Below are 72,089 nucleotides of genomic sequence, written 5' to 3' on the forward strand. Positions count from 1 at the left end.
GTATAGTTGACATTGTGGCCCACCTTGTACTCCATATATACGTGCGCTTTGCACCGATCAATACATCGTGAAGCATTGTCAAACTCTCGTTTCCAACATGGTATCATACCTAAGATCCTAAAGCTAACCCTGTGCCGCCGCCGCCGCCCAACACCACCGCCGCCGCCGTCGCCGCCGCGTACCCCACGCCATCGCGACCGCCGCCCCGCTTCCGCCCCCCAACCCGCCGCGCCGTCCTTCGGCCACGCCGCCTCCCATCCGCCGCGCCGCTTCTCGCGTGACGCCGCCGCCCTCGTCTCCCCATGGCCTCCCCTGGCTCCTCCGGCACCACCCGCAGCCGCCGCACCAATCCGTTCGAAGGCCCCGATCCCGTCGTCAACCGCGACCTCAACATCCTCGCTCAGGTTCCGGTCGTCCTCGACCACCTCACCTCCACCTACTATGCATGGAAGACTTACTTCTCCCTTGTGTTCCGGGAGTACAACATCCGGGATCACATCGATGGCTCCGTGGATTCCCGCTTCATCGAGGACGATGAGGAGTGAATGTCCATCGACGCCATACTCATTCGTTGGTTGTACACCACCATCTCGAAGGACCTCTTCCACACGGTGGTCTCCGCCGACGATGATGCTCACGCCGTTTGGACCAAGCTCAATGGCCTCTTCACTGACAACGCGGTCCAACGCAAGGTTTTCTTGCACAGCAAGTTTTTTGGGTGCCAGCAGCTTGACTCGTCTGTCGATGATTACTGCATGCGCCTCAAGAAGCTTGTTGACGAGCTCCGTGACCTTGGTGAGAAGATCTCTGACGAGCTCCTCCTCAGCACCCTCATCGCCGGCCTGAGCGATGATTTCGGGAACGCCGCCTCTAACATCCCTCTCATCACCAACTCGACGTTCCCCAAGATCGTCGCCTACCTGAAGTTGGAGGAGAGGCAGATGCGGATGTCACACACCCGGGCCACCCACACCGCCCTCACCGCCGGTACTCGCGGCGGTGCGCCGCCCACCGCCACGCCGAGGCCCGCCCCGGGCCCCTTCCAGGCGCCGCCGCCGCCCGGGTTCCCCTACCCGCAACCGCAGCCGGCTCCTCCGCCGCCTCCTTCTGAGCAGCAGTAGCAGCGTCGCTGGGGTCGCCGTGGCCGCGGCGGCCGAAAACTGCAGCAGCAGTAGCCGGCTGCACCCGGTGGGGCGCCGCGCCAGCAGCAGCCGCAGCTCCCCCCGGTGCCCTGGCAGGCCGGCCAGAACCCCTGGACCGTGGTTGTGCACGCGTATTCCATGCCTATACCGTGTGCCCCCGCTCCGGGCCTTTTCGGGGCCCGCTCGGCCGCTCAACAGGCGCTTCACGCGGCCCCTCAGGCGTACCAGACCGTGCCGCTCTACGACCCCTCTGCGGTCTATGGGCTACCTCCGGCCAGTGGGTTTGTGGCGCCCCCGCCTCAGCCAGCGGCGCCCGCCTCGGCTCTCCCACCGGCGCCTTCGGACCCCGCGCTCCTAGCGGCCGTCCACACCGCCCCCACGCCGCAGCATTACACTGGCGGTGGCGACTGGTATATGGACACCGGAGCCACGGCTCACATGGCTGCCAACCCCGGTAACCTTCTTGCCGCTCACCCCGTTCACACACTGCTCGCATTACCATGGGTGACGGTTCTTCCATGCCTATTACTCATGTCGGACATGCTGCTTTTCCTTCTAATTCCATGCCATTATATCTTTCTAATGTGCTTGTCTCTCCTGACATCATTAAAAATCTTGTTTCCGTTCGTTCTCTTACACGTGAAAATCCTGTTACCGTTGAATTTGACATGTTTGGCTTTTTTGTTAAGGATGCCCGTATCCAGATGGTGCTCCACCGATGTGACAACCCCGATGAGCTCTACCCGGTCCACTCATCTACCTCCTCCGTCGCTGCACCCATGGCGCTTTCCGCCGGAGTGGACTTTGGCACGCTCGTCTCGGTCATCCCAACATCGCCACCCTTTGTCATATTCTTCGGAGTTTTTCATTCACGTGTAATAAGATCGACGATCACACTTGTCATGCTTGTCGTCTCGGCAAACATGTTCGTCTTCCTTTTAGCACTTCCTCGCATGTCGCATCATACCCGTTTTATTTAATTCATAGTGATGTTTGGACCTCTCCTGTTGCAAGTAACGTGGGCTATCTTTATTACCTTGTCATACTTGCTGATTTTTCGCACTATGTGTGGACCTTCCCGTTGCGGCGAAAGTCGGACTCTGTTGCCACTCTCATCGCTTTTTACTCTTATGTCTCCATGCAGTTTAGGCGTCCCATTCATGCCTTGCAAACAGACAACGGGAAGTAGTTTGATAACCTTGCGATCCGCAACCTTCTCGCCACACACGGCACGATCTTTCGTCTCACTTGCCCGTACTCTTCGCAACAAAACGGCCGCGCTGAGCGTGTGCTTCGCACTCTTAATGATTGCGTTCGCACCCTCCTCTTTCATGCCAACGTGCCAGCACATTTTTGGCACGACGAGCTCGCCACCGCATCACTACTCATTAACATTCGCCCTTGTCGCACTTGCGGGAATTTTGCACCTCATCACCTATTGTTTGGCACGCCACCTTCCTATGCCGACCTCCGCATTTTCGGTTGCCTGTGCTACCCCAGCATCGCTTCCACTGCTCCTCATAAGCTCGCACCTCGGTCTGTGGCCTGCACCTTTCTCGGCTATCCCCCCAACACCAAAGGCTACCGCTGCTATGATCCTATCTCACATCGGGTGATCACTTCACAACACGTTTACTTTGATGAGATGGTTTTTCCGTTTCAGCAGGTACCTTCGTATGTTGCGGCTTTGCCCGCTCCCGTGCCTCTCTTGGGCCGCCTCCCGGCTTTGAGGGTGCCCCCCCTCGCCACGGGTCGAGTTTCTCCCCGGTTGGCTGCCCTAGGGGCCGCACCTCCCTCGGCGCCCGCGACGCCCCTGGCGTCCCCGGCCTCGACCACACCGGCGGCCTGGCCCGCCGCCTCGCCCGCGGTGGCCTCACCCGCGGCCGCTTCGCCCGCGGCAGTCTCGCCCGCCGCCTTGCCCGCGGCGGTCCCGGAGGAGGCGGGCACTTCTTCGTCCTTGCCCGTCTCCACTCCGGACCCGCTGCCCCGCCCAATGACTCGCTCTCGGGCTGGCACCCTCTGACCGAGCACGCGGTACCCCAGCGATGAGTACCTTCTCGCTGCTTCCGTCTCAGAGCCGTCTCCTCTCCCATCGTCAGCTCGTGCCGCCCTTCGGGATCCTCATTGGCTCGCTGCGATGCAGGAAGAGTTCGACGCGCTCCAGCGGAACCGTATCTGGAAGCTCGTCCCTCGGCCGCCCCGTGCCAACATCATCATGGGGAAGTGGGTCTTTCGGCACAAGACTCGTCCGGATGGCACTCTCGAGCGCTATAAAGCTCACGGGGTGGTTCGGGGTTTTCGGCAACGCGCGGGCGTGGACTTCACCGACACATTTGCCCCAGTTGTTAAACCAGGCACGATCTGCACCGTGCTCCAGCTAGCCGTGTCCCGAGCTTGGCCTGTGCATCAGTTGGACGTGTCCAACGCCTTCTTGCATGGCCACCTGGCTGAGCAGGTGATCTGTGAGCAGCCCACCGGCTTCGTCGACGCCATGCATCCAGATCATGTGTGCTTGCTCTCCCGTTCACTTTACGGGTTGAAGCAGGCACCTTGGGCCTGGTACCAGCGCATCGCCGCCTTCCTACAGACGCTCGGATTTACATCGACTCGCTCCGATGCGTCCTCTTCGTGTATCATCACGGAGTTGACATGGCCTACTTGCTGCTGTACGTCGATGACATCATTCTGACGGCATCCACTATCGCGCTTCTTCAGTGGCTCACTGCTCGTCTTCGCAATGAGTTTGCCCTGAAGTACTTGGGTCCTCTGCATTACTTCCTTGGCATTGAGGTGGTTCGGCGGCCAGATGGTTCTTCCTGCATCAGCAATGCTATGCCCATGAGCTTCTCGACCGAGCTGGCATGCTTAACTGCAAGCCCGCTCCCACGCCCATCGACACCAAGGCCAAGGTTTCCGCTTTGGAGGGTTCGCCTGCATCTGATGCAGCATTCTACCGCTCCATTGTGGGCGCCTTGCAGTACCTGACCCTGACGCGCCCCGACTTGCAGTATGCTGTTCAGCAGGTCTGTCTTCACATGCATGCTCCGCGCGACTCTCACTGGACTCTGGTGAAGCGTATCCTCCGATACATACGCGGCACACAGTCCTTGGGACTTACGTTGACGGCCTCCGCCTCCACCGACCTCGTCGCCTACTCTGATGCGGACTGGGCCGGCTGCCCGGACACACGGCGCTCCACCTCGTGGTACTGTGTCTACCTTGGGTCGTCCCTGATCTCTTGGTCCTCCAAGCGACAGCCCACCGTCTCCCGCTCGAGTGCCGAGGCTGAGTATCGAGCAGTGGCTAACGCCGTTGCTGAATGCTCTTGGCTCCGTCAGCTGCTCCAGGAGTTGCTTTGTGATGTTCACAAGGCCACGCTCGTCTACTGCGACAACACCTCCGCCGTCTACCTCTCCGCCAACCAGTCCACCATCGTCGAACGAAGCATATTGAGCTCGATATACACTTCGTTCGTGAGCAGGTGGCTCTTGGGCGCATCCGGGTCCTCCACGTCCCGACGGCGCAGCAGTTCGCCGACGTCATTACAAAAGGACTGCCTACTTGGCGGGGGGGGGGGGGGGGGGGGGGTGTTGAATATATGGTTTTGTGCATGTATATTGTATAGCCTGGCCCACCTCCTAGTCATTGTATAGTTGAAGTTGTGGCCCACCTTGTACTCCATATATACGTGCGCTTTGCACCGATCAATACATCGTGAAGCATTGCCAAACTCCCGTTTCCAACAGCGGACGCTGCTACAAGTGCGGCGAGCGAGGCCACTTCAAGAGGGACTGCCCCAAGCTGCGGAGGGAGCCGGCGGCGGAGTGCGCTGTGCTGGCGGATGTCGTCGAAGTCGAAGACGGCGGACTCCTCTAGGCCACGGCTTAGGGGATGAATGTTAGACGAATAAGCCGCGGCCGCGGCCAGGGCGCGTCGGCGCGCGGGTGCACCGGCCAGATTAGCTAGTGCATGCACGTAGTTAGCAGGTAGTTAGTGCGTATGTGTAGTTGGACTAGGTAGTGGCCGGTGTAGCAGCCGGGTCGTGTGTATGACCGAGGGAGCGTGCGTGGGTTGGACTGCTGGCGATGGAGCCGGAGGACTGACCGCGTCCAGGCCGTTGGTGGCCGCGTCGTCCGCGTACGGGCGGGACGGAAGCGCGAGCCAGGTACGGCATGGGGCGCGGGGGGACGTGGGCGAGTGCGTACGAGCGCGCGTATAAACCACGAACGTCTCTGTGTATCGCTGCAGCAGCTGAGTTCATGCTCAGAAGAAGAAACAAGAGGCCGTTCGTGCGGCCGGCGGCGTACGTGCGCCCGGGAAAATCCTGCCGTGTCCTTCTCGTTCTTCTTTCTTCTACCTCCGTCCAGCTGTGAGAGAGAGCTAGCTAGGGCTGCGCAAACAGCCTGTTGCTCTAGCTCCTCCTCGTCTTGGGCAAGCAACTCAGCCAGTGTGTACTCTATGCTAAATCAGGCCTGCTCCGGCACGGGTTCCTCCTACTCCTCATCTGACGGTGGCTCCTCCTCCTCCTCCACCTATTCCATCTTGTCCAGCATCTCCACCTTCTCCTGCTTCAGCGGATGCTCATCTGAACTTTCCAGCCCCGGAGGAAGGCAGGCCACAACGCACGCTATGAGGAACTCCTCCATGGCACACATCTGTTCTTGGATCTCTACCCGGCGCTCCAGGATCAGCATATTGTAATATGTCACACTCATGCAGACCATGATGGCAGCAGGAGGGCGACGGTGGAGCGATGTCATGAATGCGTCCTTACATCCTCATCTAAAGAAGAGGAGGCGCCCATCGGATAGATGGGTCTTGGCCCCGCCCGTCATTCCGATGTAGCGGACGCGTGCTGGAGCGTCCGGATGTCCCTGTATCCTCCTCGCATTTGGATTGTGTATAGGAGGTGGTGGTCAGCCCACATGTTTGGGTTGGATGTGCGCGGACAAGTTTGGTGGAAATTCGATGTCCATGCAGTTACCGCGCAGGCCACTCAGACGTTTGGGCAAGATACGTGGGCTGCGTTTGTAGATGATCTAATAGCATGGCTACATACATACTTGCAGAAATAAAACAACATGAATCAATTCATTTCTATAAGCACATATAGCTTGTTACTGGTCAGACACTATTACTAATTTCATACAAGATAGTGGCATACGTGGTAGTTCTTATGCACATATAGCTCATTAGCACGTAGAATGAGCTAGCTAGCTGCAGTGGAGCATGTAACTACAAACAAGACACTAGTAGGAAAACCATTACTACTCCTATAGAGGATGCTGGAGTAGCACCTTCCTAGGCTCGTCAAGGGCAAAGAGAGGCTCTTGGCCATCCGTTGACCCTTGGCTTGCGGTGGGACACTAGTAGAAAACCGGCCTTTTGTCCCGGTTCATAAGGGCCTTTAGTCCCGGTTCCCGAACCGGGACTAAAGGGTCGTTACTAATACCCTCACCCTTTAGTCCCTGTTCAAACCAGAACCGGGACAGATGGGGCTCCACGTGGGCGCTGCCGGCAGCCCAGGCAGGGGGGCCTTTAGTCCCGGTTCAAGACATAAACCGGGACCAAAAGACTTCCACGCGGCAGCAGCTGGCTGGAGCTGAGGTTTTTCTTTTTTTTTTAAAAAATGGCTGTTTTAGGGGTTTAGGGGGTTATTTTTAGGTTGTTATTAGCTAATTAATAGAGAGAAGTGTCCTCTCTTATGTCCGTGCTTGGTCGACGCTACGTACTACACATACGTATAGAGAGGACTAGGCACGCTAACTAGCTAGTAAGCAAATGAAGGAAACAGAAGATCGTCATGAACATATATGCATACAGAGAGAAGTGATATCGACCACCTCTCCTTCTCCGAGAGATTGGTCGAACAACAAGTTCTCGTATATCTATCGTCCGACACTACTGGCTACATATATACAATAATTATTTTTTACACATATAATCTCTTAAATTATGGACGCGTGGTCCACATAGTATTCTCCGTCTTCAGCGATCACGTGGTCAAGAAAAAAGAATGCCGCTAATTCCTCTTGAATTGCTCGCATGCGATCTGGTTCTAGGAGTTCATCCCGCTGCCGAAACATCTAATTTGAAGAAGGTGGTCAATACATATATATATATATATATATATATATATATATATATATATATATATATATATATATATGAATGAATGAAACTCAACACAAATGATGGTAATAAACAAAAATTGTGAATATTATTTCTTACGCACTTCATATTGTTTCTCAGAGTACCCGCCCCGCTCACAGGTCGTGTGGCGGATGGACTCGCAGACGTAGTATCCACAGAAATCATTCCCTTGTTCCTGCCACAACCACTTTACAAGAAATAGAGGTCAATCAAACAGATAAGCAAGAATGCCAAATGGTATTGATGAAACTAGCGCTTGAATCAATAGATAGGAGACGCGTGGAACATGGTACTATAGTACTTACTTTCGGGTATCTAAATTCCAGCTCCTTCGGGAGTCCCGGGGATTTTGTGCTGAATTTTCTCCAAACACTGCAAGACAAAAGAAAACAATTACTTGATATCAGGAAATGAACAAATTTGCTGATATGCTGGATAATGATCGATTTAACTTACTTCTTGAGGATTTCAGTCATGTCCGCATACTCCTGGGGATCTTTTCGTCTCGAGTCCAAGACAGTTACTACTCCCTGCTCAAGCCTAATCTCCAGGAGAATATAGTGGAAACTGCGCACGCATGCATAACTCATCAATTACATTACTATAACCTGGACTAATATATAAGGGAAACCGAATATGCACAAGACAGCACTCACTTGAAGTTGTAAGGAAAGAGTATTATATCTTTGTGTTCATTTATTTTGAATGATCGTAGCAAGTTGGCCTCGGTTTCTGCGGCATGATCTTTAACCTCAACTGCATCTATGAGATTTGTGTTAATGAACCCAATATCACCGATTTGTCTTTTCTTCAATTCAACGATCTTCAATCTGCATAATATAGTGAGGATAATTATAAATACATGCAATGAAAGAGCTGAGCTATATAGAGAGACTTAATGACAGAAGTAGTAGTACTTACAGACAGTAGCAGGTGACCGTTGCTTTATCGAGGGCTAATTGATTGAAAAACTGATAGAACTCCTCAAATGGAACATGCAACAGTTCAATTCCAACGAGGTCATGCTCCGGTTTAACTCTCATGTACAAAGTATTCCTCCCCCAGACTCTCTGTAGGTTTTCATGTACCAATCATGCAATCTTCGCATCATCGTTGTTAGAGATCTTTCATCTTTGATGAGAGGCTTCCCGTACTCGTATCTGTGTATCTGCACGTCCAGGAAATCATAACGTACATCGTCGGGCAGGTAATCGTCAAGATTGTTATAACTGGGCGCCATCCTCGGATCGACGCTAGGCACCTTGAGCGGGGGGCACGATTGCTTTGCTTTTTCGCCGAGCTGGGCAATTTGTTTCCCAGCTCGTCGTTCTTTCATCCTTTGATCACTGACAGTACTTCCCGACCGCTGCGCTTCGGCAAATGCCTTTCCAATAATGCGCTCATAGTTGCCTTTCGGCGGAGACATGGATGGTTTTGCCAGGGCAGCCAGAGTGCGCTTCACTTTCACCGGATCTACCTTCTCCTTCGGAGGTGGATGTCTCTTTGCTTTCAACCCTTTAAACTAGTCATCCACGTCGGTTTGCGTGATCCTCGCGTTCTCCTCCAGGGTCCTCTCGTATGGTAACTTCTCTGGAGTCTTCAGAGAAGGACCGAATCTGTATTTCCTCCCCCCTCTGGCTGTACTGCTAGACGCCGGCAGAGCAGACGGAGCGGCAGTCTTCTTGACTTGCTTACGAGGCGGAGGAGAAGGACTACGACGCGCCGGAGCAGTTGCCGGAGCGGCGGCGGGTCTCTTTCGCCCTTGCTGACGAGGCGGAGAAGGAGTAGGCTGGCTGCTCGGGCGCGCCGGCGCAGGCGGAGAAGGACGCGGAGTGCCGCCATGCGCCGGAGAAGGAGCCGTCCGAGGGCCCTGATCGTCACTCGCCGGAGGAGGAGGCGGTGGAGGAGGTGGAGTGCCCTGACTCGCCGGAGGAGGAGGCGGAGGCGTCCAGTTTGGAAGGTTGATGAGCTCCTTCCGCCATAGGCATGGAGTCTTCAGAGCAGAACCCAGCCGAGTCTCCCCTTCTCCGGTAGGGTGGTCAAGCGGGAGGTCCTCAAATCCCTCTGTTATTTCATCCACCATCACCATAGCATATCCTTCTGGAATCGGGTGGCAGAGAAAAGTTGCGTCAGGTTCATTAGGAAAAACAGAGCCAACAGCCGCCTTGACCTTCATATTCATCCATTGCGTCATAAGGTGGCAAATTTGAGCCTCCGTGATAGCATCCACGGGATAGCTGGCAGGAGCCGTCAAGACAAGCTCCGGCTGAAGCAGCTCGGTGGAAGCCACGCTGCTTCTCCGCTGAGATGGCGGGGTAGCTTCAGGGGAAGCTTCGGCAGTTCGTTTGCTGCGATTTGCTTCTCGTTCCTCTATCCCGAGTACCCTTTCTTTAAGCGCCTGCAGTTCGGACTGCTGCACTTTCTTCCTCCTCTCCTGGCTTTTGTAACCGCCTGCGTCCGGAAACCCATCCTTCCACGGAATGGAGTCTGGCGTGCCTCGTGTCCGTCCAGGGTGCTCAGGATTTCCGAGGGCCTTTGTGAGCTCGTCGTTCTCTCTGTCTGGAAGGAACGTCCCTTTCTGCGCTGCAGCGATATAGTACCGAAGCTTCTTCAAGGGTATGTCAAGTTGCTCATCCGTCCAAATGCACTTCCCTGTTACAGGGTCCAAGGTTCCGCCAGCCCCGAAGAACCAAGTCCGGCAACGGTCTGGCCAGCTCATTGTCTCTGGTTCGATCCCTTTTGCAAGAAGATCATTCTCAGCCTTGGCCCACTTAGGCTGGGCTACGAGGTAGCCACCTGACCCCGTGCGATGGTGAAGCTTCTTCTTCGCAGCATTTTTCTTGTTTGTCGCCGACATCTTCTTACTCTTTTCCGATGTCTTGTAGGCCACAAATGCAGGCCAGTCATCTCTAATCTTCTCATATATGCCCTTGAATTCTGGTGTCTCTTTTTTCTCGACAAACCTATTAAGGTCATTCTTCCACCTCCTGAATAGGTCTGCCATCCTCTTAAGAGCAAAGGACTTGATTAATTGCTCTTTAACTGGCTTCTCCGGATCATCCTCTGGCGGTAGGGTGAAATTTGTCTTCAGCTCAGTCCAAAGATCATTTTTCTGCATATCATTGACGTAAGACACCTCAGGGTCTTCTGTAGCCGGCTTGAACCATTACTGGATGCTGATCGGGATCTTGTCCCTAACCAGAACCCCGCACTGAGCAACAAATGCCTTCTTTGTTCGGATGGGTTCAATAGGTTGGCCGTCGGGCGCGATTGCTATGATCTCAAACCTTTCATCCGAGCTCAACTTTTTCTTCGGGCCTCGTCTCTTTACCTCAGTTGTGCTCGATCCGGAGGGCTAGAAAAAAGAGCAAAGACTTAATTAATATGTGTACATACCAAAACAATGAATGCATCAATTAGCTAGTCAGCTCAGGCTTAACTAATATATATACCTGGCCGGACTCGGTTCGGTCACCGGAGCCGTCATCACGGTCTCCTTCTTGCACCAGCATTGGGTCACCGGAGCCGTCCTCACGTTCTTCTTCTTGCACCGGCATTAGGTCACCAGAGCCAGCTTCTTCACCCTCTCCTTCCTGAGTACCATCGGTGTCGTTGAGATACAACGAGACGGCATCACTTCCTTCTGCGATTATGTCCCTCAACATCGCTTCGTTTGCTTCGTCTCGGGTGGTGTCCATAGTTTCTACAAATATTTAGAACATGGCAATTATTATTCAAACAAGACAAATGGATATATTAGTAGCAAACGTAGAACTAGCTAGCTAATCATAGTAAGGAATCATATATATTAATTAGCGGCCTCAACGCTGCTTCTCTAGGGTTTGGGGTGGCCTCGACAACGCTTCAAGGGTTTGGGGTGGCCTTGAGAGAGTTTGTTGGGTGTCCTCGAGAGTTTTGGTCGAGCGCGAGGGTCGGGGGGGTGCTCCCGCGGTATAAGTTATTATCACAGTCGAGAGGGTGTATATATATCGACTGCCCCTCATGTCGAAGTTATCTGAGGGGTATATCGACCCCCCCTCGTGTTGAAGTTATCGGAAGAGGGAATAGAGAGGAGAAGAAGCAAGGAATAGAGGAGAAGATCGAAGAAAAAAAGAAGAAAAAAAAGAGGAGAAGAAGAAAGGAATAGAGGAGAAGAAGAAAAAAATAGAAATTTCTATTTTTTTCTTCTTCTCCTCTATTCCTTTCTTCTTCTCCTCTTCTTTTTCTTCTTTTTTCCTCTTCTTATTTATTTCTCCTCTTTTTCCTCTCCTCTTCTTCTTTCTTCCCCTTCTTATTTTCTTCTTTCCTATCCTTCTTTTTCTTCTAAATTTTAGCATATTCTAAATTTTCTGCTAACTTTCTATATATGAACAAAAAACTTTCTATGAACAAAAAACTTTATATATATATATATATGAACAAAATTTCTATGAACAAAAAAAATTAAACTAACCACATACACATATACATTATACATAGACATATACATACACATATACATACACATACACATATACATTATACATACACATATACAATATACATACACATATGAAAAAAATTAAACTAAAAAAATTAAGGGCAGGGGCGGCGGCAGCGAAGGGCAGGGGCGCGCGGCGGCGTCGGCGGCCAGTACAGGGGGAGGAGCAGGGGAACGGGGCGGCGCTCACCGCGAGGTGGCGTCGGCGACGAGGAAGGCTCGGGGACGGCGGAGGCGCGCGTGCTCGGGGGCGAGGGCAGGGGTGCGCGGGCTCGGGGACGACGTCGGTGACGGCGACGGCGACGACGACGGCGAGGCACGGGTGACGGCGACGGCGCGGTCGGGGGCGACGGCAGGGGCGGCGGACGGTGTCGGGGCAGCCTAGCGGCGTCGATGTGCTCGGCGTCGTCGGGCGGGCCGAGGGGCAACTGGCGATGAGTTCGTCAAATTTTCCTAAGTGCTACTTATATATCCAGGCCTTTGGTCCCGGTTCATGACACCAACCGGGACCAATGCCCCTCTTTAGTCTCGGTTGGTGCCACCAACCGAGACCAAAGGCCTCTTTTCAGCAGACCAAAGGCCGCCGCTTCCCGCCCTTTGGTCCCGGTTGGTGGCACCAACCGGGACTAAAGAGGGGCATTGGTCCCGGTTGGTGCCACGAACCGGTACCAATGCACCCCTTTGGTCCCGGTTCGTCCCACCAACCGGGACCAATGGCCTTCTGCTGCCCCGCGCCCAAAAGTTTAGTCCCACCTCGCTAGTTGAGAGGGCTCGGGAGTGGTTTATAAGCGCTGCTGCGCCCACCCTCTCGAGCTCCTCTCAACTACAGGCTTTCGGGCCTAATCTGTCACTGCAATGCCTGTGGGCCTAGTGGGCCTGCTGCGGGCCTGAATACTGGCCCATGGTTGGGTTTCTAGTCGTATTCAGGCCGTGGTGGCCCAGTTGGTGGAATTTTTTTTGCTATTTTTTTCATTTCTACTTAGAACTAAATACTTACAGTTTTGTAGTGATTTCTTTTTTATTTTAAGTCACTAGTTTATGAATAACTTTACAATAAAAATTGATTTTTGAGTCATTGTTTTTCCTGCTATTTAATATTACTGTGTTTTATCATTATACTCAATTTGGTAATTTTAGTTAGTCATAACCAATATTATAGGCATTTTTTTTCACTTTGAGAGGAGCTCAACAACGCAGAGAGGGACGGGCTTTTGTTTTTGTTTTGCTTTCTGTATTATTTATTTTCTTTTGTTTTTTGCTTTATTTTTTTATTCTTTTTTCTTTTAGGTGAGCAAAATTATAAACTTTCTGTTAGTGCCATTAGTTTTAGAAAAATTATAAACTCAAATTTGAATAGTTAAAATTTGAATTCTTTGAAATTTGTGTGAATCACAAGTTTGTGATTAACTTTACTAAAAAAATGAACATAGATGCACCTATAGAGAAAATTCGACCTAAATTCATAGTTTTCAAATGAACTCTGAAAAAGTTGGCATAGCATGCTCGTCTGTTACAAATTTGGCATGATATCATCATAATAGTTGTGGGAGAAAGTCTTCACTTTTGTCATTTTCTTATTGCGCCGTAACCATGGATAATCTTCATTGTTTATCACGATGCTTGGGTCAGCCTTGACATTGAAGGGAGGAATTTCATGAAACCTTTCATAATCTTCAGACATGTCTGTCTTGCCCTCCACTCTCAGGATATCCCTGTTTCCTGAAAGAACTATGTGGCGCTTTGGCTCATCGTATGATGTATTCATTTCGTTATCTTTTCTTTTTCTCGGTCTGGTAGACATGTCCTTCACATAGATAACTTGTGCCACATCATTGGCTAGGACGAACGGTTCATCAGTGTACCCAAGATTTTTCAGATCCACTGTTGTCATCCCGTACTGTGGGTCTACATGTACCCCGCCTCCTGACAGATTGACCCATTTGCACTTAAACAAAGGGACCTTAAAATCTTGTCCGTAGTCCTTTCCCTTCTCGGTTGTTGCATCAAAGCGGGCACCGCTGTTTTGGTTGGTGCTCTTTTGATCTTGGTCAATCGTGTAAAATGTATTCCCATTTATCTCGTATCCTTTGTAAATCAATACAGTCAAAGATGGTCCCCTGGACAACAAGTACAACTCATCACAAACAGTGTTGTCACCTCTGAGACGTGCTTCCAACCAACTGCTGAAAGTCCTAATGTGTTCACATGTAATCCAGTCATCGCACTGCTCCGGGTGTTTGGAGCGCAGACTGTTCTTGTGTTCATCGACATACGGGGTCACCAAGGTAGAGTTTTGTAGAACTGTGTAGTGTGCTTGAGACCAAGAATGCCCGTCCCTGCATATTATTGAGTCCGCTCCTAGCGTGCCTTTTCCAGTCAGTCTCCCCTCATACCGCGATTTAGGGAGACCTATCTTCTTAAGGCCAGGAATGAAGTCAACACAAAACCTGATGACATCCTCTGTTTGATGGCCCATGGAGATGCTTCCTTCTGGCCTAGCGCGGTTACGGACATATTTCTTTAGGACTCCCATGAACCTCTCAAAGGGGAACATATTGTGTAGAAATACGGGCCCCAGAACGACAATCTCGTCGACTAGATGAACTAGGACATGCGTCATGATATTGAAGAAGGATGGTGGGAACACCAGCTCGAAACTGACAAGACATTGCGCCACATCACTCCTTAGCCTTGGTACCATTTCTGGATCGATCACCTTCTGAGAGATTGCATTGAGAAATGCACATAGCTTCACAATGGCTAATCGGACGTTTTCCGGTAGAAGCCCCCTCAATGCAACCGGAAGCAGTTGCCTCATAATCACGTGGCAGTCATGAGACTTTAGGTTCTGGAACTTTTTCTCTGGGATATTTATTATTCCCTTTATATTCGATGAGAAGCCAGTCGGGACCTTCATACTGAGCAGGCATTCAAAGAAGATTTCTTTCTCATCTTTCGTAAGAGCGTAGCTGGCAGGACCTTCATACTGCTTCTGAGGCATGCCGTCTTTTTCGTGCAAATGTTGCAGGTCCTCCCGTGCCTCAGGTGTATCTTTTGTCTTTCCATACACGCCCAAGAAGCCTAGCAGGTTCACGCAAAGGTTCTTCGTCACGTGCATCACGTCGATTGAAGAGCGGACCTCTAGGTCTGTCCAGTAGGGTAGGTCCCAAAATATAGATTTCTTCTTCCACATGGGTGCGTGTCCCTCAGCGTCATTCGAAACAGCTACTGCGCTGGGACCCTTTCCAAAGATTACGTGTAAATCATTGACCATAGCAAGTACGTGATCACTGATACGCATGGCGGGCTTCTTCCGGTGATCTGCCTCGCCTTTGAAATGCTTGCCTTTCTTTCGACATTGATGGTTGGTCGGAAGAAATCGACGATGGCCCAGGTACACATTCTTCCTGCATTTGTCCAGGTATATACTTTCAGTGTCATCTAAACAGTGTGTGCATGCGTGGTATCCTTTGTTTGTCTGTCCTGAAAGGTTACTGAGAGCGGGCCAATCGTTGATGGTCACGAACAGCAACGCCTTTAGGTTAAATTCCTCCTGTTCGTGCTCATCCCACGTACGTACACCGTTTCCATTCCACAGCTGTAAAAGTTCTTCAACTAATGGCCTTAGGTACACATCAATGTCGTTGCCGGGTTGCTTAGGGCCTTGGATGAGAATTGGCATCATAATGAACTTCCGTTTCATGCACATCCAAGGAGGAAGGTTATATATACATAGAGTGACCGGCCAGGTGCTGTGATTGCTGCTCTGCTCCCGAAAGGATTAATGCCATCCGCGCTTAAAGCAAACCATACGTTCCTTGGGTCCTTTGCAAACCCATCCCAGTACTTTCTCACGATTTTTCTCCACTACGACCTGTCAGCGGGTGCTCTCAACATCCCGTCTTTCTTACGGTCCTCACTGTGCCATCGCATCGACATGGCATGCTTTCTGTTTCTGAACAGACGTTTCAACCGTGGTATTATAGGAGCATACCACATCACCTTCGCAGGAACCCTCTTCCTGTGGGGCTCGCCGTGAACATCACCAGGGTCATCTCGTCTGATCTTATACCGCAATGCACTGCATACGGGGCATGCGTTCAGATCCTTGTATGCACCGCGGTATAGGATGAAGTCATTAGGGCATGCATGTATCTTCTCCACCTCCAATCCTAGAGGGCATACGACCTTCTTTGCTGCGTATGTACTGTCGGGCAATTCGTTATCCTTTGGAAGCTTCTTCTTTAATATTTTCAGTAGCTTCTCAAATCTTTTGTCAGGCACAACATTCTCTGCCTTCCACTGCAGCAATTCCAGTACGGTACCGAGCTTTGTGTTGCCATCTTCGCAATTGGGGTACAACCCTTTTTTGTGATCCTCTAACATGCGATCGAACTTTAGCTTCTCCTTTTGACTTTCGCATTGCGTCCTTGCATCGACAATGACCCGACGGAGATCATCATCATCGGGCACATCGTCTGGTTCCTCTTGATCTTCAGCACCTTCACCCGTTGCAGTATCATTGGGCACATCGTCTGGTTCCTCTTGATCTTCACCAGCTCCCCCCGTTGCAGCATCACGGTATTCAGGGGCATGTAGTTGTCATCGTACTCTTCTTCTTCGTCGTCTTCCATCATAACCCCTATTTCTCCGTGGCTCGTCCAAACATTATAGTGTGGCATGAAACCCTTGTAAAGCAGGTGGGTGTGAAGGATTTTCCGGTCAGAGTAAGACTTCGTATTCCCACAATCAGGGCATGGACAACACATAAAACCATTCTACTTGTTTGCCTCAGCCGCATCGAGAAACTCATGCACGCCCTTAATGTACTCGGAGGTGTGTCTGTCACCATACATCCATTGCCGGTTCATCTGCGTGCATTATATATAATTAAGTGTCCAAATTAATAAAAGTTCATCATCACATTAAAAGCAAAGTACATACATAGTTCTCATCTAACAACATATAGCTCTCCAGAGCATCTAATTAATTAAACAATACATTGAAACTATGTAAAACATTTTAATGTGAAAACAAAGGCGATCATAATCGCAACCAAGGTAACAATTGATCCAACAGCATAATGATACCAAGCCTCGGTATGGATGGCATATTTTCTAATCTTTCTAATCTTCAAGCGCATTGCATCCATCTTGATCTTGTGATCATCGACGACATCCGCAACATGCAACTCCAATATCATCTTCTCCTCCTCAATTTTTTTTATTTTTTCCTTCAAGAAATTGTTTTCTTCTTCATCTAAATTTAACCTCTCGACAATAGGGTCGGTTGGAATTTCCGGTTCACATACATCCTAGATAAATAAAATCTATGTCACGTTGGTCCGCATAATTTTCATAAACAATAAATGAACCAATAGTTATAAAGATTAATATATATACCACATCCGAATCATAGACAGGACGAGGGCCGACGGGGGCGGATACCAAAACCATCGCACTATATAAGATGCAATAATAAAAGTAAGAAAATGATACAAGTATCTATCTAAACATACAAGTAACAACATTTTTTCCTTTCAGAAAGAAGATAAGAACAAGAGGCTCACCACGGTGGTGTCGGTGATGAGATCGGCGCAGGTGATCGACGGCGGTGAAGACGGGGGTGGGGCGTGACGGACCGCTAAATCTAGACAAATCTCGAGGAAAATGGAGCTTTGAGGTCGAGCTTTGAGAGGAGAAAGCTTAACTAGTGTGGCTCGGGCATTTCATCGAACACCTCGTGTGCATAGGAGGTGAGCTAGAGCACCACAAACCCCTCCCCTCGCCGGCCCAGAAAAACAGAGCACTGGAGTGCTCTGCTCGCGGGCGAGGGTATATATAGGCACCTCATTGGTCCCGGTTCGTGGCATGAACCGGGACTAAAGGGGAGCCTTTGGTCCCGGTTCAGGCCACCAACTGGGACCAATGGTGGTGTGCTAGGAGCCAGGCCCATTGGTCCCGGTTCGTCCCACCAACCGGGAACAAAAGTTCCAGACGAACCGGGACCAATGGCCCACGTGGCCCGGCCGGCCCCCTGGGCTCACGAACCGGGACCAATGCCCCCATTGGTCCCGGTTCTAGACTGAACCGGGACTAATGGTCTGCCCCGGCTTGAACCGTTGCCCCCTTTTCTACTAGTGGGAGCCTCTCGGGGCAGCTCTGGGCCCTCTGATCTTCTCGGACAACTTGGACCAGAGCGGCCCGGCTGGATAGTCCATGACAAGTGGACCACCTGGTGCGCCCAGGGCCACCATTACTGGCGGCACCCATCGAGCCCCCGCCGGCGCGTGAGAGCCTGGTCGGGACCGCCTGTCGGAGTCCTTGCCCAGTCGGGTTTCGGTCCCTGTGACGTCTTGCACGTGGGGCCCGATTCGAGCTTGAGCCTCTGAACCATCCATTCGATGGTGGCTTGTCGTGGGGGCCTCTCAGGGGATCTCTGCGCCGTCCGATCTGCTCGGGCGGCGCGGACCCATCATGTGTGGCTAAGTGTTCCATGATGGATGGACCACTGTACTCGCATGGGGCCACTGTCATTTCGCGGGCTTCATCGACCGTTGTGACGCGAAATGGCTTAGCTGGGACCGCCTGGCGGCATCCTCGCGTCTCGAGCAACCTATTAGGCTTGTCCGATCGCGACATGTGGTATGTACCTCGTGCTCGCTTGTGTCGTCTAATGCATGTGTTCCGTCCAGGCATGTCGTTCCAGTCGGTCGGGACTCGTAGGCCCAACGTGGATTTGCTCAGTCCCGCTTGCACGGCTGCCCGACTAACTGACGGTGGCACATGCCGGCATGTCCGAAACATCCATCCGGCTAGGGATGTATTGTTTGGACAGTCGGGCATGAATTCGATTCGGGTAGGGTCACAGCGGCAAGAGGGCGATAAGTCAGGCTCGACGTTGCCTTGTTGCTTCACTGGCACTCGCAGTGTTGTTCGCCTGGTCGACCTGTCAATTTCACTCTTCCGTTTGAGCGGTCTCGGGATGGAGGGTCAGTTTCCCGGCCTGATAAGCCATTTATTCGTGGGCAGTTTGGTATTTCCCTTAGGTCGATTGAGGTTTATGATAAGTTAAAGCTTCGAGGGAAGACCAGAAGAACTGTAGGTGGGCCAGAAGCTCAAGGCGCGCGACCCTAGGGGGCGCCACCTGAGCTTGTGGGGCCCAACAACCTCTGTCTGACCAAATTCCAGTGCTATAAATTCCCTAAGTTCTTGAAACCCAGAGTAAGACCTGAAACAATCTTATCATCACCGCAAGCCTCAGTTCTTCCGTGGTCACATTCGGAGGCCTTCGTCGGTGCTCTGCCGGATGGGGGATCTATCACGGAGGCCATCTTTCATCAACCTTGCTTCCTCCATGATTATGTGTGAGTAGTTCCCACAAGACCTACAGGTCCATAGCAGTAGCTATCTCTCTCTCTCTCTCTCTCTCTCTCTCTCTCTCTCTCTCTATCTATCTATCCCAGATGAATTGTGGGTTTATGATCATATTATTCATTGAAAGTAACGAATTCTTTTCTGAGATTTATTATGTTTAATTTTATAGCATTGTATTTCTCTCCGGTCTATCTATCTCTTTTAGCCAATTGGATTGACTAGTCATCAACCCGTGCATCATCACGGGCTAGCATTAGAAAATACATGGCAATGAATCATACTATACAACATTTGTGTTATAAATAAATTTATGAATTTGAATATATGAAAAAACTTATAAAAGCATTACATAATTTCTGAGGCATGAAAAATACCCGATGCATAGGGGAAAAATAAATAGACTTGGCTTGGTAAGATTCATTTTATCAAAGCTGCATACATTGAGGTAATAGCCATGAAGATGCATAAATCATTTGGATTACAGGAGACCAAGCTTGTCCGGGGGATCAAAATTCAAACTGCAGATTTAAGCTTATAATATTTTATCATAATTCTCCATAACAACACTGTAGAGAATCACTGGAACCAAACCAGCCACGTAATTGTCTATTTTCCTATGATAGTTGGAGAAGGAAGAAAGTACACTTAATAAATCACCTCCCACATGGTTCTAACTTGATATTAAGGGAACAAATAAAGTAGATGATGTCACATTTCTCGATAGAGAGAGGAAAGTATTTAATGTAGAAGATGATATGTCACTACTAGGGCAAAGCCTAGCAGTAGCACGGGTCAAAGGGCCATCACTAGCGCAGGGGGTGGCGCTACTGCTACGGCACTACAACTAACTTTTAGGAGTAGCGCGTTCTGGCCCGCACTACGCTATGTAGGGCTAGCAGTAGCGTCTATTGCAGAAACACGCTACTGCTAAGAGAAGGCTGCTGCTAAAGTCATGACCCTCGTTATTGCTACTAGTTTTAGAAAAAAAAATCTGCTGCATATCTTCTTTTGTATTTGTACATCGTTATACAATTTTGGTCACACGAGGCTATGGTTATATCATTATTATCATGTTGAGTTATTGTGGAAGAAACACGAATTAGATTCATGTGACCAAAAGTTGGATTAGTACGACGACTAATCCAACTTTTTGTCACATGAATCTAATCTGTATTTCTTCCACCCAATGACATAATAACTCAACATGATCATAATAACTCATCATCATATTCATATAAGAACTCATACATCATCATCATCATCATTATAATAACAACTCATCATCATAGTCATATAAGAACTAGCTCATCATTGTAGCACAAGGTAGCACATTACTCATCATCATGAACATGATAAAAACTCATCATCATAGTCATATAGAAACTAGCTCATCATTCTAGCACAATGTAGCACATAACTACCTAAGACCTCCTACTCTCTCGAAGGTAAAATAGCATAAAACTGGTAAACCCCTGATTCTCCATTATGGAGAATACAGATGAACCTACTTCCCATTTGTGGGCTGCGCTTGATGTTGCCCCCAAGTAGTTCTCTGCGACCTTTCAGAACTTTTCTCCAGTCTTTGATTGTGAGGATGACATCTCTTCTATGAATCGTGTATGCACTGCGGTGAAGCATAGGCAAACTTGGCCGTAGGCTAACAATGTTCATGTCACCTTTCATTTGCATAAGACTAGGTATACAATCCACCGGGAGTTTCTGTTGAAGAACATCATAATAACATACATAGCAAAATGTAGTTTAGCTTAAAAGAATCTACGCAAAAAAATGCACGGGTGACATAATAGGAATTTTTTTACCATGATATCTCGATGGATTTTACCGTAGTTCAACACGTGGACCAGTGGCACGTATTGAGAATAACATGGAGGGATATAATAATTCGTCTTAAAAGTCTCAACATCTTTAATCCATGAAACAAAATGATTTATCTCCTCGCAAGTTAGGTCAGACCCATAACTGTATTAGGTTTTGTTCTCTACTTTCCGTAGATTTCTTGAAGATTGGAAATAAGTTGTCAACTATTTTTATAAAAACAATATAAATTACTTATTGAATATGTTTGAGAAACTCACATAGAGGTAGAAGTGGAAGCGTATGAACATCGACCCAAAGGTCGGTATTAGCTTCGTCGATATTATCTTCGTCGACATTATCTTCATCCATGTCATCTTTAGGATCATCACCCAGATCGAAGGTGACATGCATACCCTCCTGGAAGCCATACGCCTTGCATAGTGCTGCCCAATTCGAGCATCCAAAATAGGAGTAGGTCACCGCATTTTATAGATTTACGTTAAAAGCATAACGATGACGGGTCCTGACGTGAACTCTCTTTATCTGCATATTCTGATGATCTTTGAAATCCAGCTTCTCCAAGACATAACGTCTTGCATGGCAGGGGATGCACTAGTCGAATTGTAGAAAGCGAAAATTACACGTTGAAGAAACATAAGTCATGCTTAATTACGGTAAAAGACTTGTCATCATTGTGTACTGTATAAACATCAAAGGACTCATCAAGCTTAATACTGCAGTGCCGACCGCCTTCCAGGTGAGGCCTGTCACACAGAGCCCGGTCGTCAACATAGTACTCGCACTCAGGGATCCTATCATTGTCATCAGACATTTCCTATGTTCATAATTCAAAGATTAAAGTCAACCCAAAATGTTATTTAATTTTCTTTCCGGAAAATCCAAGGCACTTGATATTTCCTATATTCTAGCGCAAGCCATGCTAAAATTCATGGAAAAATCCGGCATGACCTTTGCTAAAAAGGACATATCGAGCGCCTGAAATTTGCCGGAATGAAAATTAATCAACACTCCATCAAAACATAGGCCATCCGGAATGACCTACTTGTTAAATTACTGTGGTTTTCCAATACTTTAATTTGTCAATACTTTGCTATCAAACACAGTCTTAGTTTCAATTATATTATATGTAGAATGGAGCAGCCGCCACCATGTCCGGTGTGCATGTCAAGGTGCGCAACCGACCTTTCAAGTGGCATGCTGTTTGGCATCTACTTCCAGACGTGCTTTATTCCTGCAGTGGTAACGCATTACATGAACCTTCTATAATAGTTTTTTCTTTTGTTTTCTTGCTATTTCCCCTAATGCAACGTGTTTTTTGGGTTTTTTACACAGATTGTCCGTTGCAATGTGAGATGAGCTCATTACCAAAGACACTATGATCTTCGACGCTCCAGGGGGGCCTACACTATGGAGGTCCACAAGGGACGAAATACATCCCAGATTGGAGGAGATGACTGGAATCGTTTCTTCAACCACATGCATCTCACTGGGGGTGAACTTATCAACTTCTCCTTCAGAAGGGAAACTCCAAGGCTGGCTGTTATCTACATCAACAATGATGAAGATGATGACCCACTTGATGAAGCCCTCTATGCAAAGGAATCAGGCTAAGCGAGGACGAATCGGGCAACCTCTGGTACATACTTCCTCCATGCGATGACTATATCGGGATGCCATTCGTGATCCGCCTCACAAGGACAAATGTGTGTCGCCATGTCATGGTATGTTACTTGCTTAGTTGTGAATATGCTCTTAGCTAGTGTGTAGTAATGCGATAGCCTACTATATAATATGTTGTGATATATATACGCTTAGTGTAGATTTTGAGGATATGCTTAGTGTGTAGTAATGCGTGATATGCTTAATTAATTAGCTAGTGTGTAGTAATGTGACATGCTCATTTACCATATTTGTTTTTTTCTCCAGAACTTACCTAAGAGGCTAAGTGAGAGCTGTGGCATCGAGCCGGATGAAGCAGGCATTGCTGGACTACGCCTTACCGCAAGGGGACCCATCACGAACTGTGCTTACACACTGGACACAGACGGTCGCACTATGTTCAACGCCGCGGAATGGAGAAATTTCCTTGCTGGAAAGAATTTCCAGATTGGACAGGCCATCTTAGTAACCATCAGGAACACCCGGCGCCATGGCTTGAGGATGATGGTGGTCATCGACCTCATTTAGAACTATGTGTGTGGCGGGGCAGTACACTATGTATTGTTTAATTGTGTATTAGCGCTACGTACTAGTACTGTATTAGCTCGTAATGTTTCTATTGGCTAATTATGTTTGTGAGATCTAGCTAGCTATAGCAGGCACTTAATATATATATCAACTCCTAATGTTCTTTTATCTGGTACTGTTCTACTGTGTAATGTTATATAAAATGTACTTAGTGTTAATGTGAAATGCTAAATGTTACATGGTGTTGAAAAACCTTTTTTTAGTACGAAACGTTCGTGATGTGCAAATTGCATTGTGCGCCGCTAGGTAAGTCAATATAGTGGTGGCATTGCAAACATCGCACACCAGAAATACGTACAATACTACTGACGTAGGCTCTAGCGCCACCACTATTTTGTAACACTGGCGCCATATTGGTGGCGTGGGGCTCCCATGCCAGCAAGGCTATTTTTGGCACATCATGGCTTTTCTGCACTAGTGTTTATGCTTATTTTAATCTTAAGATGCCAGGGCCGAATGGTGTCATTACAGTCAATGGCAACTAGGAACGCTCCACTACCGGACTCGCGGACTATGCCTACGGCCACGGGCCGTCGGCATAGGCCCCTAGGCCATCGGCATAGATCTATGCCTACGGCTGCCGTCGGCATAGCCCCGTCGGCGTAGATGTCGTCAGCGTAGTCTTGTCAGACCGTCGGCATAGTATAGCCGTCGGCATAGGGGCCTATGCCGACGGCCTGACGTCAGCCGTCGCCATAGTATAGCCGTCGGCAGTGTTTTTCGTCTGACGGCAACGGACGGCGCCGTCAAATGCGCTGACGAGTCACGCAATGCCACGTCGCAGAGCTATGCTGACGGCTTTGCCGTCGGCATACCTCTGCCACGTGGCAACCCGTGGTACTCCTGGTGGCAGAGATATGCCTACAGCAAAGCCGTAGGCATAGATGAATCTATGCCGACGGCTTTGCCGTCGGCATATCCATGCCACATGGCATCTCCTGGTTTCTCCTGGCAACAGGGCTATGCCTACGGCAAAGCCGTCGGCATAGATGTGCCATGTGGCAAGCCCTGGTAACTCCTGGGCGTATATATGCCGACGGCTTTGCCGTAGGCATAGTTTTATTTTTTTATTTTCCCTGTTTTCTCTTTTCCAATTCATTTGACAGCATTTCAAAACAGAACAATATGAAATTAAGCAGAAATATGACAATTCATCATGTAAACATACTCAAGTTCATCTAAACATACTCAAGTTCACCATCATCATCTAAACATACTCAAGTTCATCACATCATCTAAAGATCATCACCGACGGAAGTTCATGAACATAAAAGTAGTGCAAGACATGAAACATGATAAAAGTAGGAATATGAAAGGCATGGCACGATGGCCACATGCACGGAATCATCAAGCAAGACCACCTCCGCCATAACCACCACCACCTCCGCCAAAACCACCTCCTCCGCCAAAACCACCACCACCTCCGCCAAAACCGCCATCACGACCACCACCACTCTGCCAGATCGGAGTGATTGGGGTCGACGGAGCAGGAGTCGAGCCACCGGTCCCCTACATGTTTCAGAAAAGATTCTAACTGTAAATATGATATGATAGTGTTTCATGAACGAGAACTAGTTTGCTACTCCCTCAGTTCCAAAATAGATGACTCAACTTTGTACTAACTTTAGTACAAAGTTGGGTCATCTATTTTGGAACGGAGGGAGTAGTAGTTAGGCAAATGTACTAACCGGACCATCACTGCCTAGTGCCACCCATTCATCGAACGTGGGCACGTGTGGGGGTTCTCCCGCAGGTGGTGGTGGGGGTCCCATTTGTGGTGGATCCGTGCGGTTAGTCCAAGACGCCAACATAGCCTGAATGTTAGTTAAACAAGCAAACTAGAAGATCAGAAGGAATGAAAGTGCAAAAATTTAGCTTGGTTTTAAGAGGGCAAAACTAACCGTCATCATCTGACGGTTGTAATCATCGTTTGCCTTCACTCGTTTCAAGTACTCCCGCACCTCGAGATTCCTATGCTCGACAAACTCCTTATATGCATACATAATTTAGGTTGTTTCTAAGTGAGCAATGCTGAAAATAAACTGAGAATGCTAGATAGAAAAAGATAAAGAGGAAGTACTTACAACATGCTGGCGGGTTAAGGGAGTCTGTGAACGCCCCGTACTCTCTAACAGGCTCGGGTTGGTAGCCCGAAGCTGTGTGTACGAGACCGTAGGAGTGATCAAGCCGTCGAAACACGGATACCGGCCATTCTTCTTCCCCTGGATGGCCACCACCGCCGTGTCATCGATCTGAGACTGGGCGACCTCAGCAACAGGAACATCCGGATGCAACTCCTGATAGTGATGAATGTAAGACCCCAAGTGCTCCTCGGTCTTGCCGTAGTACTGGCTCTCGCCCTCCTTGCGATGACTCCGCTCGCGGGCCAGCTTCCACGACTCCATGTCTGAGAGCGGCCTCTTCAACTTGTCCTCCTACAACGTCAAATAGAAGTCAGCCATACATAAGAACATGACGGTAAAGAAGAACAAAAATGCATCATGCACATAGATATACCTTCATGGCCTTGAAGCCCCAGTGGTTCCTGTTTCCTTGGCCGTGTGTCCCGTCGTCTCCACGGTTAGCCCAGGCCTTGATGCTCTTGGCAGCAAACTCTGCATCGGCGCCGAGCCACCTATCCACCAAACTCGCCCATCCGTCATGCCTTCCATAGCACCAACGAGGAACAACCTATGCAAATTTTGGAAGCATGACATGTGAGCACGAAACAAATAGTTGACTGCTTGAAACAATGAAAAGTTAGTAATAGTTACCATCATGAACTGCTCCCTGCTCAAGGTAAGTCGTAGCTTCTGCGCTTGAGTTTTGGTCATCTTTTGGTGCAGGTAGTAGTGGTAGTACTGCGAGACGGCAACCCAGCGCACCTCGTACTGCAACCGAGCTTTCTTCTTCGCAGCCGCAAGGAAGACCACGTTGGCTCTGGCCTTGTGCTCGTCAAGAACTCTATAGAGTTGCTGCAATCATGCATAAACCAGAAGCAAACAAGGCATGAGTTGAGTGATTCAATGATAAACTATGAACGAAACTGAAGACAAGTGATTCAGAAGAGAACTTACCCAAAATTTGGTGATCACGGCCTTAGCGGTCGTCCCGTACTCCGCGTTGCTGCAAGCATCGTAGTGGGCCCAGCTTGTGGCCAAAACCCGCTGCTGCAGGTCCCTGTCTGGCCGCAGGCAGAATAGGCCAGGCCAAAACTCCTTCAACAGGACAGTGATAAGGCTGTTCGGTTTACGGCCCTTTCCGCGAAGGATCCAGTTTCTGCAAAAGAATCAAATGATTGCCATGTGTACAATAAGAAAATGTTGTCATGTGTTGAAAATATGATTGAGAGGCACTTACTCTGTCCCAACAGGTTCAATGAGCCACTTGTGCTCCTCGATAGAAGGTGGTGTAGGTAGTCCAGCATTACCACGCAGCCACCCCTGTGGAGCACCCGGTGGCAAGTCACCCCACAATGCGGGATCAACCTCCCCTCCACCCTCCTCGCCCTCCTCCTCACCCTCCTCCTAGGCCTCCTCCTCCTCACCCTCCTCCTCCTCACCCTCCTCCTTGGCCTCCTCCTCCTCACCCTCCTCCTCGGCCTCCTCCTCCTCGCCATCAGGAACATACTCCTCCTCCTCAGACTCAGAAGGTGCCTCTGTATAGGAGGGCATCGAAGAAGACCCTCCTATTTCGGACACGGCCCGGAGTTTTTTGCCCCGGTTGCCTCTCCCCCCACCTCCTCCTCCTCTAGCGGCTCTCCCCCCACCGCCTCCTCCTCTAGGGTCTCCTCCCCGACGCCTCCACCTCCCTGTGAGGTGTCATCCTCGCGTAGTCGGGAGGGAACCTTGTGGGCTCGTCCACTCTGAGTAAGTCCTTTTAATTTACAAGTGGAGAAGGAGCAGGCAAGAAGTCGAGGGCGGGGCATCTAGAGTTTGCATCTAATATCCGTTCAACCATGCATCTAATATCCATTCAACCATGCATCTAATATCCATTCATGCATCTAACAGTGGCATTCATCTAACATCCATTCAACCATGCATCCAATATCCATTCATGCATCTAACAGTGGCATTCATCTAACAAATGAAATAAATTGAAAAAAAAAGCTAGCTCACCTCACCGGAGAAGGAGCAGGCAGGGAGTCGAGGGTGGGGCAGGGTGTCCGGGGCCGGGGCAGTGCGGCGGCGGCGGCAGGGGAGGAGGTGGAGTAGGCGGCGGCGGCGCGCGCGGGTGGGGTGCGAGTGGGGCGGCGACGACGCAGGGGTAGAGGCGAGTGGACGGCAAAGAGCTTCTTTGCCGTCTACCATTTCTTTGCCGTCTGCTTTTGGGTAGCTGATGGCAAAGAGCTTCTTTGCTGTCCGCTAGCTGACGGCAAAGAGCTGGCAGATGGCAAATGAGCTGATTCCAGTAGTGTGGGGCGACAGTGGCGAGGGGGCAGGGTGGAGCGGGCAGCTACAGGGGGCGGGGGCGAGCGTGGCGGCAGCGGCAAGGGGGTGGGGAGTCGGGGGGTGAGGCGACGGCGGCAGGGGACGAGGTGGAGTGGGATGGGGCGGCGGCGACGCGGGTGGGGGCGGCAGGGGGCGCGGGCGAGGCGAGTGGGCGGCGGCAGGGGATGTGGGCGAGTGCGGCGGCGGCAAGTGGGCGGCGGCAGGGGGCGGGGTCGAGTGTGGCGGCGGCGACAAGGGGCCGGGACGTCGGCGGCGGCGGCGAGCAGTTCGGGTGTGCTCGGGGTCGGGGGCAGCTAGCTAGGGGAGAGAACGAGTGGACAGGGTGGTGAGCGAGGGGATAAGGCATTCTATGCCGATGGCTGACGTCGGCATAGATGCCACGTCAGCGATCCGCGTGAAGCACCCGCATTGGCCGCAGCTATGCCGACGGCATAGCTGTATTTTTTTATTTTTTTAATGTTTTTAATAGTTTATATTTTTTCTTCTTTATGTTTTTTTATTTCATATAATTTTTTTTGATGTTTTTTATAGTTATATTTTTCCTTTTTCATATTTTTTATGTATTATTATTTCATATGGATTTTTAATGTTTTTTTAACGCCGCCGGGAGGGGGTCGTCGACGGGGGTGGGGGGGGGGTGGGGGTGGGGCGGCGGCGGATCCGGGGCCCCGGAGACGCGTGCCGCCTCTTCGGACATGCCACCACACCATCCCGCATGTATGAGGGCCCAGTGCGACGCTCCGGTGGCATTGCTACCCCCCCAGGGCCCCCGTCCCGCCTAACCATGTAGCGTTTGACCACGGGATCTAGCCCTTTGACTTTGCACGGACGGGCTTTGACCAGCGGACCTCCCCATCCCGGTTGTGTTAGGTCAGCCCATAGGAACACTTTGGAGCAACATCCGGGCCAGACCCACAACTAGATCCCCTCCGTGTAGACCCGACGCGTCCGTTTCCCCCCTCCAGGTGCCGGCGGTGGCGCCGTCCATGAGGGGGGGCACACCCCGGACACGCGTGTCGGGCGTTTGCAACCACCACAACACTTCCAAACTTGTGAGAGGCCGCCTACGCAAGATTTGGCGGCATGCTAGCCCCCGGAGGCCGCCGGCCACAGCCGTAGACGCGCGAAGGGCAATCCGCGTAGAGGGAATTTTTCGGATACTTCTCCATCACCAAGAATTATGAAAAAAATATTATCGTTCCTATAGCACATGTGCCCACGTCGTGCAAAAAAACTCATGATTTTATCGTGCTCCAAGTATTAAATAATATTCACGCCGCATCGTTACCGCAGAATGGCTACTACCGTGTCATCGTCGTCCGTTAGGGGGGCCACGCCTGGGAGACGCGTGCCGCCTCTTCGGACATGCCACCATACCACCCCGCATGTATGAGGGCCCGGTGCGACGCTCCGGTGGCATTGCTACCCCCAGGGCCCCCGTCCCGCCTAACCCTGTAGCGTTTGACCACGGGATCTAGCCCTTTGACTTTGCACGGACGGGATTTGACCAGTGGACCTCTCCACCCGGTTGTGTTAGGTCAGCCCATAGGAACACTTTGGAGCAACATCCGGGCCAGACCCACAGCAAGATCCCCTCCGTGTAGACCCGACGCGTCCGTTTCCCCCCTCCAAATGCCGGCGGCCTCCGTCCTTGAGGGGGGCACACCCCAGACACGCGTGCTGGGCGTTTGCAACCACCACAACACTTCCAAACTTGTGAGAGGCCTCCTACGCAAGATTTGGCGGCATGCTAGCCCCCGGAGGCCGCCGGCCACAGCCGTAGACGCGCGAAGGGCAATCCACGTAGAGGGAATTTTTCGGATACTTCTCCATCACCAAAAATTATGAAAAAAATATTATCATTCCTATAGCACATGTGCCCACGTCGTGCAAAAATAACTCATGATTTTATCGCGCTCCGAGTATTTAATAATATTCACGTCGCGTCGTTACCGCAGAATGGCTACTACCGTGTCATCGCCGTCCGTTAGGGGGGCCACGCCCCGGAGACGCGTGCCGCCTCTTCGGACATGCCACCACACCACCCCGCATGTATGAGGGCCCGGTGCGACGCTCCGGTGGCATTGCTACCCCCAGGGCCCCCGTCCCGCCTAACCCTGTAGCGTTTGACCACGGGATCTAGCCCTTTGACTTTGCACAGACGGGATTTGACCAGTGGACCTCTCCACCCGGTTGTGTTAGGTCAGCCCATAGGAACACTTTGGAGCAACATCCGGGCCAGACCCACAGCAAGATCCCCTCCGTGTAGACCCGACGCGTCCGTTTCCTCCCTCCAGGTATCGGCGGTGGCGCCGTCCGTGAGGGGGGCCAAACCCCGGAGACGCGTGCCGCCTCTTCAGACATGCCACCACACCACCCCGCATGTATGAGGGCCCTGTGCGACGCTCCGGTGGCATTGCTACCCCCCAAGGGCCCCTGTCCTGCCTAACCCTAGAGCGGTTGACCACGAGATCTTGCCCTTTGACTTTCCACGGATAGGCTTTGAACAGTGGACCTGTCCACCCGGTTGTGTCAGGTCAGCTCAGAGGGACACCTGGGAGCAACATCCGGGCCAAACCGACAGCTACATCCCCTCCGTGTAGACCCGATGCGTCCGTTTTCCCCCTCCAGGTGCCGGCGGCGGCGCCGTCCGTTAGGGGGGCCACGCCCCTAAGATGCGTGTCGCCTCTTTGAACATGCCACAACACCACCTCGCATGTATGAGGGTCCGGTACGATGCTCCGGTGGCATTGCTACCCCCCCCCTAGGGCCCCCGTCCCGCCTAACCGTGGAGCGGTTGACCACGAGATCTAGCCTTTTGACTTCCCACGGACGGGCTTTGACCAGTGGACCTCTGCACCCGGTTGTGTCAGGTCGCCCGTAGGGACACCCGAGAGCAACATCCGAGCCAAACCCACAGCTACATCCACCGTGTAGACCCGACGCGTCTGTTTCCCCCCTCCAGGTGCCGGCGCCGTCCATGAGGGGGGCACACCGCGGACGTGAGGGGGGTCACACTCTGGAGACGGGTGTCGGGCGTTTGCAACCGCCACAAAACTTTTGTCGGCATAGCTGTTTTTGATTTTAATAAAATATAATGATCTATATTCAAAAGAACATGACCGCACATTATTAATGTGCTCTAAAAAATACAAACTATATATATACTCATAATATATGAAAAAAATACAAACTACATATATATTCATATGTATGTTTATATTTAACATGCTACATGTTAGTTTATATAATAATACATAAAAAAGCTTAAAAAAATACATATGAAAAAAAAATCTACCTATGCCAACGGCTATGCCGTCGGCATAGAGACGGCCAGGTTTTAGGCGGCGGGCGGCGTGCCGCGGATCGCTGACGTGGCTTGTATGCGGACGGCAGCCGTCGGCTTAGCTCGTGGACGGTGCGCCACGGATCGGTGACGTGGCATGATGATATATGCCGACGGCCTCCCGTGCAGGCCGTCGGCATAGATTTGACGACGTTAGCCGCTGGTCACGGGCGGCGTCGCCGGGCCCACGTGTATGCCGATGGCCCGGGTATGCCGACGGTTGCTGTCGCCGTGTTCGCAGCTGGGCCGACGACTTATGTATGCCGACGGGTGCCGTCGGCTTAGCTCGTGGTAGCCCGACGGCCAAGATACGCCGACGGCCAAGACGTGGCTGTCGGCATAGCGCAAAGTACGCCGACGGCAGCCGTCGGCATTGATTTGGCCGTCGGGGTAGGGCCAGTTTCCGGTAGTGCTCCCTCCGAACCGAGGAGTAGATAGCAGCCTTCGCGACCGAGGTACAAGCCGCCGAGGATGCATCACGGGCTCGAGCTGCATCAAGCACACAAGACCACATAAAGCGTTCAAGGTGTATAAACTTCTCCTTGGGGCAAACAACTGGCACCCCTAAATAGGGTTACACGCTCCGTTGTCCCGTTTACATGACTAAGGGTTATGTTCCCCTCAGGTGCATAACTTGGCACTAAAAATTTCATGGCGAATAGCGGAGCACATGCAGACAATAGGGCACTGTTCGGATAAACCGATGTGCGTCTGTAGACCCCAAGCAACGAAGCCGCGCCCTGTTCTAAAGCTTATGCGGCTCATCCGGGGGCTAACTAACAGTTTTAAGCTGATAGCAATTAACCTCTTCCGCCTAAAAGTAATCGCCATTAAACTACCTTCAAGCAACAAAGGGATCCATCATAGGTGGACCATCCTCGAACTAGACGAGGAACCACCAATAGACAGCACGGAGGACGCGATAGGCATCGACGGGTATTAAAACCAGATGACCATAGCTTGACGCGTCTCCTCCTCGGTTATCATTTCTTCTAAATTATGTCTCTTTCAAAGTTATCTATAGCTCGGATTGTTAGGTTCAATCGTTTTTAATAAGCAAACAGAAGATCCGACTAGACAATTTTTTCGGGGCACAAAGATTCCAGAAAGCACCGAATGGAAACGAGAGGAGCTATAGGGGCCACACATGGCCACCTGCACGGCCAGGGCATTGGGCGCGCCCCTAGGCTATGTGGGGGCCCTGTCTACTGCCTTACGCCATTCTTCCGCCTATAAATTTCATATTTCGCAAAACCCATCACAAGATCTTGCTCCAAATTTTAGCGCAGACACCAGGTTCTGTTCTGAAGAGATCCTGTATGCAGGCATGATCTAGTACTCTACCGGAGGGGGAATCCGTTCATAGAGGCTTCATCGTCATCCTTGCTGCCTCCATGACCATGTGTGAGTAGTTTTCTTAGGACCCTAGGTTCATAGAAGTAGCTAGATATCTCTCTCCCCCCCCTCTCTCTCTCTCTCTCTTGATATTGATCTTGATCTTCAATACAATTCATGTCACCACTCATGATCTACCTTAGTTGATGAGATTTCATATTTGAGCCCTCTAAAACCAGCAGAGAAGGAGTATGAAATTTCATCTTGAAGACTGAAGAGAGAAGGGAAGTATTCCTGGATAATACACGGCCAAGTCTCACTCTATCTCTCTCTCTCTCACTCTCTCTCTGTCTCTCTCTCTCTCTTGATCTTCAATACAACTCAATGCATCCACTCATGATCTACCTAGGTTGATGGGATTTCAGATTTGAACCCTCTGAACCAGAAGAGAAGGAGTATGAAATTTCATCTTGAAGAGTGAAGAGAAGAGCAGTCTTCCTGGATAATACAAGGTCACGCCTCTCTCTCTCTCTCTCTCTCTCTCTCTCTCTCTCTCTAGATCTTCAATACCAAGTTCCTATGAGCTGCCTCATATATGATCGGGATCAATTCGATCTAATTCATGGATGCTTTTATTGACATATGATGAATTATCACTTTATCATTAGATTGTTCATTGAATTCAATTGAATCTTTTGAGTTTTTTTTCTATCTAATTAAATAGCTTTGCATGCTCTCGGATCTATCTGTCTTCTTTCGCCAAGTTCAATGAGTTTTTCTCCATAGGGACTGGTGCTCTATAGTGCTGTAACACCTCGAATTTCTGTTAAACCCTGCGGTGTTACCACACTAGCATATTTACAAGTTTTAGGAAAATACAGAATTTCAGTCGAGCTTCCTTTGTATTATGGGCATCGACGCATGCAAAATTTCTGATAATAGGTAAGAAAGCGACCATTAAGTTCATAAATCCGACAACGCACAACACAACTTCACGGTAATGAAAATAAAGAAGTACGAGCGTCCACATGCTCACACTGAAAGAATCGGTGGTAGGAAACAAAGAAGTCTCTGAACAATTAAGATGCAACTCAGCTTTTTCGATAAAGGGCTTTTCATTGAATTGAAATATCAAGTTGGTACAACCGCATCAAAGATCACCCGGCCTCTGCATAGCTAGATGCACACAGCCAAAGTTTCAAAGTACTAGAAGCCAAAATAAAAAGGCAAAAAACGCCAGCAGTAGCAAAAAAAGATAAAAGAGGCCTAAGGTGATGCCGGTCCAATCCGAAGGTCACACCGCCATCCATGGGGTAAAAAATGTCCCTGGCCGAGCACTCCAACCGGGTAGAAGCCATCATAAAAAAGTCTCTGTCCTCCGGCCTCTGCAGGATAGACCACATACGGAGCCATCGCGAGCATATATGAATTACCTGCATAGGAGATGAAACACTTTTATGATTAAAAACAATATCATTCCTGGTGAGCCACAACGCCCAACATAAGGCAGCCGCCCCCGCAACAATGTGCTTAGACAATTGTTTATCTATTCCCCTCAACCAATTGTCGAACATATTCCGTACACTGCGTGGAGGATATAGATTCGAAGCAATTTGGACTATTGCCCATACCGATCTAGCAAACTTGCAATCAAAAAATAGGTGTTTAATGGATTCATTATGATTGCAGAAAACACATTTTTTGCAGCCTTGCCAGTTTCGTCGAGCTAGATTGTCCCTAGTTAAGATAACTCCTTTGTTGAGAAACCATAGGAAAATTTTCACTTTTAGAGGAATCTTAAGCTTCCACAATTTTCTATTATCAGATGGAACCTCGTTATGAACCAATGCATCGTACGTGGATTTAACAGAAAATCTTCCATTCAGATGCAGGTTCCATTTAAAGATGTCCGATTCAGCAGACAATTGGACAGCTCCCAAACGAGTCAGCAAATCGTTCCATGCAGTCAGATGAGGTCCAGAAATCGTTCTGCGAAAAGAAATATCCGGGTGTTCTTGTCCCAATACCTGCTTAATCGTGACAAACTTATGTCTAACTATCCGATATAAGCTTGGGTATTGCACATTTAGAGGAGTAGTCCCGAGCCAGGTGTCTTCCCAGAATCGAATCTGGGAGCCGTCCCTAACCGAGAAAGTGCCAAATTGGAAAAAGAATTCTTTAGCTTTCATAACCCTACTCCAAAAATGAGAGTCACCTGGTTTCCAGTAGACCTGGGAGATTGCTTTGGACCCAACGTATTTATTACGAATGATCTCCTGCCAAACACCATCCTCAGTGAGTAATCTGTATACCCATTTGCTGAGCAATGCAATGTTTTTGATCTCAAGATCCTGGATTCCGAGTCCCCCTTGGCTTTTAGGACGACATAATATATTCCACCTAGCCAAGCGATATTTCTTTTTTTCATTGTCACTCTGCCAAAAAAACCTTGATCTAAAATAATCAAGGCGTTGGAGAACACCTTTTGGCAGATGAAAAAAAGATAGCATGTAAAGGACCATGTTGGTAAGAACCGAGTTGATCAGAACTAGTCGGCCCCCATAGGACAAGAGTTTGGCCTTCCAGCTCGCCAACCGTTTCTCCAGTCTCTCTTCAACATGTTTCCATTCAGCGATTGTCAAATGCCGATAATGAATAGGAATACCTAGATATCGAATCGGAAATTGGCCTAGTTGGCATCCAAATATATCAGCATATTCTTGTGAAGTTTCTGCGGCTTCGCCAAAGCAGAAAAGTTCACTCTTATGAAAGTTTATCTTAAGGCCAGAAAGATCCTCAAAAGCACATAATAACAATTTGAGGTTTCTAGCCTCTTCTAGGTCGTGATTCAAAAACAAAATGGTGTCATCCGCATACTGTAAGATTGACAGGCCTCCTTCTACTAGATGAGGAATGACCCCGGTGATTTGACCAGCTAGTTTGGCCCTCTCAATGAGAGTAACTAGCATATCAGCCACGATGTTGAAAAGGATAGGTGATGCGGGGTCGCCTTGGCGTAGCCCCTTCCTAGTCTGAAAATAATTGCCTACGTCATCGTTCACCTTGATAGCCACGCTACCTCCAGACACAAAGTTCTCAACCCATCGGCACCAAGTATCGGAAAACCCTTTCATACGAAGAGTTTGAAGCAAAAAAGGCCACTTCACCTTATCATAAGCTTTCTCGAAGTCAATCTTAAAGATGACCCCATTCAACTTTTTACGATGGAGCTCATGAACAGTTTCATGTAGGACAGCAACACCATCTAAGATGTTCCGTCCTTGCATGAAAGCTGTTTGTGTTGGTTTGACTACATGGTCTGCGACCCCATTTAGGCGGTTAGTCGCGACCTTGGTGAAAATTTTAAAGCTCACGTTTAATAAGCATATCGGTCTATATTGTTGAATCCGATTGGCATCCTTTATCTTTGGTAAAAGGATAATTTCACCAAAATTGAGTCTGGAGATGTCTAGTCTATGAGCATGCAGTTCATTAAACAATTGAACCAGGTCAGACTTTAACATATCCCAAAAAAATTGATAAAACTCCGCCGGAAAACCATCCGGTCCCGGAGATTTGTTGTGTTGCATTTGAAAAATCGCAGTCCGTATTTCCTCCTCAGTGAAAGCAGAGGTTAGGAATTCATTTTCCGCAGCGGAAACCTGCTGGATGTCATGACAAATAGACTCATCCATCTCCAGCGTAGTTTCCGAGGAAGGACCAAACAAGTCTTTATAGTATTTTGTAATAAAGTCCTTGAGCGGAGCGTCCCCATCAATGCGACCCTCGTCCTGATCAAGGGTGAATATTCGTTTCTTTCTATGTCTGCCATCGGCTAACATTTGAAAGTACTTCGTGTTATCATCCCCAAGTACCAACGAGTCGCTCTTGCACCGTTGGTACCATTTGATTTCCTCTTCGCGTAAGAGACGGGCTAGCTGCTCATTGAGATGACTTGTTTGCTCAATCTCAGCCGCAGATAGAAGTCTCACCCCCGCGATCTTATCTAAGGAATCGATCATGACAGATAGTCGCAACTTCTCTTTCTTATAAATCCCAGCGGTGTGTTTAGCCCATCCGTGGAGGAATTGGCGCAACGCACGAATGCGATTATTCCAACGTTGAATTGGTGTATCACCCCGTGTTGGGCGTTGCCACACCTTTTTAATCAATTCAGGGAAACCCTCTCTAGTGAGCCACCCCAGTTCAAATTTAAACTGATGGCGGTTCGAAGTGGGTGCTGCTTGACCAAAATCAGTAAGCAATGGAGCATGATCCGATAAGGCCTCAATTCTCTCCAAAGCCCGCACTGATGCTAATGAATATTTAAATTCCCAGTCTGTGGTGACTAGCACCCGATCAAGTTTTTCGAATGTCGGGATAGATCTATTATTGGCCCAGGTAAATTGGCGCCCCGAGAGAGAGAGTTCCCGCAAATCAAGACTGTCAATGACAGCATTAAAAAGAAACGGCCATCGAGTGTCGAACCTATCATTGTTTTTATCCTACTGGTATCGCAAAATATTGAAGTCCCCCCCAAGTAGCATAGGGTGAGGATTTTCTCTGCAGGTATTGACAAGTTCTTTGAGGAAGGCCGCTTTAAATTCATCTTGAGCAGCACCATATACGGCAACCAAGCTCCAAATGAAATTATCGGACTTGTTTCTAAGGTGGAATTTAATATGATACTCCCCCTTTGAAGTTGAAAGAAGTTCCAAGTAAGTGGAGTGTATTCCTAAAAGAATACCTCCGGACCTCCCTGAAGGCGGCAGGATATGCCATTCGTAATCTTTGCCACATGAAAAATGGTCCAAATCACGCGTTGGAAAGTCACGCTTACTACACTCAGAGATTGCCACGAAGTCGAGGGCATGATCCCTAACACAATAGGAAATATGTTTGTACTTAGCCAAGTCACCAAGACCCCTGCTATTGCAAAACATTCCTTTCATGGAGAAACTTTATTACGTTTGGATACTTTGGTCTTCTTCTTAGGGCGACCCTTTTTACTACCAGAGTTAGACTTGTTCTTACGTACCGATGCAACGAGCTCACAAAGCATCGTATCACGCATGGTATCTTCAAAGTCTACCTCTGTAGTATCATTGACCAGATGAGAGAGGAGTCTGCCTTCATGGTTGGCATCGGACTCCTCATCCTCCTCATCTGATACTAGTGGATCCGCCGTCAGAAGCGTTCTAGGAGCAACCGTAAGCCGGTCGAACTCCATTTGCTTAAGAGCTTTAACTGAGAAATCAACTACTGCATCATTTCTACCTAATGAAATACCAAGGCTAGCAATATTTGAAAACATTTTGGCTTTATCAAAAGATAGAAAAGATTTGCAAGGAGACGTACCATCAAAGTCGAGGTTCCGCGATGCCGTTCTACGCATGGCCCTCTGCATGGAATCCTCATCAGTGGCAGAGGCCCCATCAGCCCCCACAACATGGCGGCCGCTACGTCTAGGCGGTGAAGTAGTAAACTCCGAAGCAACCCGCATCCCAAAGGGCCGGAAAGGTGGTGTAGACGGCTCCGGCGCAGCAGCGGGAGACCTAGAACGCTGCAGCTCATCCTCCATAACAGCGATACAAGGAGCAGCCTCCACGTCCCGCGGCGGCGACACAGGGGACAGCGCCGGCCCCAGCGACGCGGCGGGAGACCGTGAAAGCTGCAGCTGATCCTCCATGACAACGTTCGTAGGAGCAACCTCCTCGTACTGCGACGGCGGCGCAGGAGACAGCGCCCGAAGCATCGCCAAGGCCATGTCATGATCTGCACGCACCGCCCGGGAGAAAATCACACCCCGACGACCAGAAGACCGAGAAGAAGCCGATGTCGGTGTCGTCAGATGCTCCAAAGCAACCTCCGACGGTGATCCCATCGCCAAGGGCGCCGCAGGCCCATCAACCCATGTCCGAATAGCTGACATGGGCGAAGCATCCGGTTGAGGTGGTGGAGGTGGTGCAGAGCTGGCAAGCGAGGGAGGGTTCTAGGGAGGCACGAGCTCCGTTGCCGCTGGCGGGTCCCCCGACAAAGGCCGCGATGCCAAGCATGGATGTGTACTGGCAGGAACGGTCGTGAAAGAGGTGATTCGCATCGGAACCACTCCTCCCGAGGAAGATGATGCCGCCGTGTTAGCTGACGACGAAGACGCTTTCGGCCTCTTGCTCTTGTCATCAGCCTTTGAAGTGTCCTCTCGATCATGCTCCTTGTCCCCTTCTGTATCATCGCCATGCTCCCAAACGCGAGGCACAAAATCAGCGTCCACACGGAAATCATCATCTTCCAGAGTGTACCGGAATTCATAGCCCTTCTTCTGAACAACCACATCCGACGAGAGGGAGTTGACAGGGCTCAACTTAAAAGCATCAAGATTAAGCACGCCAACCTGAATCCTCACAGTACCACGGCGGCGCAAGCAAAGGAGGTCGACGTCAAGAGTGGCGCCAATAACAGAGCCAACTGCCCAGAGACCCAAGAAATGCCGGAGAGCGTGAGGAACTCCGTGTACATGCACCCAAACTGGAATAAGCTCAAAACAATTCGGAATCTCCTCAGAATGACAAGCCTTGAACTCCAAAGTGACATTATGCGATTTGATGAAGACCGTGAAACCAGTAACTCTCAGGAGCACCTCGTCACTGGGAAAAGACATGATAAAAGCATTCTGGCCATGAGGGATAGCCTCCCACGTCCACTGTTGCTGATATTGGGCGATCTTAGCAACCTCCGCCTCCACAATGCTCGAAGAGATAGAGCCTCCCGAGATCGTAACAAGAGCCGTTGGGGAGGATTGTGGTGCGAGGTCTGCCCTGCAAACATTGTCAGGCATCTGAAAGAAGGCCATGCTCTCAGTCCCATAGCCACAAAGCATCGCCGCCGGCTTCGGCATCTTGAGAGCTCGACACCGCCGAGTAGTCATCGGATGGTTCGCCTTGTTACAGATGAAACAATACTGTTGTGTTTCACAATCTGAAGCCAGATGTCCGGCCGACTGACACTTGGTACACCATAACTTGGTCATTACCGTGTTCACCCCGGGAGCAGGTGCCGCCTGAGGCACATCATGTTGTTGTTGAGCCGGTGCCATAAGAGGAGCAGCAGTCACAAGAGGCACCGAGACAAAAGCCGGAGCACCTTGTACGCCATGATAAGGCAAGGTGGGTGGAGCAGCGACGATCGGGGCGTTTCCCGCACGGTTCTTAGGCCGATTTCCTTTTCCTCCCTTCGGTTTCGTAGGACGGATATTCCCTGTCTGAACTCCGGCCGCCTAGTTTGCCAGACCAGCGTTAAAGGCCATTGGCTGGACAGCAGTGGGGTGACCATGGCTCTGTTGCAAGAAAGGGCCGGCTGGTTGATATGAGTACACCGGCGCCATTTGCTGCATGTACCCCGGCGGCGCATGATACATCGGTTGCTGCTGAAAGAACTGCTGCGGCATTTGATACATCTGTTGTTGCTGCTGCCCCGGTGCTGGAGTCTGTTGGGGAAGGTTCGGCATGACACTTTGAGCGGAGGAAGAAGGGATCACCAGGGGGAACACCCCAGGTGCGAAGCCAGGGGCACCACCAGACGAGGAGGCGTCCGAGGGCATCGGCGCGGCGGCTGCAGGTCGGACCTGCCCAGAGGCCGGCGGCGCGGACGCGTCGCGACCCATCCTCGAGCAGACGGCAGCCACGAAGGATCGAGCAAGATTAGGGTTTCTGCGAGGAGTGTCCCTGTTCCACATATGAAACAACCAACGGTTGAGATTAACCATGCGTAAAGAACAGTTCGGATGTGACGCACCTGAGATCGGGTGAGGGCCCAGGCCTATCAACCGCCCCGACTCGTCCGGCGAAACGCCCGTCGCAGGAAACATCGGAGGCGCCGTCGGCGTGATCACCGCTGTCCTCGCCAAGCCGGCCGAGGGCATGGCATCTTCCAGAGTACGAGAGGGAGAGACTCTGGGGGCAGGGAGAGGTCCGATCCAGGGCCGTACCATAGGCCTAGATATAGCGGGAGCCCTCACGTGCCGGCATGCAGCCGGCGGCGACCCCCGCGAATGAATTGCCGGCGAGGTCGGAGAACCGTTTACCTCTTGTGCACAATCCTTCTGAGCAGATCCTCGCCTTGAAGACGGTCTCTCCCATACTCATGAGGCTGATGTAGGATACCCAATGTCGGCCCAAAACTCGGCGGCCAGCTCCTCGTCAGTCTTACGCCGGCGCGATGCCTCGGAGGTCTCGGCCGTCGAGGAGTCCTCGCCTCCGTCATCTGCACGGAGGCAAGAAAATCGCGATCCAGATCCGGCCGGCACCGGAGCGGACCACCCCGGCGCTAAGGTCAGGCGCCGGCGGGTGGAGATCCGCATTGGTCGAGTAGTCGCCCTAACCACGACCAGGAGCTAGGCGGCGACCAAGAGCACAAAGTCAGCTGATCGCCCCAATTGGTCTATACTAGATCCCACAAAAAAAAAACGACCTGAAGCCATCCCAGTACTCTCCCTAGAGCGGAGGATCTCCGTCGTGAGCACGAGGCAAGTGGCCAGTGCGCTCCCTAGCCTGCTGGGCACGCTAGGCTGTACAAGGGCGTGTCTGTCGCATCCGAACACGGGGAAGCCTGCCTGCAGAGCCCACAAGTCGTCACCGGCGAAGACTTTGTGACGGTGTCAAATAGGTTGAACTCCTGCAAATTCGTAGCACACCATGGATCCTGCGCATGGCATGATGCCGCCGTACATGCTTGGGGAAGTTGGGCCGTATCGGGTCGGATCGTCCAAGAAAGGTGCGACAAAGTGCTTCGCATCTCTCTGATGGCGGCTGTCGGCGCTGAATCGCAAGTCATAAGCCTTGTTCAGTGGTCTCGCGGTCCTGCTACTTGCGACCTGTGAACGGGCAAGAAAGGGATTAGAGTTTCCTAGTATAAACCCATGGGACGTTTTCACCTAGGATATGACGAAGCCTTACAAAAATGTAGGATGCGCGTACGCGTACCAAGCAGCGCGGACGATGGAACAAAAGGCAAGGCGAGGGAAAAAACAAAACCATTTTCCGTTTCTAATAGAATGACAGCGGGTTGAATATGTTAGGGTTTTTTTTTGTAAAAGTACACGACAGATCAAGAATATCACTTGTCTATTAGTTCATATACACACACTAGCAAATATGCTCGTGTGTTGTAAAAGGAAAAACAAAACACATGCCCCAAGCCAAAAAAACATGGCTCATGACCCCCTCTATTTCGAAACAGCACTACACTTCGGTGCCTTAAGACACCTGCCTTTGTGTGCATGATATGTGGACCCAACAAGTGATTGACCCGCATGTCATTTTTTTTTTTGCGGAAATGGCCCGCAGGTCATTGACCCAAAGGGAGATACCTTTACGGCACCAAAGCTGCATCCTTCAGCACAACGCCCCGTCCTTCCTTGCAGAGAAAATGCCGATTTCCATAAACCAGTGTTGTCCTGGTCGAGGAATTGGATGGCAAGGTAACAGTGATTGATGATAAAAATAATGGGTCAATTGATGATAGCATTGTTAGGGACGCCAGTTTGGGACACGTGATCTCATCCTGATTAAAACCTTGATTCTGATACAATTGAACCTCCCATTTACTACTGAAGACCACAACAATTTGTATCGCCAAAAAGCATGTCCTACGCAACTATCAGAGCCATTCCCATTCCTGTTTTTTCCAGCAATTTTCTTCATGTTTTTTTGTAAGAAACCCAAATCAAATGGTCACTACATAAGCATTTGGTCATATTTGGAATGACATATGTAATAAAGTCAAGTCACTTCCTTTTGACAATTCTTATTGTCAGGTCGGCAGAATGGTAAAGTATATTGTTCCTAACAAATAAATATAGGGTCACCTATGTTCCAAGATTGATTAATAATGTACTTTTTCTTGATCCATGCACTTGAACATTAATTTGATTAATACCATCCTTTGATCCTATATAGGGTCAATTCGTTGCAACTTCTAGTAATCTTGCAAGCTATAAAATCTGCAATTATGAAGAATTAGCTCTAGTTTTAGTTGGAAAAATATCATAATGAACGCACTCTCAAGGCATTTAACTATTTGAGAGCTTGCACTAATAGGTCCAGGTATCACTTGATGGTCGTATGCATCATTCTGATGCAGAGGCCGGGGAGTCCCCCCTTTTCGAAAAAAAAGAAAAAAAAACCTGCATACAACAACATTAAAAGTATCATCCATGATATGCTATATTGCAGATGTCATCGCTAAAGTTTTGAATGAAACCGAAACAAGTTACCGACGTTGTTTGTTGGACTCCTCAGCCCTGCTTAAAAATCTTGCAGACAGTCTCCAGCCATGGCGGGGGAAGCATAACGTTGATGTCACGATCCAGAGGCAGGAGGAGCCCCCAACTTGCTGTATGGTGATCGTACGAGATACCACACAAGTTCACCTACGATCCACTCAGGCAGTTTAGGGAATCGTACAACGCAAGAGACCATGAACCTCATCTTTTCCACAATTTTTGTGCTAATCCAATGTTTAAGATTTTTAGGTACAAATCCACTGATAGATCAATCAAAACACATGAACGTATAGTACTTTCGTTCTGCCCAAATACGATAGCACATGACTTGGCTGGCTCCGCCAAGTGGCGCACACGTATGAGCTGTTGCCTTCATTGATTGCTACTTGAAGGTTGTTCACGTGTCATAGCTGCAGGATCTATTGGCAAGCCACCCATGCCCAAATGGATGGGAATTTGACCGAGATGTAGGAGGGACGAGCTATGGGATGGAGTTGGCCCATCCAACCGAGCAGGCTCGCTCGCCTCGTTCCGTCCCTACTGATCGACACATCATCCAGTCGTACTTGAGCATGTCCCGCAGAGGGTGACGGCCAAGATGAACACAATCGTTTGTGCACCATACACCAATGAGGAGGTGAAAGTTGCTTTATTTCAAATGTTTCCCACTAAAGCCCCGGGAACATATGGTTTCCTGGCTCACTTTTAACAAAGTCACTCGGACATATGCGGCGATGAGGTCACAAAGATAATACTGAGAATAGTGCATGGAGAAGAAAGTCCTGAATGCATCAACAACGCTGTCTTAGTACTGATTCCTAAGGTAATGTCTTAGATAAGATAGCTTCTAAGGTGTAGCAAATAGATTGAAGACTATCTTGCCTGGCATAATCTCTGAGGAACAATCGGCCTTTTTCTCGGGAAGGCTGATCACACACAACATTATTTGTGCCTATGAATGTCTGCCTTTAATGAAGAGGTCTAGATCAAAATCAAACAGCTATTGTGCCCTGAAGCTGGATATGATGAAAGCTTATGATAGATTAGAGTGGTCCTATTTGAAAGCTATCATAACCAAGCTTGGGTTTATGGGATAGTGGATTGACACAGTTATGTGTATGGTTTCATCAGTCTCTATTTTTGTTCTTTTTAACAGAGAGAAGCTTGAATCTTTCAAACCGACAAGAGGTATCCGTTAGGGAGAGCCATTCTCCCCCTACTTATTCTTGATTGCAGCAGAGGGCCTTTCCTGCCTCTTTAAATCCAGTTCTCACTCATGACTAGCAGGTATATATCCAGGTGGCCCCCATGGCTCCCACTGTTAACCATCTTTTGTTTGTAGATGACATCCTGTTGCTTTTCAAGGCCAGTGTAGAGGGATCAGTTGTAGTGTCAAACCTACCTGAGACTTGTTGTAGTGCGTCGGGAAAAAAGATAAATCATGAGAAACCATCCATTTTTTTCAGCAAAGGATGTCCAAGCCCAACCAAAGAAGTTGTTGAACATACTTTGCAAGTCCAGAATGAATCATTGGGGGGCTGTTATCTGGGTATGCCCACTGATGTTGGCCACTCAAAGAACGGAACATTTAGATATTTGAACGACCGTGTATGGAAAAAAAAGGATGGATGGAGAAGATTTTGTCATCGGCGGGTAAAGAAGTGTCGATCAAGTCTATAGTGCAGGCTATTCCGGTCTATTCCATGTCTTGTTTCAGATTGCCAAGAGGTCTTTGCGAGAACATCACGTCAATCATACGACAATTCTAGTGGGGTAGCAAGCAAGGAAGGAGGAAACCGTGTTGGTTGGCGTGTGACATAATGACTAGACTAAAACACTTGGTAGGTCCGGACTTCCGTGACTTGGAGATTTTCAACTTGGCGATCCTTGATCGACAAGCATGGCCGACTATGACCGATGACTCATCACTAAGCGCTAGGATCCTTAAATCTGCTTATTTGCCAGCATGCTCATTATTAGAAGCAGAGCTTGGATTGCATCCATCTCAAATATGGTGGGCGATCTTGGACGGTCATGACATCTTGGCGCAGGGCATTGTCCGGAGGATTGGAGATGGCGAAACTACGGATATATGGGCACACTGTTGGATTCTGAGAGATTGGTTTAAGCCGCCAATCACTTCACTTGTATAGGACCCTCCTTTGAAGGTACCACAACTCATTGATGCTACAACAGCATCGTGGAACGAGGATTTGGTTCGGTCTATTTTACTACATTTGATGCTTTGGACATCCTAAAGATACCATTGTGCTCACGCAAGATAGAATTTTTTTTTGGCTTGGCATGATGAGAGTCGCGGCATTTTCTGTGTATGAGCTGCATATCGTATGATTTTACGGACAAAGCTTAGTTGGGAGGCTTGGTTGAATGAAAGCGAAGGAGCATCGGGTGTGCAAAATGATAGCAATAAGTGGAGCACTACTTGGCCCATACAGGTACCGTCAAAACTGAGGATGTTCGTCTGGCGTCTTGCTAGACAATTCATGCCCATTGGCGAGCTACTAAAACACCGAAATATGGCTCATGAGGATAGTTGTGCGCTTTGTGGGGCAAAGGATACGAGTGGAAGCATGCACTATTCACATGCATGGTGTCAAGTAGTGTTTGGGCCTTAGCGTCTGAAGATTTAGTGCAGCACATGGTTGATCGGCAAGAAGAGAGTCCGAACGAATGGCTCTTTGCATTACATGAAATCGTGGACAGCACTGCATTTGTACGGCTGGTCGTTACAGCATGGGCAATTTGGGGAGCACGAAGGAAAGCTATCCACGAAGACATTTATCAATCACTGTAATCGATTAATGGCTTCATCACAAGTTACCTGGCCCAAATCCAAGTTGTGAACAGAAGAGCATCGAGGCAGGCTGTTGCTGCGTTTCCAAGGGCGACACAATGGCTGCCTCCAGATGCGGGTTGTGCAAAAGTTCATGTGGACGTTGCAGTATGTCGTCACGGCAGGTTTGGTGCGATTGGAGCAATCCGTAGCAAGGTTTTGGTTACTGAATGAGGCAATTTTACTAAGGGGGACTGGTAAATGTGGTTACCACGGTTACCAAGAAATACAGAGAATATTTCGAGCAAATTTTATAGTTGAACTATGAATTTAAATAAGTGAATGAATGAATATTCGAACCAGAGACCTCTCAAAACAGGAACTAGGCTGCTACCAACACGCAAGAACCAACTCTCATGGCATTAATTAGATCCTACGTACTTAACTGTAAATCGAGTGTTTAAATTAAAAAAAATGGATTTTTTTGCTTGGTATGGTGATTTACCGAGGGGCACGGAAATATGCGGTAATCAAGGGAAATCTTGAAATTTCGACCAATAACCAAAACCTTGATCTGTAGAGACCTTGGAGGGGCATTCATGGGAGCGTGGGTGCTTGTCCTCAGGTATATCATGGAACCGCAAACTCTCAGAAGCTTTGGCGATAAGGGAAGCTTTGGCACTTTATGACGACCTATATTTACGGCGAATCCACGTGGCCTCAGATTGCAAAGTGGTGGTCGATGATATCAAGAAGGAAAATTCGTCAAGCTATGGAGCAATTATACATGAAATACTGGAACACTCTTCGGGTTTCGATTTTTGTAAAATTTGTCATGAATTTAGGAGTTCAAATTTTGAAGCTCACAATTTAGCGAAGTATACTCTTTCTCTCGGGGCTGGCTGCCATGTTTTGTACGGACACCCTTGGAGATCCTCCCTCCATCCCTGTAAATATTAGGACGAGTTAATAAAAGCTTCGCGAGGTTGTCTCAAAAAAATCGACGGTAATTGTTAGCAACTTGAGATATAATTAAGATGACGGACTGGCAGAAGCATTAACCTCTTTATTAGTAACTTACCTCCTTTTTTTAGTAAGTAATAGATTGGAGACGGCGGACGAAGAAGAGACGAGCAACTCGTGCACGAGGCAGCGGCGCCGGCGGCTTTTGCTACGCCAACATGGGTGATCCAGATCATAGGTCGCAGTCATGTTGGTGGTGGTGCGTTACCAGTGTTTGCCCTACGTTAAGTTTTGACGCCAATGAAAAGTGCTTCGGTACACCACCCCTCACAAAACGTATAAAGGGTAGTATAGACTTTTTACAATTGTATTCACTTTCCTACATAGAATGTATATACGCTGTAGGTTCGTATAATACCCGGCGAACAGCCCTCCCTCATGGGCTCAGCCCATTTACGTTTTTTTAGTTTCAATTGTAAAAAATGGATGCCCTCGGCTGGATTCAAACCAGCGCCCTCACGCACTACTTGTAACAACACAAACCATCCTGGACAGCACATCACATTTGCTTTCTTGGCTTGTTTTCCTCTTCTTGTGCGGGAGACATAATGCCATGAAAAAAACACAGCACCTCCACTCTTTAGTTTACGTCTCTTTTTTTTTGCACGGTTTTCTTTAGGGTATCTAGTTTTCCTGTTTTGTTCATAAAATACTAATATTTGTATTTTTAAAATTTTTACATAAATTTCAAAATAAATGTTCATGCCTTTCAAACATGCTCAGAATGTCAAAATACGAACAGTTTCTAAAAATAAACGAAACGTCAAAGAAGACAAAAAAATAAACACGAGAGAAGATAAAAAGAAAAAGAAAAACACAGTTCACGACCTCCGAGAAGGTCCCAAAACAGGAAAAAAATGGCTGGGAACCTGAGGTTCCCAAGACCGAGAAAACTTTTTTGCAAATTTCATAGTGAAGTTTGTTTTGAATTTTTGTGAAAATATTCAAATCCATGAATATTTTTAAAACAATTGATGAACTTTTCAAATCCGCGAGCTCTTGGACCGGCCCAACACGTGCCCGACTAGAGCAATGTCGCCGCCTAATTGGGCCAAGGCCTAAGCGTTTTATTTTCTTTTCTATTTCTTCATTTGATTTCTTATTTTTTTAAAATTCACTTATCTCTTTTTTGAATACCAAAATACAAGTTTTAACTAACTTTTTAAACTAGTGATTTAAAAAAATATAAAATATTTATTAAATGTTTTAAAAAGCACTTACTGTTTTAAATTTTATCCCTTTGTATTTATTAGTTGGGGTCATTTCAAGGATGTCCAAAAAACACCATGTTGAACGGAGATTATTCGGTAAGGTCAGAACGGTTCATCTGAGAGCACTTTATTTTTCAACATATTTGAAATGCCCCCAATTTCCCCACCAAAAAAGATGAAGAAATGGATCCGATTTTTTTCATGGCCTTTTACGAGCAATTCAAGGCACCATGCCAAGTTCATTTGGTTTTCAACAAATTCTGCATTTTCTGGAGTTTCCTTTGTAAAAGAAGACCGATAAAATGGGCGAACATGTTGCAACTTGCATACGGTGTCGAAAATTGTTTAACCTAGCATGGTTGCCTACCATGGTCATTCCCATCCGGGTGCATCCTGCATTGAACATGGTCTAGTTTTGAACATTTTTTAAATGACCCCAACTTTTGCAGGCAAGGGGCATGCCCGTGGTAAGGATCCATGCCGGGTTTGAATGATTTCCGAGAAAATATGCAAGTTGCGACACGTCCGACCATTTATCTACCTTTTTTAACCGAGAGAACTCCGGAAAAGTCAAATCTGTCGAAACCAAAACAACTTGGCATGGTGCGTTTAATCGGTAATATAAGATCATGGAAAGATTTGGGGTGAGTTAATGCATGCCGCAAAAACATGCTCTCAAATGGACCCTTCTCGCCTACCTGAACACCCTCTGTTGAACATGATCTATTTTTGAACATGCATGAAATCATCCCAACCTTTTCCAGTAGGCGGGCATGCCCATGGTAGGCATCCATCCCGGGTTTGAATGAATTTCCCACAATTTATGCATGTTGTGTCACGTCCGCCATTTATCAGCTTGTTTTCATCGAGAGAACTCTAGAAAATGAAAGAATTGTCGAAAACTTAAACAGCTTGACATGGTGCTATGATTTGATCATAGAAGGAGGTGGAAAAAAATTAGGCCTTTCGAAGGATGTTGAGAAACAACGCACCCTCAGGTAGAGCCTTCTAGCCAACCCGTACACCCTTCATTAAACATGGTCTACTTTTGGAGATTCTTAAAATGACACCAACCTTTTCAAGCAGGTGGGCATGACCATGGCAGTCATCCATGCCAGGTTTGTACGATTTCTGACAACGTATGCAAGTTGCGACACGGCCGCCCATTATCAAGAATTTTTTTTACCGAGAAAACTAGGAAAATGCAAAACTTGTCGAAAACCAAAACAACTTGGCATGGTGCCTTGAATTGGTCATACGAGGCATGAAAAAAATTTGGGCCATTTCAAGCATGTCGGGAAACGACGTGCTCTTAGACGGAGCCATCTCGCCTACTCGAACACCTCCGTTGATCATGGTCTAAGTTTCCTTTTTCCATCTTTTGTAGTGCGTCAAATATAACGCTAAAAGGAAAGACTGTGGTTTTCCTTTTCAACCGGGCTGGTTTTTTCTTCAGTTTTTACATGGGTTTCTATATTATTTTGTTTTTCTTTCCTTTTATTGATTTTGAAAAAAGTTCATCAATAATTCAAATTAAGTTCATTGATTTGGAAAAAATAACAAAATTTAAAAAATCCATTGAATTAGAAACAAAGTTCATCAATTTATAAAAAAGACCAACAATTTTCAAAAACAAATTGCCAACTTGCGAAATAGTTCACGAATTTGTGAAGAAAACTGATCAATTTTGGGGGACAAAGTTCACTGATTTGAATGAAAAATTCAAGAATTTGAAACTTTTTCGTCATTTTTGATTAAAAAAATCACGAATTATAAGAACTTCACGCATTTAAGAAACAAAAAAAGAAAAGAAAAAACAACCAGAAAATGTTGCGCTTTTCCAGTGTTGTATTTCAAGTATAAAAAGACTTACTTAACAATTGAGGTCCGGTTGCCTAGCTGGTTATTGCGGCTGTGCTAATTGTTGAAGCACCTTTTTTGCGGTTTCGGAAAAAAGAAAGGATGAATGTGCTGAATGGGCCAGCCCAGCACGGCAGGGTGTGCACGTCCGTTAATATACAGCGTATACGTGATTCTAAAAAAAAGTACAGCATATATGTGAAGAGTTTATAAAAAATGGCTATCATGCCCCTACTTATGAAGAGGTATGGGCTAATCTGAGCCGTCCTTGTGTTTAGGGGGGTGTACCGAAGCAGAAGTCATATCAAAGGTAGATTGTCAATGGGCAAGCCTGTGTGCGGCAGGACAACTTAGGAGTGTTAACGGAATGAAAACAAAAAAGGAGCTAGCATGTATATGTGGGTTAAATGAGCTAAGCGAATCCAAAGGCACGGCCGAAGGAGGTACATATGTTACGTTGGGAGTGTTAACCCCACAAGCGCAGCGCCCTCCGCCCTGGAGCACAATTCCTAGTCGGAGTTTTGAGGCCACCAAACTGGCGCCTAATTTCTCACAGGAATACCATATCCATCGAATGCCCCACAGGACTCAAGCCCCACGCACTTGCCCACACAACCATGCCAGCTATTATCCATCTTAAGTTTGCACTAGCCTTTTTGCGGGTGAAAGGTGGCCTAGCTCCACCATACGAACGAAAACCGCCGCTAGCTCTATGAGGGTGGTCGCGGCATGCTGCCCGAGATGGAATGTTCGATGGGTAGGCAGCCGCGGATGGGCTACTCGACTGGTCGGCCAACATAATTCAATTCCTGGCCATGCATATTGTCGATAAGGCCAACTCCGGCCATCCTGGGATGTCCGTGGGCCACATCCTCTACAACTAAGTCATGAGGTACTCCAAGAATATGTAGTGAGTCAACCACAATCGCTTCATTCTATTCGCTGACCACAAATACATGCTCTTGTAGATATAAGTAACACTCAAAAGAAATTATGTTACGTAGTTGAGATAATGCTAATTTTTCCTTGTGTTCCGGCCACAGTTTGTCACCATTAAACTACAAGTCTTACAACGAGTATGAAAAAAATAGTAACCAGTAAGAAACAATACAACCATATGCTCATTTGACCGGGATGCAATGCACGTGAAAAAAGGTCGAGCAGAAGATCAAGAAGGATGATGCCAACATAGGCCAAGTCAGTATGCAACTGAAATTAGGACAATAAATTTAGCAACTTAGCTGGCCCTAAGAAAAAGCGGAGTACCGTGTTCTCTACGATAATGCTCAACACTGGCAAGTTTGTTTTTTTATATGTGCTTCACATGTTATGAATTTTTTCTTTGTAAATTCCATTGATATGATGTGACACTTCCGTGTTACAAATTTAGCAACATATATATGAAATAAGTATTTGCAAGAAATACATGGTTTTGCTCTTTATATCCTGCCATGTACTAAAAGATGTGATGTGACACTTCTGTCTTTGTTCTCATGTAGACAGTTGAAAGTGCCACTTCCTTACACTATTATCAGTTCTTTAAGTTATTTCTTTATTGAAATCAACTTCATTCATGTCCCCACGTAATCTTATATGCTATTTACTAACTAACATGCATGTCCTTTGATATGGTATTTCTATTAGATGTTCCCAGTTTAATAAAGATTATTTTGGGCAACACTTCCATTGAAATATAGTTCTGCAAACAAATTTCTCTGGACAATTTATAAGTATTACTTTTCACCTGAATTTGGAGTCTGGAGTTCATCTGTTTTAGTTCACCAAATCACCTATGTTTCGAGCTACGAGGCTTAATCACATGGTCTCATCGCTGATCGACCAAGATGCTACTACCTTGTTTACACACACAATGACACAGTGCAGGGTGGGCCTCCACAACTACTTAGTGCTCAGGTTGTTTTTATCGCATGTTCAAAAGTTGTGATACGAACTCAAATGGCGAAGTTTCAAAAAGTTGTGCTTTATGCATGATGGCTCATCTGTTTCAATGTTTATCTCTTTCAAATATTCCGGTTGTGTTGCTTTTAGCATTTTTGGTTTGCCACTTACTTTGTTATATTTTTTACTAACAATATGCATTTCATTGGAGTTTGATGGTTATTTATGACATCTGAACTCTCCATTTTTGTTACTATTCAAATGATATTTGTCTGTCTAAATTTTTTGTTACTACCTAATGAATCTGCATGTATGTGTGCAGACTTGAGTAGGTCCCGAAATGGGAAAATTATATTAAATCCAAAGATGATGCATCGTTTGCGCCTCAATGTTTTTCACTTCAATAACTTTTTTTGGATTTGCTAGTCACTTCAATTGGACTAGATAGCCTGATGGATGCTTTGTTCCTTATATTCTTCCATAGAAAATTTATCTTGTGTATAATATGGATTTGCTAATAACTATTTTATCCTTATAAGATGCTTTCGTATGTTAACTTTCCTTATTGTTATGTACCATATGAGATTTGTGGCAGATATTGCCATTGTTTTCTCTACAAGCAAAGAGAAGGGAATCAATCTCAAAGTAAGTGCCGGGACAGAAAATGTTTACGCCTTTTGATGGGGGAGGGGGCACTACTGCTAGGGCATTTTCTTGCAGAAAATGATCATGATGGAACTTCTTATCCATTGATTTATCTGATGGAGTCCAGACACGATATGCTGGATAAAGACGGCTCATATTTTAATATGCATGATTATATACCAACTACATCCTTTGCATGGATTTTATTTTTCTTAGTTTTATTTGCTTCTGTTCTTAGGTTCCTGTACTATAATGCAATTCTTTCAGTTTTTCATGTCCATGAAATGATCATGTTTCTTGTCCTGTTTGCACATCAATAATATGAATTTCTATAATGAACACGCCTGCCATTTTTTTCCTTTTCAGGTGATTCAAACGGGCTCTCCTATTTTTCTATTCCTTTAATAAATCCAACTCCAAAGATTCAAACGGGATCTTCTATGGGCGCTTCCGCCTGCTAGTGATATTATTTTTGGGTCGCATCTAGCGAAGTGCTAGGGCCCAAGAAATCGCAGAAAAGCCCGCTGATGATACGCCGCAAATTGGGAAAATTTTGGCAACTTAGAGATTTTCAATACGCGATATAAAAGCAGGGTGGTGTTGAAAACACGCTGTTTAGGACATTTCGGCCAAAAATTATGCTCCGGGTGATGCATCTTCATCCTATGTTGTACAATTAGAGTAGATGCAAACAACGGACCCTGCTGCATCACATTTAGTCCGCCTTAGCGGCTACCGTAAATTCCTGACATGCACACGCGCAGTGCCATCCCCCCGAAGTAATTTCCCCCGTCCACAGCCTATGTCGTCGCCTGCAGCTGCTGCCATCGATTTCGGTCAATCCACGCTGCAATCGAGCCCGCCCAGCCACAGCTAGCTACCCCACAGTGTCGCCGCTCATTTCCTCATCGTTGGCCACTGATTTCTGCCTACCCACCCAATCCATGCAGCAGCCCGCAACAGCCGTGCTCACGATCGATTTCGGCCTCCCCAATGCCCGCCGTCACCAGATCTAGTGCCTTCCATAGACCATGTCCCCCGACCTCCGCTGCCACAGCTTAGATTCGGTTGACACCATGAGGTTTTATATGTACCAGCTAGGGTCTGGGAACCATGATGTCGTTGTGCATGCCGTCGCTGTCGGCCCATACGTTGGTGTTTGGCTGAGGTAGTAGAGGTACTATTCCGTCGAAATCACATGCGAAGGGTGGCATATGTGACTCGACACCTTCAAGACGCCCGACCTCGCTTCGTGTGTGTATGGTACGGTGGTGTGGACACACGGCCAGAGCTGGGCCAAACTGAACTTCCCCAGCTTCGTCTGTGTATGTTAACTTTCCTCATTGCTATGCACCATATGAGATGTGTCGCCGGCATTGCCATTGTTTTCTATACAAGCAAACGCAAGGGAATCAATCTCCATGTAAGCGACGGAAACAAAAAATGTTTGCGCCTTTCGATAGGGGGACTGCTGCTAGGTCATTTTCTTGCAGAAAATGATCATGATGGAATTTTTTATCCACTGATTTATCTGATGGAGTTGATACACGATGTGCTAGATAAAGACAACACTGTATTTTAATATGCATGATTATATACCTCCTATATTCTTTGCATGGTTTTTATTTTTCTTAGTTCTATTTGATTCTTTTCTTAGGTTCCTATACTATAATGCAATTCTTTGAGATTTTCATGTCCTTGAATTGATCACGTTTGTTGCTCTGTTTGCACATCAATATCAGGCATTTATATAATGAACTTGCCTGTCATTTTATTCCTTTTTCAAGCGATTCAAATGGGCTCTCCTATTTCTCTCTTCCTTTAATAAAATAAACACCAAAGATTCAAATGTAATCTTCTATGGGTGTGCCGTGCCACCGCACTTCAGTCTGCTAGTGTTATTATTCTTGGGTCGCGTCAAGCGAAGTGCTAGGGCCATGAAATCGCAAAAAAAGCCCACTGATGATACGCCGCAGATTGGGAAACTTTTGGCAACTTAGAGACTTTCAACGCGCGATGTAAAGGCAGGGTGGTGTTGAAAACATGCCGTTTAGGACATTTCGGCCGAAAATGGCGCTCCAGGTGATGCGTCTTTATCGTATGTTGTAAAATTAGAGCTGATGAAAAAAAACAGGCCCAAGCAGCATCACAAATTCCCCACACGTACGCGTGCAGTGTCATCTCCCCCCCCCCCCCCCACACACACACACAGAAATTTCCCCGCCCCACGACATGTGTCGTCGCCTGCAACTGCTGACATCGATTTCAGCCAATCTACCCCTGGAATTGAGCCCGCCCGGCTGCCACTAGCTACCCCGCAGCATCGCCGCTCAATTACTCACCGTTGGCCACCAATTTCTGCCTACCCAACCAATACATGCAGGAGCACGCAACAGTCATGCTCACCATCGATTTCGGCCTCCCCAACACTCATCGTCACCCGATCTAGTTCCTATCGTTGACCATCTTAGCCGATCTACGCTACCACAGCTTAGATTCGGTCGCCACCAAGGGGTTGAAATGCACCAGCTAGGGTACAACTGCCAAGATGTCGTTGCGATATCGGCACATGCGTTGGTGTTTGGCTGATGGAGTCGGGGTACTATGCCGTCGAAATCACATGCCGCATATGTGACTCCACACCTTCAAGGCGCCCGACCTCGCCTCACGCATGTATGGCGCGGTGGTGTGGTGGCACGGCCGGAGCGGGGTCAAGCTGAACTTCCCCGACTTTGTAAATGTCGCGGGGGCATAGTTCCTCACCCAAGAGATGTGTATTGTTTCCCGGGAGGAGAAGGCGCATCATCGTATGGAGGCACAATACATTTCCGAGGAGAGGGGTAGTGTGTACATGAGCATTTTGCGAACTACAACCCGCACTTCATGGAGATAGAGCTTTGATTCTTCGCTAAGAAAGAGCCGAAGAAGCAAAAGAAGGAGGACGAGGAGATGGATTGCAAAATGTCCAATGACAGTGAGAGAATGTTTGAACATCTGAAGAAGTAGTGGTACTACAAGTCCAATGAGTTCAAACCACGCACTAGGAGAAGCCCCTCCGGCAGACCACAGAGGGTGATCGACCTCATCGAGTACCTTGCGCGTAATGGTTTCTGATGAACTACTGTAGTAGTATGTCCATATAAGTGCAGGTCTAGCAAAGTGATGTAGAATTATGTTGTTGAAATGTTTAATGCTAAGCTAGTGTTTGAAATATCAAAATGTAGAATGAATCATGTTCAAGAGATTATTTTTAGGTTACCACATTTACATTAGCTTCTAAAGCAACCGTCATCTTGGTGATGTAAATTTTTCTCTCTCCTACCGTATATGGGCTCTTGCATCACCAAATATTTCATTACCTATTGAAGATGCCCTTAGTCGATCATATGGAAGGTTTTTGTCCTACGTTGGGATGTACATGTTTCATATTAATGAAACTGTACATTTAATGAAGGAAAGATATTATTCCCCCCAAATGTTCTGTGAAGTGGTTTGGGCAACAAAACTTAGCCCATCGCCATGCCAAGTGAAATATGAAATATACCATTAGTTCATATAAGCATACAAATGAATATTTTAATCCAAGAACTCAGAAAATGTATGGTTAACACCGTAAATGTATTTATTTAGTCAAAAATGGGTCGGAGAGATATTAGACATTGACGTGGCAACAAGAGGCATTACACAGTATTCTTAAGAACAGAAAGCAAGTAGGTGTTATATTTAGCTTGATTTCAAGAAAGCGTATAATAATGCTAACTGAGAGTTCATGTTGGTAGTTGTCATGAATTAAGACTTCTATCCTATGTGGTGTAACTGGGTTAAAAAGCAGTTTGTACAGTGGTACAACGTGTTTCAAATTAGAAAATTACGTGCGTTTATTTTCAAAATCACGAAGGGGTGGGGCAGAGCGACCCCTTTCCTCTTTTCTCTTTCAACCAGATTGCTGTCTGCTTAACAAAGATGGTTAAGAAAACGTAAGAGAAAGGTTTAGTTACTAGGCTAGCTCATGATCTTATTAACAATGCGGTGTCGATTCTGCAATATGTGGATCACACCCGATGACCTTGGTTCCTGCACTCCCGTCGTCGGCTCACACTGAATCGAGAATGTTATAAGACTAGTCACAGTGGGGAGTAACTTAGAGTAGTAACATGCATATGGTACTAGTCTATGTTACTACCTCCACAGTGGGAATATCTGCCACAAATCTCTTTCTTTTTTGAGAATGTTATATGTATTGTGTCATTCATAACTGCATTTATTACTAGACTCATCTTTTCTTGATATGTTTGATATTACAGTAACCGGCTATGTTACCGCATGCCTCTCTTTCTTCATTTATTACATGCCACATCATCTGTTTTGCCTAGATAAGTATGATGTTACTACCTATGTTACTCCCGCTGTGGGTAGTCTAATGCCGTTGCGCTCGCAGTCACGCACCTATTCCTGTCTCTCCCACTACAGATCACTAGCCCTCACAACCATCAGGGCTTTGTAGACGCATGCAACTCCAATCGACATCGCCCCCTCCCGGCATACTGCAATGCCACACTGAATTCCCACGGCCAGAGACCGCTTTCCGTGGTGGTCCCTCGGTTCCTGTCGGGGAGCTCCTCTGAACCCACTCGTCGGCCCATCACTGTTTGTACACCGAGCGGCTATCCGGCTACTCGTCTGCACATATGATTGTAACCGTGAATTCTCCGAGTAGATTTTGTGCTTGAAGGCTCACTCGCTTCTTTTAGTATATAGGAAAAACCAAAAAAAAATATTCTTAAGTTTTTGAATAATCAAGGACAAACTATGTCATGCACAAATGATAGCATACCAGGAGCCTGCAAGTTTTCGTGAGAAAGTATATTAGCCTGCAATCTTAGAGAAACGAACTTGCAATAATTTTCTTGTGCATTTATTTTTTAATTTCTTCGCAGGGCTCAATAATGTTTTGTTTTGCACAAGCTTTGCAGTAACTGAAGTAGTTGAAGTGCGTGTGTGCAAAAAATATAGACATTTTATGGTACATCAGATCTATTTGGGCCGTCCATTTATGTGGTTGAAGGGCCCAGATGAGCCAATACTACAACAGATTTTCGGTAGTATATATTGTTAGTTAGGGGCATTATAGGCAGGTCACTGTTTATCTATCTATTTATATCAATCTCGTGGATAGGTTCAGGCATGCAGGTCTGCTTCCCGCCATCGTCAAGCACCCATCTCATCCAAGTGCCCTCCCGTAACGAGCAGTAGTATTACTTCCCCTGAATCTTCTCGGGAGGAACTAAACACCGCTGCTTGCCGCGTTCTTGTATGGTGTGGCACATACTCCTAGGAGTACATATATATAGGAAAATGGGTCCATACTCCTAGGAGTACATATACTAATTGGAGGCACCATACAAAGCTCCGCATTAATTCTGGAGGTTAGAAGTTTTCATCCATTGGATTTACTAATGATTGGTTGACATCCGTCAGATGAAAGGAAAAAACACATCTAATTCTTACGTGAGATGGATTCCTCTTTTGTATGTCCTTCTATAATACGTACTAAAAAAGAGGAAACGAAAAAAGAACACATCTAATTTTAGCGTGCGTGAGATGGACTCCTCTCTTCCATGCCCTTCTATAATCCATAGTACAAAAGATGAAACAAAGGAAAGGAAACACATCTAATTTTGTCTAATTGGAGGCACCATACAAAGCTCCGCAGTAATTCTGGAGGTTAGAAGTTTCCATCCATTGGATTTACTAATGATTGGTTGACATCCGTCAGATGAAAGGAAAAAACACATCCAATTCTTACGTGAGATGGATTCCTCTTTGTATGTCCTTCTATAATACGTACTAAAAAAGAGGAAACGAAAAAAGAACACATCTAATTTTAGCGTGCGTGAGATGGACTCCTCTCTTCCATGCCCTTCTATAATCCATAGTACAAAAGATGAAAGGAAGGAAAGGAAACACATCTAATTTTGTCGCCTGAATTAATACCCTTTCTCCGAGGCACCATACAAAGCTCCACGTTAATTCTGGAGGTTAGAAGTTTTCATCCATTGGATTTACTAATGATTGGTTGACATCCGTCAGATGAAAGGAAAAAACACATCCAATTCTTACGTGAGATGGATTCCTCTTTTGTATGTCCTTCTATAATACGTACTAAAAAAGAGGAAACGAAAAAAGAACACATCTAATTTTAGCGTGCGTGAGATGGACTCCTCTCTTCCATGCCCTTCTATAATCCATAGTACAAAAGATGAAACGAAGGAAAGGAAACACATCTAATTTTGTCGCCTGAATTAATACCCTTTCTCCGAGGCACCATACAAAGCTCCACGTTAATTCTGGAGGTTAGAAGCTTTCATCCATTGGATTTACTAATGATTGGTTGACATCCGTCAGATGAAAGGAAAAACCACATCTAATTCTTACGTGAGATGGATTCCTCTTTTCTATGTCCTTCTGTAATACATACTAAACAAGAGGAAACAAAAAAAAACACATCTAATTTTAGCGTGCGTGAGATGGACTCCTCTCTTCCATCCCCTTCTATAATCCATAGTACAAAAGATGAACGAAGGAAAGGAAAGACATCTAATTTTGTCGCCTGAATTAATACCCTTTCTCCCAAACCTTCAACAACTGTACACACGTTCCCAGATTCGTTGTTATCGGGCAATGCTGCTGCCGCCCACATCGTCGTCTTGGTGTACTACGGCCGGAGTGCTGGACTAAAAGCTTTTCCCCGTATAAACCCCAAGGAGCAATTTGGTTAGATTAAGATTCATAATCCCATTCCTTTTCTTTCTTCTCAGTTGACAAAGACTAAGCACCTAGGTCATGTGTGGAATCTTCAATCTAATTATTTTTCCATTCATCAGAAGGTTAGCACCATCAATGGTCCTGGACTGATGACTCAACCAGAACGAAACCATGCATCTGCAGAGTATCGAAGTTTCGATGTCAACAAGTTCTGGATTGTGGCCATGTATGTATCTGATCATATAAACACACTATAACAAGACATATATTAACTCCCCAGCAGCTGCATCTTCTGAGGCGAGCTGCCATATTTGATAGATAGTCAATCCGGTATGCATACAATAGGTAATGAAAGTCATAATTTTCTGTTGGTAATTCGCATGACAGATTTGTAGCCAATTTCTGTTTGAGCCTGCAAGAGACTAGATGTGCCTCAAGATTTATGGTGTGACTTAAATTTGTGTCGTCCGCTATCAGCAATGGAGGTTTCAATTTTCTCATGTAGATTCGTACAATTAAATTCGAATTTCTTATTGAACAGATTTGAAAGTGTATGTTGTCAGTTTTTCAGAGAAGAAATAAAAGCCTGGACGTGTGGATGTTTTGCAAGGATTACAGATTAACATTCAGTCTCATTACCATGCTATGGATAACTGTTATGTATGTATCATGATAGGGATGCGATTTCGAAAATAGTACATGGTACTATAGGACCTTATCCACCATCTACATGGATACATCATATAGGCAATCAATCAGCTGGCTGCTATGTATGCGTGTTTGTGCAGGGGCGGATCGATCAGGAGATCGTATGTGCGTGTGCTGCTACTGTTCAGGAAATCAACCAGTAGGCTGTTTTTTGGTTGGAAATAAGCTTCGGCCAGCAGTAACCCATGAGCACAAGTTTCTGTTTCTGTGCCGATCGTCGTTGCTGCCAGAACTTATAGCCTACACTCAAGCGCATGTGGTTATGTGCCAACAGATACATATACGTTACTTATGCAGTTGTGCCTGCACGCCATAGATTGGAAGATGTAGAGAAATTATCATAAATTTCTCGAGACAACTATTGCAATGGAAGGTATAACTGCTGAATTTTATCTCAAAGAACACGTACTATGTTGACAGTAGCAGGCAAGTGGATAATTATTGAAGGCATTATCTTCTCATGTGTAGATTTTGACGTTATGATCTTGCAAACAAAAATGTGACGGTTAAACCATCTACAGGTATCCCTAGGTCGCAAACTACTGTTTTCTTGAGTTCATGTTATTTATTACTTTCTTCTACATGTATTGAAAACAAAAATTCTGTTGGTACTTTGATATAGAAGCGTTGGAGCTACCCATTTGAACCATATAAAGCCTATTCTAGAAGAGGATTAAGTTGAAGCCTGACATCTTTTGGATCAGACCAGGATTAATTGGTCCATGGAGGAGAATTTACCATGGTCAAGTATAGCATTTCAGAAGATAAATGTGGTCGCGTGGTAACAGGAAGAGATGCATATGGTTGGAGCTTAAAGTAGGTTTCTTTCAAAAATTAATTAGGCTTACTCTGCTTTGGTTCACACGCTCTCTCTGTTCTATTAGAACACATGCCCTCTCTGTTTGATATTATGATTTTCTTCTATATTAATTCACAAAATAGTTAGGTACTGCTTCGAACGCTTTCATAGATAATATGCATACAAGAATTGCCCTGGCACTTACCTATACGCCTATACGGGTTTACCACCCATATTTTACGGAGAACATCGAGAAGCAAGCTTCAATGGTTTCCATAAGGAACTGAGAGAACAAACTGCATATGATTTGCCTGGAATGAGCGTAGACTGTAGTGCGGGGTTTATGAGGTGTTGTTATTTCTGGTGTTATATATTGTGAATATTCTTACTCTTATTTATTTTTAACGATGTGAAGTCGTCAAGTCTAAAGAAGGGATCAGGTTGTTTCTTCTCTCTGCATAAAGCTATGCATTGTATACTACCCCCTCCGTCCCATAATATAAGATCATTTTTCAATCTAACATAGCTTGAAATATGATCTTATATTACGGGACGGAGGGGGTACAAAATATGTTGTATACATGTCCTACTTTATATCTAGGAATGATTAGTAGTACATTTTCTTGGAGTTCTTGGATCCTATCAAATCAATGTGCGCTAACCATAGAAGTGTTTTCTTCATGGGTTATGCTTACGTATCATAATTGAAACTTATAGTGGATATCACTCACTTATATGCAAAATTTCATGTTTTTACAACAACCGTTTTGTTAAGATTCATCTTTGCAGTAAGCATTCAAGAAACTTTCATCTTTAGTGGGAAATTTTAAATAAAAGAAGTGAACTTCTTCTCCTTTGTTTATCTATTCATGTTTCCTACCATATATGCAGAAAATGCTATTATTTATATCCTATGAAATTTGCATGCGGTTGCACAAAGAAGTATAATAAAAAAGATTCTAACTTTAACTATAAAATTTTGGAAAATTATTGACATGGTATAGCTAATTGGTTTTGGTTCCGTATCACACATGCTGCACGTTGAAGATTACTCACCTGGGTGAAATAGAAGTCGTAAAAATATTTCGCAATTTTGTATTCTCCTATTTCTTAGTAATATATTCATAAAAACAACAATTAAAGCTACATCGGCAAGAGGGACTATGTCTATATCAAAAAAGTGATGTATTTTAGAATTTCGAAAGAGTAATAGCTAGCCTGTGCGTCTGCACGGGTTGATGACTAGTACGCTTAACCCAAGATACATCTCGCTTTTCACAGACACCCTTTAAATTTAGAGGATTATTTGTTTCTATTCTAAGTTTTAGTCGTTTCTAGCCAATCCCTAAACTTAGAGGACTAAAACTTAAATTGGCTCATACATTACATTGAACACTTGATATCGCCTCCGCGGCGAGCTGCGGCGATGCTGTCCACGCCGACAACACAGGAAAGCATGTTTTGGTGAGAGCTCTAATGTCGATGTCTCTTCTGCGCCGCACATCTCTCCGGCGCTGCCTGCATGCAGGGCTCCACGGTCGCAGAAGCTCAGCAGGTATATCTTGTGAAACGAGAGAGAGAGAGAGAGAGAGAGAGAGAGAGAGAGAGAGAGAGAGATTGGATCGGCGCACCAAACCTGGTGGCCTCAGGATGTATTTATAGGGTGCAACTAGGGCACAAGATACAGTTGGTTACAGGAGATAAGTACAATATTAACAAACTCCTATATCCTAACAATATACAGTTTAGCATCCCCCCTCAATCTGTACTTCCTTCACGAAGATTCAGATTGTATCTGTTGGAGACAAAAGGTGTCTCAGCTAGTGGTTTGGTGAAGATGTCCGCAACCTGTTCTTTGGAAGAGATGAACCTAACATCCAATGCTTTGGCTGCAACTCGTTCACGAACAAAATGGAAATCCACCTCGATGTGTTTTGTCCTGGCGTGGAACACTGGGTTAGCTGACAGGTAAGTGGCTCCTAGATTATCACACCACAAAATTGGAGGACGTGGCATAAAGACTCCAAGCTCTCCAAGGACTAACTGTACCCAGATTATCTCAGCTGTACCATTTGCAATGGCCTTGTACTCAGACTTCGTGCTGGATCGCGAGACGGTGGCCTGCTTTCTGGAGCTCCACGATACAAGATTGGGACCAAGAAAGACAGCAAACCCTCATGTAGACCTGCGATCGTCACTGCACCCAGCCCAGTCTGCGTCAGAGAAACAACTCAACACCATGGACGGAGACTTGCGTATGGAGAGACTCATGCCACGGGTGTACTTCAAGTACCGCAAGTTCCGTTTAGCAGCTGAAAGATGTACAGTCGTTGGTGCATGGAGGAACTGACAGACACGATTCACAGCAAAGGAAATATCTGGTCGAGTCAGTGTCAGGTACTGAAGAGCGCCAACCAGACTGCGGTATTGAGTGCTGTCATCCTGAGAGAGAGGTACCCCATAATCCTTATTGATCTTTTCACTGGAGGACATGGGAGTAGTGGAAACCTTACAATTCTCCATGTTGGCACGATGAAGAATGTCGCCAATGTATTTCTGTTGTGAAAGCATAATCCCCTGTGGCGACGATCTCACCTCAACTCCAAGGAAAAAATGCAAGGGACCAAGATCCTTGAGAGCAAAAGTGGCATGAAGATCAGCAAGCAACCTGGTCGTGGCAGTAGGCGAGGAGCTGGCCACAATAATGTCATCAACATAGACAAGCATGAACATGGTGACACTGCCATGATGAAAGATAAACAGAGAAGTGTCTGCTTTAGATGCCACAAAGCCAAGCTGAAGCAGTCGAGAGCTGAGCCTAGAGTACCAGGCTCTAGGTGCCTGTTTGAGTCCATAGATAGCTTTCTGCAGCTTGCACAGAGCCCGAGGAGCATTGGGAACCACAAATCGAGGAGGTTGCCGCATATATACCTGTTCCTGGAGAACTCCATGAAGGAAAGCATTCTGAACATCCAACAGGCGCAGACACCAACCACGTGAGACAACAATGGAAAGGACCAAACGAACAGTGACTGGTTTAACAACGGGGCTGAACGTATCATCATAGTCAAGACCATAGCGTTGTTTGAACCCTTTGGCAACAAGACGTGCCTTGTGACGATCAATAGTGGCATCAGCTTTGTACTTGATCTTGAAAACCCATTTGCAGTCAATGACATTGACATGAGGTGGTGGTGGAACTAAAGTCCACGTGCCATTGTGACGAAGTGCATCAAGCTCAGACTGCATAGCGGCACGCCAAGCCGGAGATGCCATAGCTTCACGATGATCACGAGGTTCCCGGGAGACCAGAAAAGCACGTCTGGATGGGTCATAATTAATGGTGCCGTCCGTACGTTGCACAACCTTGCGAGTATGATCGCGTGTGTGTCATCATCGTATGTGCAGCCGGTGCCGCAGCCCTGGGCGCAGAAGATCCAGAGGCGGGAGCTGCGGAGGGAAGAGGATCCGCCTGGGATCCCGTGTCACCAGCGGACACAGCAGACGGCATCGGATCCTCCCGGGATCCCGTGCCGCCAGCAGGTGCAGCAGGGGAATCCTGCGGCGATCCCGAGGAGGGACCAGGCGACGCGGGCACGTCTGACGCGGGACAAGGCCGGCCCACCGGCTGGCGAGCGGGCACGTGGGCACCTGCCTGCAGCGGGTTGGAGGCGACAGGGGGCGGGCCCGTGCCGGGCCCCGCCACTGGAGGGGGCGGGTCGGGCGATGGGGCGACCAGGCCGCCAGAAGGCGCCACGTGGGCCAACGGCGCCCCGCGACCGCCTGACGGGCTGCTGGGACGCGTGATCCGAGGCCGGATCCACTCCGGATCCCGTGCCCAGATCTTCCTCGGACGCGGGATTGCCTGCCATACCTGGGATCGTCTGCGCCGAAGGGGATCCTGCATCCAAATTAGTAGACACAGCAGGTATACCATAGTTCATGTGGTCATGCGGAAATAAAAGTATGGTGTGTTCTGCAACGCGAGGTGGTATGGGAGAGGTAGAAGGGTTGGCAAAAGGAAAAATTGTTGCATCAAACGTGACATCCCTAGAAATATAGACACGAGCCGTGGGTAGATGAAGACATTTATATCCTTTGTGGCGAATGCTATAGCCAAGGAACACACACTTTTGGGATCTAAAGGCAAGTTTGTGCGTGTTGTAGGGACGCATATTGGGCCAGCATGCACAACGAAGAGACGTGTAGTCCGGATTGGTTTGGAAGAGTTTTTCCATAGGACTAAGATTGCCAATGACACGACTAGGGAGTCTATTGATGAGGTAGCAAGCTGAGAGATAGGCCTCATCCCAAAAACGAAGTGGCATGGACGCATGTGATAGTAAAGAGAGTCCCATGTCAACAATATGACGGTGCTTCCTTTCGGCCAAACCATTTTGCTGTTGTGTGTGTGGGCAAGAAACGTGATGCATAATGCCAAGTTGGCGAAAAAACGTGTTGCTAAGCTTCTCGTATTCCCCACCCAGTCTGATTGAACACATAAAATCTTGTGAGATAGAAGGCGTTCAACATGAGCAAGAAAGTCACGTAAAACTTCAAACACATCACATTTTCTCTTGAGAAGGTAGATCCACAAAAATTTACTATAAGCATCGATAAATGAAACATAGTACTGGAACCCACCAGAAGAAGTTTTGGCAGGTCCCCACACATCCGAAAAAATAAGTTCTAATGGAGAAGAAGAAACACTCGATGACCTAGGAAAGGGAAGCTGGTGTGCTTTGCCTTGTTGACATGCATTACACACATGGGTCATAGACCGACTAGAGGAAGCTAGTTTACTGGATGATAAAATGTGCTGAACGACTTGAATGGATGGGTGGCCAAGCCTGGCGTGCCTATCTTCAGCTGACAGCCGAACCGAAGACAGGGCATGATGGGATGACGGCCGAATGGGGTATAGCCCATTCTCACATCTGCCTTGAAGTAGAACCCTCTTGTTGATCAAATCCTTCATGAGAAAGTGAGTAGGGTAATACTTTAGATAAGCATGATTATCAACAGCAAGACGATTGACAGAGAGAAGGTTCTTGTCAGCATTAGGAACATGCAAAATATTGCGAAGTCTGAGATTGGCAGAGGGAGTAGGAAGAATTGCATGACCACGATGAGCTATGTGCAAACCAGATCCGTCAGCAGTGTGGATGCGATCTCTTCCTGGGTACTTCTCCCGGACGGTGAGGCGATCCAGATCGCCGGTGATGTGGTCCGTGGCGCCGGTGTCAGTGAACCAAGCAGGATCACCTAACATGGAAGGAGGAGAAGCAGCGGCAAGCCCGGCCATCTTGGACTGTTGCGGTTGGAACGCATGATTATAGCGTTGGCCACACTCCTAGGCGTAATGCCCAGGGCCGCGGCAGAGTTGGCACTGGACGCGGTTATCGCCGCGGTCGCCGTAGTCACCGCGGTTTCCACCAAAGTCGCCTTGTTGGTGCGCGCCGCCGCCGCCGCGGTTCCCGCGATCGCCACCGCGAGAGTTGTTGTTGTAGTTGCCGCGATCTCCGGAGTTACCGCGGCCCTTGCCACGGTAGTTGCCCTTGCCCCGATTGGAGTTGTTGGTGTTGCCGTTGGAGTCTCGGGCGACGTAGTTGACGGAGGAGCCGCCATGTTGAAGATGAAGGCGAGCAGCATTGTACTCGCGGCGCCGTTCGAAGGAGATCGCATGAGAGTAAAACTCACCAAGAGACATGCCCTCGGGACGGGTGGTGTACGCGGTGATGAGGGGCTCGTAGTCGCTGTCGAGGCCGGTGATGACAGCGGTGATGATGTCCTCCTCACGCATGGGGCGGCAGACAGCTGCAAGCTGGTCGGCGTTGACGCGGATCTTGGCGAAGTAATCCGCCATGGACAGAGTGCCTTTCCTGAAGACCGCCATTTCCAACTTGATCTGGACGATGCTGGCGCGGCAGTGGGCGGTGTACATCTCCTCGACATGAGACCAGATGGCCCGAGAGGTGTCCAACTGATGCACTTGCTGCAGCACCTCGTCGGAGAGAGAGGCGAGGAGGTAGCTGAGGATGATTTGATCCTGGCGAAACCAGGTGGCATACTCCGGATTGGGAGCAAGCATCCCCTTGTCATCGGGGTCCAGAAGCTTGGCGGGAGCAGGAAGCGTGCCATCGACGTAGCCCGTGGCGCCAGCTATACGCAGAGGGGGAAGGATTTGAGCCTTCCAGAGAAGAAAATTGGAGGTGGTGAGCTTGGCGGTGATAAGGCTAGCGGAGGGAGGAGGAATGGCAGAGGCCGGCGGGCCATTGAAGGCAGCGAGGAGGGAGAGCGTGGTTAGGGTAGCGGAAGAAGAGGCGGAAGCCGTGGGGGAGCCCATGGTGCGATCAAGCGAGTAGGCCTGATACCATGTGAAACGAGAGAGAGAGATTGGATCGGCGCACCAAACCTGGTGGCCTCAGGATGTATTTATAAGGTGCAACTAGGGCACAAGATACAGTTGGTTACAGGAGATAAGTACAATATTAACAAACTTCTATATCCTAACAATATACAGTTTAACATATCTCTGCTAGCGCTCTCTGGTTGTGGCCACGCGCGCCTCTGTATGCTGCACGCCGTTGTGGCTTGGCTGATGCACGCCGTCGTGCGAGTGCTTCCTGCTCTGAGCAACGCACCGGGAACACCCGCACCTAGAGGCCGACAGATTCTTCTTCCCCAGTTCCCCAGCGAGGTACGCCTCATAAAATTTACGGACGATGTCGATGCCCCAACAGATCGTTGGACGGGTGGAACAGTAGTGCCAGCTCGGGAAGAGCGGTACTGCAGGTCAGCGGCTGCGACGCTACGGCGCAGGACAACATGCTTCTTCAGGAGCACTTCGGCAGCAACACCATGGTGTCGCCCATGGTCCCAGACGTGGAAGGAGTGCACTCCGGACGAGCGGTTGTTGTATATACGATTGCATCGGGTGAACTAGCGGTACGGTACTTTGGTCTTGTGTGAAATACACTACTATATTATACTGGCTAAGCTAAGGGCTCCCACCTTTTTTTCAAAAAAAAAATCAAGTGCTCTATGAAATTGTCATGTGGCAATTAGCGAATAGTGTGCATGAATAGTACCCCTGCCAATAGTAATTGTATTTATATTAATTAATTAATTATGAATAGTAATCTCATATGAATAGTCGTAGCCAAACACTAAGCGTATATAAACAAAACTTTGAGTGAATAGTGCGCTGCATGAACATTGTTTTTTCATAATGCAAACACACATAGAATAATGGTGTGAATAGTAATTAATTGTGAACAATATTACGTGTTAACGGTATTTCCATATGAAGAGTATTTTTTAAAACAAAAATATTTTTTTGTAAAAAAATTGAGACTTCTACACTTCAAAGAGAAGAGACTCATTTGTGCAAATTTTTACGCCGAGATGACACCCTTGGATTAACATAAATCACTCAGGGAAGAAAGGGAGGAACGGAAAAGGCAAAAGCTAATTTTTACACAGTGAGTGATTTATGTTAGAACGATACGTGTTTATTCACGCGGCCACAGTTTAAATAAATCTTCATGGACATTTATCTTTTTTTGCAGTCTCATCCGCTCACTTGGTTTCTTCTTTTTTGGAAATTCTTTTGGCTTCAATAATTCAACACGTGTTCATGGAGTGCACAGTAATATTATTTATTTTTTCCCTTATCATTAATCTACACTAACGGTGAGAAATCACTAAGGAAACTGCATACATTTGCAATAATTAATTTTCACGGTAAAGCAATTACATGGTGCGTTTGAAGTGTTGCATGTTCATGCTTTCCTGTTTGACACATGTCTTCGGTTATTTGGCTCGTTTATTCTTGGTTTTGTGAGTTTTTTTTTGTTAAAGGCCGATCCAGCTAGTCCGCTTTCTGTGTGTGCACTGCGTTACTGTGTTGTGTGACCATGCCTCACTGCAAGCCATGTGTGCCATCAATAGGATTGTGGGTACTTCGGTTACTGCCACGTATATTTGTTTCAGCAGTGATTTATGTGATGGTGTGAAGCCAATCTACTGAGGGGCTTAAGCGGCGGTTCATGAAACAACACAGGCCTTCTTCTCTCCCATCTCTCTTAGCTCTCCTTCCCTCTCGGCTTATGGAAAGGCGGTTGCAGCATGGCGTCATCTCCCTGTACACAAACAACATCACCATGTCCTCCCCCACGCGCGCTATGGGAGCTAATGGCCTACCGGACACGAATTTAGCGCCGCCTACCCTGCTCCTTCACTATCACGCCGCCGACCAGCGCTGATGGGAGACCGCCGTCTTAAGTTTGCACTAGCCTTTCTGCGGGTGAAAGGTGGCCTAGCTCCACCATACGAAGGAAAACCGCCGCTAGCTCTATGAGAGTGGTCGCGGCATGCTGCCGGAGATGGAATGTTCGATGGGTAGGCAGCCGCGGATGGGCTACTCGACTGGTCGGCAAACATAATTCAATTCCCGGCCATGCATATTGTCGATAAGGCCAACTCCGGCCATCCTGGGATGTCCATGTGCCACATCCTCTACAACTAAATCATGAGGTAATCCAAGAATATGTAGTGACTCAACCACAATCGCTTCATTCTATTCGCTGACCACAAATACATGCTCTTGTAGATATAAGAAATACTCAAAAGAAATTATGTTACGTAGTTGAGATAATGCTAATTTTTCCTTGTGTTCCGACCACAGTTTGTCACAATTAAACAACAAGTCTTAAAACGAGTAAGAAAAAAAGAGTAACCAGTAAAAAGTGATATAACCATATGCTCATTTGACAGGGATGCAATGCACGTGAAAAAAGGCCGAGCAGAAGATCAAGAAGGCTGATGCCAACAGAGGCCAAGTCAGTATGAAACTGAGATTGGGACAATAAATTTAGCAACTTAGGCCCCGTTTGGCAGCAGAGTATCAAAAACTACAGTATTGAAAAACTAGAGTATTTTAGCCTATAGGTACTAGATACCACAGTTTTGTCATATCAAAGTATTTCGTAGTATTAAGAATACTGTGACGTGTTTGGTTGGCGCTTGACGCTTGACGCTTGTTTACAACCACGTAAATTAGCTAGCTGTCTCATAGCAGTTACAAACATGCGCGTTCTTAGCTGGCCAGTGATTGACTGAACGGCCATGCACTCACAAACAAACCCCGTGGCATGCTAGGTATCAGCGTTGGCGGGAGCACAGCGAAGCGGCATATGGCAGCTCGCGCCGTCGCTCTGGATTGGCTGCGGCTTGGCCAACAGCGGTGCATAGTGGCGAGCGTGAGCGGTCGAGGCAGTGCATTCGCCGCTAGCAGCGGCGAGCAAGGCCGCGACATGGCAGCAGGACACACGTACGACACGGCTATGACCGCACGCAAAGAGACATGTGCAGGCTTGGCCAGCAACGTTGGGGGCTCGCGTTGCAGTCATCAGCGTGACCATGGTTTGAGGTGGCCAGCGGGCTGACTAGATGCACGACCCATAGGAGGAGAGAAGGAGGAGCGCAAGCGGAAGTACGATGGACACCATTTTTTCCATTGCCGTAGTATGATTTGTCCAAGACCGACAATCCTCCACAATAGGGCAGCGGCGACGACTTGGGAGCGAGGAAGGCGATAAACGAACACACTCGTTTTCTTAAAAGAGGTTTGGGGTTCTTTTTTTAATACAGAGAAAATACCACAGTTTTGATAATACTACAATATTAAATACCACAGTTTTTGGGTAGCCAAACAGCTCATAGTAATTAAAACTGTAGTAATTTAGAAAACTGCAGTTTTCTCATAATACTTAGAAAAAAACTAAGCTATCAAACAGGGCCTTAGCTGGCCCTAAGAAAAAGCGGAGTACGGTGTGCTCTATGAAAATGCTCAACACTGGCAAGTTAGTTTTTTATATGTGCTTTACATGTTATGAATTTTGTTCTTTCGAAATTCCATTTCTTTGACAAACTACTTTGGTACAATTTTAATCATGCCATAATATATATGAAATAAGTAATTTGCAAGAAATACATGGTTTTGCTCTTAATATCCTTCCATGTACTAAAAGATGTGATGTGCCACTTCTGTCTTTGTTCTCATGTAGACAGTTGAAAGTGCCACTTCATTACACTATTATCAGTTCTTTAAGTTATTTCTTTATTGAAATCAACTTCGTTCATGTTCCCAAGTAATCTTAATTATATGCTAGTTCTAGCTAACATGGATGTCCCTTGATATGGAATTTCTATTAGATGTTCCCAGTTTAATAAAGATTATTTTGGGCAACACTTACATTGAAATATAGTTTTGCAAAGAAATTTCTCTGGACAATTTGTAAGTATTACTTTTCCCCTGAATTTGGAGTCTGGAGTTCATCTGTTTTAGTTCACCTAATCACCTATGTTTCGAGCTACTACCTTGTTTACACATGGTCTCATCGCTGATTGACCAAGATGCTTAATCACATGGTCTCATTGCTGATCGACCAAGATGCTACTACCTTGTTTACACACACAATGACACGGTACAGGGTGGGCCCCCACATCTACTTACTGCTCAGGTTGTTTTTATGATATGCAGGTTCAAAAGTTGTGATGCAAACTCAAATGGCGAAGATTCAAAATGTTATGCTTTGTGCATGATGGCTCATCTGTTTCTATATTTATCTCTTTCAAATATTCCAGTTGGGTTGCTTTTAGCATTTTTGGTTTGCCACTTACTTTGCTATATTTTTTACTAACAATATGCATTTCATTGGAGTTTGATGGTTATTTATGACATCTGAACTCTCCATTTTTGTTACTGTTCAAATGACATTTGTCTGTCTAAATTTTTTGTTACCACCTAATGAATCTGCATGGATGTCATCAATGTCATCAATCAGGACAGGATTTAATTATTCTGAAATTGGACTTTGAGAAAGCTTTTGATATGATTGAGCATGAAGCTATCAGGAAGCTGCTAATTTCTAGAGGCTTTGGACCTAGATGGATTATGTGGATGGATATGATTTTCTCTTCTGGGCTCTCTTCTGTGCTGCTCAATGGTGTCCCTGGAAAACAGTTTTTATGTAAAAGAGGAGTCAGGCAAGGTGATCCTATCTCACCTTTATTGTTTGTCATAGCTGCTGATCTGCTCCAAACAATTCTTAATGAGGCAATGAAGAATGGTCTGATCTCTGCCCCTCTGCATGCTAATGTTGATCAGGATTTTCCTATAATTCAATATGCAGATGATACAGTCCTTCTTATGCATGCTAATGCTGCCCAATTGCATCAGCTCAAAAATCTGCTTATGTACTTCAGCACATTCACTGGATTGAGGGTTAATTATGAAAAATCAGTAATTGTCCCCATCAACACTGCAAATGACAAAATGCTGGATTTGGCTAATATTATGGGTTGCAAAGTTGGGTCTCTCCCCTTCACATATTTGGGTTTACCTCTCTGTCTCTCCAAACCAAAGATTGAGGATTTCATGCCCATTATGCAAAGAATTGAAAGACGGCTGGCTTGTTGTTCCTCCCTTTTATCATGGGACAAACTAGTTCTGGTTAAGTCTGTTTTTTACAGCTTGCCCATTTTCTTCATGTGTACTCTAGCTCTGCCCTCTGTTGTCATGGAACAAATTAAGAAATACCTCAAGCATTTCTTCTGGAGGAAATATGGTATGGAAGACAGAGGCACTGCCCTGATTGCTTGGGAGAAAGTTTGCCAGCCCAAAGACAAAGGAGGTCTGGGAGTTTTGGATATTTCCAGTCATAACAAA

General features: G+C 47.3%; 1 protein-coding gene and 2 pseudogenes across 1 annotated transcript; 2 read left to right on the forward strand and 1 right to left on the reverse strand.

Annotated features, from left to right (window-relative positions):
- Positions 1 to 545: 545 nt before the first annotated feature.
- On the forward strand, positions 546 to 1,121 carry LOC147957722 (uncharacterized). The gene has a single exon (XM_087531839.1). It carries the CDS (start codon positions 546 to 548, stop codon positions 1,119 to 1,121), a length of 576 nt encoding a protein of 191 aa, XP_087387965.1.
- Positions 1,122 to 4,003: 2,882 nt separating this feature from the next.
- Positions 4,004 to 5,018, forward strand: LOC125525321 (secreted RxLR effector protein 161 pseudogene; annotated as a pseudogene).
- Positions 5,019 to 5,026: 8 nt separating this feature from the next.
- Positions 5,027 to 38,139, reverse strand: LOC147957723 (uncharacterized; annotated as a pseudogene).
- Between the last annotated feature and the right edge of the window lie 33,950 nt (positions 38,140 to 72,089).

Source organism: Triticum urartu, chromosome 7A (genome assembly GCF_056163025.1).
Source record: "Triticum urartu cultivar PI428250 chromosome 7A, HENAU_Tu73, whole genome shotgun sequence".
NCBI lineage: Eukaryota > Viridiplantae > Streptophyta > Magnoliopsida > Poales > Poaceae > Triticum > Triticum urartu.

Excerpts from the sequence above, each read along its gene's own strand:
- LOC147957722 (XM_087531839.1), top strand. The coding sequence starts at position 546 with ATGTCCATCGACGCCATACTCATTCGTTGGTTGTACACCACCATCTCG.